This window comes from Semicossyphus pulcher, unplaced genomic scaffold, assembly GCF_022749685.1.
Source record: "Semicossyphus pulcher isolate SPU_LCO1_2020_fin unplaced genomic scaffold, fSemPul1.0.p SCAF_20, whole genome shotgun sequence".
NCBI lineage: Eukaryota > Metazoa > Chordata > Actinopteri > Labriformes > Labridae > Semicossyphus > Semicossyphus pulcher.
In genome coordinates, this window is record NW_027211694.1 from 5,925,223 (window position 1) to 5,997,311 (window position 72,089).

The 72,089-nt window shown below is 42.6% G+C and overlaps 2 protein-coding genes across 2 annotated transcripts in view; both read left to right on the top strand.

The window, feature by feature from the left end:
* Positions 1-9,460, top strand: part of mtpn (myotrophin) — a 13,191-nt gene extending 3,731 nt beyond the window's left edge. The window contains exons 2-4 of the mRNA XM_069671654.1: positions 206-319; positions 1,429-1,512; positions 8,098-9,460. Coding sequence (XP_069527755.1) covers positions 206-319; positions 1,429-1,512; positions 8,098-8,187 — 288 coding nt within the window. The 3' untranslated portion in view covers positions 8,188-9,460. The remainder of the gene's footprint in view (positions 1-205; positions 320-1,428; positions 1,513-8,097) is intronic.
* A 37,372-nt stretch (positions 9,461-46,832) lies between these two features.
* Positions 46,833-56,983, top strand: LOC138599797 (protein FAM180A). Its single transcript, XM_069671552.1, has 3 exons — positions 46,833-46,908; positions 56,137-56,234; positions 56,544-56,983. Exons 1-3 carry the CDS (start codon positions 46,836-46,838, stop codon positions 56,871-56,873), a joined length of 501 nt encoding a protein of 166 aa, XP_069527653.1. The 5' UTR covers positions 46,833-46,835; the 3' UTR covers positions 56,874-56,983.
* Positions 56,984-72,089: the final 15,106 nt, after the last annotated feature.

Genomic DNA, 72,089 nt, shown 5'->3' on the forward strand with positions numbered 1-72,089 from the left:
TGTATGTGGTTAGTGTAGTGTGCGAACAAAGAGTGACAACTGTGCAGCCAACAGTGAGACAGACACTCACCACTCCTCTGAGTGCGTGTCCACCGCAGAAGTTTCCGTTTAAAGTGAAAGGGGTTGTCAGTGCTACTTTTTATGCTGATTATTGGCCGAGGAAAGCACTACATTTTTTTAATTCAGCCCTGTTTCTCTTTTCCAGGCTGAAGATGTAAACCGGACCCTGAATGGTGAGAGGAACCCTCTGCACTACGCTGCAGACTTCAATCAGAAAGAAGTGGTGTTGTTCCTCATTTCTAAGGGAGCACATGTCGACGTAAGAGCCGCAATAACCCCGCTCCTATCACACTCTTTTTGCATGAATTTGCCTACTATCCAGGCTTGCAATGACCACAACGAATAACAGTGCCAATGTCTGCTTCCTGTCAACAGTCTATTGTTAACTTGTTTTGAAGAAGTATGAAATCTGTTTTTAAATTTGTGCAGATTCTGTTTCTTTGTGTTCTTATTTCTGCATTTGCCGACTGAATTCTGCGTTTTACAATTCAAGCACATTTTGCCACCAGAGAGAGTGTCTAATCATGTCTGAGATGAATTTCAACAATTCAAATATAAAATCAGCTAAATTAAACGAGTATCAAAGAATAAGATTTGAGATGGTTACAGGGTCCTTTTGTTAGGCATTGGTTTTGGCATTGTCATGTGCTATTTCAGCCATTGTCCATTCTCTCACTCAACAATTGTCTAGGCTTGCCAGACCACACATTAAGCCTGATTGTCTGCCTGAGCCTCAATAGTCTCTTCTGATGTTGTACTAGATTGATCAGTATCCACTAAAAAGGCACTTATCCGTCCGGGTGTATTGACATCTGTTATTCGTATAGAGCTCATTTGTCGCTCCTGCCTGTTCTGTAACCAGTATGTGCAAGAGCTCGAGCAAATCTCTTTGAAAACTAAGCTGGATAAATACTTTGCATGACATTTTACAAGACCTCGATGGTTGGTTATTGTGTAGAGAGTTTCTCGGGTGCGTCCTGTTGCTAAAGGAACCTACATTAGAAAGGTGCCTGGGGTTAGACAGCTCGACATCATTGCATCCGCAGGTCTGGTCTTCACAGACAGTAGGATTTAAAGTTACCGACCGGTCTTTTCCTCGCCTCACAATGTTTTTGCACTTTATGTCCCTCGGTAATCCACACAGCTCCTGAAACATGGGAGATAAATATAAAGTGCTGAAGTGCAGAATGCTTTCTAAAATTTCTGGACATGATAAGAGGAAAGTAAACCTCTCACAGGAGTTCTTTTCCTCGTGTATTTTTTGCAGGATTGAGTCTGTGCCTACGATCTGCTGATATATGAAGCCTTTCTCCAATAATGTTTTTTTTTGTCTCCCACTCATTCTTTTCCCTCCCGCTGCCCCTACAGGCTATAGACAAACACGGGTACACTCCACTGATCTGCGCCTGCTACGAGGGTAACGTCGACTGTGTCAAGATCCTGCTAGAAAAGGTTAGTGCTTTGCATCATCTGCACACAGAAGTGCCCCGTTGTCCTTCACCCATCGGTGCATGTTGATGTGTCAGACTATGCTGATGAGGTAACTCATTGGACAAAAGGCCCTTTAACGCAGCCCTATGGAGGCTGTGCTGGAATGTTCATGGAGCATCACAGAGCATTGCTCGCGTTCACTTGTTTTGTGTCTGAAGCAGTTTAATTCATAGGTGTCTGCATTTCTCTTCCAACCTTTCAGTTGTTTAGCTCTGGAACTGTCTCAAGCTACCTCAGTCAGACAGATAGATGTGGACATTTGCGTGCACAGTCACAGCTGTGAGGAGACAGACAACATAGAGTCAGACACAGCTGGCATAAGCTGTCAAAATGCAACTGAATAACAAGCATACCATTAAGAATTAGAAAAAAAAAAACTTTGTGAAGCTCCATCACAGTCAAATAGAAAACCTCATTTGTAGGTGGTGGAGGTTTTCTTTTGGAAAGCCAGTGCCTCTTCGTGAACGTCTACACGCTCACCAGCCAGTTGTGTGTAAAAGACAAATCTCATCCAGGCAGGTGGAGCTCTGTTTCACAGCTGCCTAAATGAGCCAGACTGCAGTGGAACTGATGCTCCCGTCTTCAATCCATGTCACACAATAGCGACTTGTCTTTCAGTACCTCCTTCAGTTCTTTGTCTCTGGTACTCTTCTGACATTTCATGTACTTCATTAGAACAAAACAAGTGAGTGTAGTTTACAACTCCCATTATTATATGTTTTTATACCTGTAGCTTAAATGTAAGTGGAAGACAAGCTTAAAGGTACACGCCATTATCTTGCCAGAGTTCAGTGATGCAAAGAATGTCAGCTTAGCCGAAGCAACTGTACGGCTTTATTCATAAAAGTTTGACGTCGGAAAAAGTGAGTTTCACTCTATTGCTTGACTCTTAAGCTGATGGAACGAGTTCAGCACCACTGTGGGACAGAGGTCTACAACCAGGGCTCGAATCCTAAACAGTCAAAGTCTCCTGCAAACCGATATGTGCATATGAGATGGAGTGATAGATAGAGAGTGAGCATCTGTGTTCCCATCAGAGATAAATGAGGCAGGCTAAATGAACGGTCCTCCACAGAGTTGCTTTACGGTGGAAATATCTTGGCTCAACGAAAGTAATGGGAAGCAATTTTTCTTTGCATTCTATACAATCACATATTTCCTATTCAGGCAGTTTCAACTGCACTTTGAAGCATTTGGAAAGAAGAAATCCATGTACGGGAAACACTGGGTTTCAGTTAGAGAGACACTTGCGCGGTACTCCACTGCTTACTTCTTGTAATTCGTGTTGGCATCGGCTCTATTAATCCCCCCACTTTCATCAACACAACCGCACGCCTCGGCCCTCGCATCCGCAAGCCAGCAGAGTCTTGCGAGCAATTGGCCGGCAGCTGGCCGGCAGCTGGCTACTGCTCTCAGCTGGCCGACGGTACTGTTGGCTCAAAGATAAACAAAAAGTAGCAGCCAATGCCAACAGGAAGAAGATAGCAGTTTACTACTCTGTAAGTTCCTTCCTCCAAAAGTTGGTTGTTTAACTTTGGCAAGCAGGGAAGGTACGTCGCTCTGACTTCTACTTCACACAGAAATTTATTTTATTATTTATTAGTCGTCTGTAGTTTTATGAAATGCGCTTTTGTTTAATTGCATACAATATTTTGTGAAAGCTCTAAACTTTAGTATTAATGTAAAGATGTTTCTTGTGACTCCTTAGCCTTTCATTGAAGGTAGGTCTACTAGAAATGAAGTTGAAATTCTTTTTATATAGGTATGAGTTTTTTAATATCACTTCCACATCAATTTTTGGGGGGATTTAAAATCAGAATACTGTCCCTTTTTTTAATTAAGTCTTCATTTTCGGCTGCAGTCATTTCTCTTTATTTCCCCTGCCACCAGTCACATATTCACAGCCGCAGAATATCCTCCTGGAAGCCAGAAGCTCTCCCGCATCTGAAATAGGCAGCCATGCAAGTACCACCTCTGCATTGGATATTAAAGCCCCTTGGGTAGACCTTTTAAAAAAAATGCTTTTGTCTGTGGTTTCATTCGAGACAAGACAGGCAGCCATAGCTCATCCGAACAGGGATTATGGTGGAAGGCGAAGATATGAGCGAACCCACGGGTTTGCTCCTCTCATGGCTTTGTACTCATCCTCACTAAGCACCAACAAGGATTAACACCCAGATGCAGCCAAAAGGTCATCAGTCACCTCAGGGACCAGATCTCAATACATCTACCCCTGGCGGCTCTGAAAAGTCGCCCGCGTCTTAACATGAGATTGTCCCATAGCCACGCCGTTGACTACGTTGCTGCATATCCACTCTGTCTGGCAGCACCTGTAGCTCTGCGGTCACCACACTCCAGTGGATAAAAGGATCCCAATGAGAATACTGAATTGTGACTATTCGGCTGTCAGGCATTCTTGTGTTGGCAGACAAAACAGCTTGGTTCCCCGTTGCATCATGGGAGCTGACCCCTGCCCCCTGACTGCGTGCTGTGCTGTTGTCGGAAAATGAATTATGAAAGACCATTTTAACCCCAATAGGTGACCCAGCTGTAAGATCCTTGCTGAGACTGCTGACTCCGGTCCGCAGAGACCGGCCAGTTAATTTTCAGTCAACAATGAAAGAGCACACACAGGCGTACGCACATGAATACACACATACTCTATGAGGAACTGTGTGCAAGACTGTTGAATAGGAAGAAGTGCTGTATTATTATGTCAAGTTAGTTCCTATTGTGGCCTTGTCTTTTAGACTTTACCACAAACCTTATTGTTGTGTGTGTTACCTTCATACAAAGTATGGTTTTGCTATTTAACTTAGAGTTAGGGCTGGGTTAAAAAAAAATAGATTTTTCCCATTCGAACGGATTCCCATTTGAATGACCCAATATTGATTAATAAATCCCGAGATCGATCCTTAAAAATATGTGTAAACACGTGTCCGATCACTCATGTTTCCGAGCGCTCCTGAACGCAGCACGATTCGGCGCATCCCCCACGAAACACGGCAGTGAGGGAGACATGCCTGATCTTGTTTGCTGCAGCTACTATTGACTCTTTTTATCATGTACGTCCATTAATATCTAAGGTGTGCACTGATGTTTGTTACTCTCTGTTAGTGTATTTTCGGCATGTTGTTATACAGTATTCTTTCCCCATAACTCTTTATCTCGTGTGGTTTTGTTCTTCACACTGTGAGATCTCGTGGCAAAAAATGGGCCTTATCGGTACCCAGCCCTACTTACAGTAGGCCTCAAGTAAGTAAGAAAACAGGCTCTTAGACATAATCTTTCAATGGGCTCTGGCTTCAGAATCTGAGATGATGACGCATCTCAATTTGCCAGGAGACACGCTGGGAGTCTATATGGGAGTCTATATTCTTAGTCAGAGTTGTCTCACTTGCCCACTATCTTCTTCTGACTGGATAATGGTTGGACTGTGAGGCGAACATGAGGGGTCATTATTCAAGACGGGGAAAGCTCATTAATGGAAGTGGTGCCAGAAGTATGCCACAAAGCTGGAAAGCCATTGGGGATGGTATGGCATGCATCATTAGAGGCACTAACAGTATGGGCCAGGACTATTATTGTAACTCGACCATTACTTCCCATAGGAAGACTAAGGTTTGAAATAATGTAGGTGTGTCAGAAGGGAGAATCTTCCACCTTTTTAATATTGAGGTATACACAAAGTTATGATCGTCAACTCGACGCCTTGTTGCCAGCTGAGAGCAGTATTGACGGTCTAAGGGCGAGGGTCAATGCTGTAATGCTGATTCCTGCCATCTAAATGAGGTCCGTAGAGTAGGTTACTAGATATGGTCCTTAAGCAGAGCTGGATGAAAGCTCCCTCCAATCTCCCTTCATCCCCTGAAATCCACAAGAGTAAAGTTCAAAATAATTGGTTACCACGTTCCTGATATAAATGAGTCAGCAGGTATTGTACAGATAAAGTGATGTAACACATCCTTATCAGTATTTATGATTTTGTTCAGCAACAAAAACAACGGTTCATTCTAGAAAACTGCATCAGATCATAAGGATTCTGTTATCAGGACGGGTACCTACCACTCTGGGACATTAGGTCACCAGTTGCCACAGTTGAAATGTTACAAAACTGTTGTGTTGACAGGTGCACACTTTCTAAGAATATAAAGTCTAAACGTTTTCCGTCTTTTTGACCAATTAGAGATGCAGATCTGACAAGTAACAAGCTCAGCCCGAGTAAATCTCTTGCTCTGGATGCGCTCTGTTGCTCCTGTGGCATGGAATTTGCACCCAGACAACTCTCCTCACACTGCTGGGCACTTGAAGTAGGGCACATTGTTTTTGATGCCCTGCTTCTCCACGCAACAATAGACTCTTTCTGCATTGGTTCTGTAAGCCCTTCGCTAAGAGGCTAAAGTTGGCAGGAAAAACAAAGCGACGTCTCTCTCTCTCTCTCTCTCTACTTTCTCCCTCCACTCCCCTGTTGCCCATTAAATCTGTTGTCACTACATGTGCATTCAACACGTTGTCTGTCTCACTGTCTCGCTTCTCTAGGTCTGTTTTTAGTCTTGAGTAATCCAAATGATTGCGTCCACTCCCATCTTTGTCACATTCATTCTTTTATCCCTCAAAGCCCAAATTGATTCGTGCCTCAGCGTCTGGGACTTTGTTTTTGCATGTGCTGTCTGGATAAAGACAGGCTGACGGGCAGGTTATTAGCTGCAGAGTTAGAGGAAAAATAAGTGACAGAAGTTTTGCCATTAATGTTTTTGTAGCTAAGGGTCCGTCTATAGAATCTATAGGCAATGCAGTTTTAGGGGTGACAAGCTATATTCCACAGAGAACCCTCCTATTTCCTATCAAAATCTGTTGATTAGCACTATTGGCAGACCATGTTTGTTGACAATCACGATAATGGCCAAGTCACCATTTCAGGAACTTAAGAACTTTATAATGTGTTTCCTGGGCCACAGAGACCATAGAAATTCCCCAATGCCCACTCCATGCCGGCCTGACTAATTCAATTCAGCCTCTCCTTAAGGGTCTACTATCTACATTCCAACTCCTTTTAATACTCATGATAATTTACCATTGTGATGGCATTGATGGGTTCTCAAACTTTTATGTCCCTCCAAGATGACTTTAAATTCATTTGATTCCACTGTCACCATCATTGCTGTTCTCAAGGATTTTCCGATTGTTGCCTCCAAATGATGATGTTCTAAGTGATAATGTACAGTGAGCGACTTGTTATATCGGAATGGAACCCTGACGGGCCTTAAAGCCAGTTCAGATCAATGATTCGCAACGAGACTGGATGCTACTGCCAAAAGAATCCCTTTAAATCTGATTGTAAACGTTCTAGAACTCGGCCGTTCACATCAAAGCAATGCAACGCGCACATGCGCAGCGGACCGTCCCCATAGTAACGACACACTGACATACCCCACTACTTCTGCGTTAATACTATATCATTAGTTAATACTATAACGTTAGTATTAGGTCTAGGTTACAGGATCAACTAGCTGGATTTCTGTTATAGTTATAAATAGGACTGGGTTTAAAAAATGTATTTTTCCAATTTGAATCTATTATTTGAATGCCCCAATATCAATTCATAAATCACAAGATGGATCTTTAAAAATATGTGTAGAAACGTGTTTGATCGCTCATGTTTCTGAGCGCTCCTGAACGCAGCACGACTCGGTGCATCCCCTCGAAACACGGAAGTGAGGGAGACATGCCCGGACTTGTTTACTGCATCTACTACGGAGATATCAGTGATCGCCTACAGACTCTTTTTATCGTGTGTGTGTCTGTGTAAGTTAGTTTTGCACTGATGTTTATGTTACTCTCTGTTTGCGTCGGCTTTGGCCTTTCCCCATAACTCTTAGTCTTGTGTGGTTTTGTTCTTCACGCTATGAGATCTTCTATGAGATGGCCAAATCTCTCGCAAGTTGAACCCCAGTTCATTTAATCAAGACCTTTGGAAAAAATCATGTTAAATAAAAAGTACATGATATGACTTCTCTCGGGTCAAGAGAGAGGGTGCTTACGCCAATTTATGCTGTTCCCTGATTGGCTGAAGTGAAATAGCTACATCACGTTTTGTCACGTTGCAAATCATTGATCAGAACTGGCCTTTAGAGTGATGCAATTGACCAATCAGAAGCGAGCATTCAACAGAGCTGTGTAATAACATACTTTTAAATTATGTAATTTCAATTGTAACACATTTGTCAGTTGTTTATGTTTACCATCTTAGCCCTCACTATTGGCAATCAATATGTGAGGAAACATGTAAATAAGCAGAGTGAAGGGGTGCTCTGTTTTCTTCTGAACTTGAACTTTTGCCTTCTGAACTTTGAGTTTTCGACCTTCCGCTCTGCATGTCTGGCTCCATTTGGTTGCAAAATGGGCCTTTGAAAAGAGGCTATAGATTCAGATCACTGCTCCTCACCTTCACCCTCACTCAATGAAGTGGAGTTGGCATCACGCTGTGAGACTGACTTATCGCTCCCTCTAAGCATATTTAATATCCATGTCCCCTCTCCTCCACAGGGAGCTAACAAAGAACTAAAAACCACGAATGGCGTCAGTCCCTTTGAAGCTGCAACCGAGAGCGATGCCATAAGGGCTCTTCTCAAGTAAGACGCGGCGGTGTGGGAGGTGGCCGGACAGGTGGGTGAACGCACGGACAGATGGATGCAGTGGTCCCCTGACAGAAGACGGACTCGCTCCTTTTACCTAATCAACCTCTGTCTTAACACTGCTTTTGTCTGTTTGTTGGAGGTCATTTTTTCTGTCTGGTGATTTTCCTTTACACTGTTATTTTATTTTTTCTTTTCCAAGTTTTTGGGATAGGATTCCCTCTTCTTTTGGCCTCTGTCTGTAGCCATTTAACAGACTTGTCAATTATGTCTCCCTTAGGGACCAAACACTGGGGGAGCGCTCTCGCACCTGGATCCTAGACCACTGCTCAGACTAGAAAATCACTATGTAATGTAAACGCAAAGCTAGCACTTAAATACATATTTGACGTTTGCCGTTCTCACTTCAAACTGTAAAGAAATCAAAATTTATCAGTAATGTGTTGACATTTTTTTACAACTTCAGTATGAGTATTGTACGGCCACAGGGCTTAATCTCATGACCAGGAATTGAAATGTATTATACTAGATAGATGAAAAAAGGTTGTAAAGTTTCACTATATAAACCTTTCATGATGTGTGGCCTCTTCCTCTGACCTTTTTTTTTCTCTAATAGACCAAACTGTCCTTCCAATCCAGTCGTGAAATTTTGGGAAAAGTGGGTTAGGAGAGGTCCAGAGGTTCAGTTTTCCTTTTCTACTTGGCATATCACTTACATATCAAAGGTGTTTTTGACAAACTTTTCGTTAGTAATGCATAAAAGATATTCTGTAGAGCAATCACCATGCTGGCTAACTAGAGAGACTTGAATGTTGCCGTTTTAAAAACCTGTTACTGAATCCCTTTTTGAAGCGATGTTAACACCACATAATAGAATAAAGAATTTTAGAATTTTTTGTCATCCCTAGAGTGACATTTCAGAGCAAAAAAAAATCCCTTTTTGTTGCATCTTCTGTGTGTATTTTGTAACTGATGGGCTATGGGGGCTCCGCGCGGTGGGTAAATGGAGGTTAGAGTTGAAACTGGATGGTGGGGATTGTTAGCATTCCCCTTGCCTTGGATGTGGTTAGAAGCCCTGCCTGTTTTGCTGCATGTCAAAATTGCCTCTGCTTTTTCGCTATGACATGGTCGCTGGTCCTCTCTTGGTTGCTTTAAAATGAATTACTACTCTGTAATGAACAAAAAAAAAACATGCTCTTGCTGACTTTGTTGTGACAAAAAGTCTGTAAAAACAGAAATAAAAACATCGATTAAAAATATTTCTGTCATCTAAACTTTTCTTTTTTTATTTGAACTCTGCCTCCCTAACTACTGTCGATGTTTTCTGAATGTAAATCCATGATACACTGCAACAGTTCACGTTCACAGGTATGCAACTTATGGAAATGACTGTCGTGATTGTTTTAGTTTCGTCTCCTCTCACTGTTTCTCCTCCACTCTGCTAATCAGGAACAGATCGCCTGCAGGAGCCATATTTTTCAACAGAGCTGTCAATCATCCTTTTTACAGCATCAAATAACTAATTAAAAGTAAACTTGTCAGAAAAATGAACACTTGGACGTAAATCAGCATGATAATAACGAACTATAATGACAGAAACCATGTTTGAGAAACATTTATTTGATGTGTGTCTTGATTTTATAGTTTGACTCATGTCCCATCTGTTAACATGGAGGAGGCAGGCTTTTTGACCTTTTGGGCTTTTGTATACTTCACACCGTTTCCATGTATCATAGATGGTAAACATATTTCAAAGGATGATTAACTGACGAGAAACTTTTTGTGCAACTTCTATTAAACACCACCCATAATGGATTTTAATACTACTAGTCAAGGCTCCACAACTGATACAACTACATGGAAAGATTTTGTGAAATGATAACTTTTACTGGTCCTGGTACTCATTTATTTTTGTCTTATGTAGTTCCAAATAAGTTTGTACTGAACGTCCTTTCACAGAGAAGTTGTTGGGTTACATAGCGGGACCTCGGGCTGAACGATTTGAAAAAATACCTTATCGCGATTGTTTTGACTTGTATTGCGATTTCGATATGATTTGCGATATTAAATTGAAAATTTTTATATAATTTTTCTCATTTTCATTGAAAAAAAATGGTTGTGTTTTCTGCACACATTTCACCTTTAATAAATATTGTGCTTCCTGCGATTTGAATATTGCAGCAGGCCATATTGCAATTTCGATTAATTGTTCAGCCCGAGCAGGAATGGAGATTGAGGGAAAAACCTGCACAAAACTGTGATTTCTGCGTGTGCGTGAGTATTCTTGTTTTTGGTCGTAGTGAAACAGCCTACAGAGAACATGATCCTATATTTGCGTATGTTTTTGGTTTTCTTTGTTTTTTTCCAGTGCAGCCACAACAAAGGAAATGTTTGGCTCACCATGTGACCAGTAACATATGAAGAAGGACACCATAACCGAGTACGAGTTTTAAAATGATAATGTTATTTACAAAAATAATGTCATGATAATTACCAAAGCTATGGGAGTCTGGAGGACCCACCGCTTCCCCTGCTAACCTGGTAAAAGTTATGTTAACTAAACTAGAAATGAAGCTGCGAAAACTAGATCTAAACTCCCAGCGTCAAAAGAAAAGAAAAAGCAAACTAACTTCAGGCCTAAATTAACATGATGTGCAGGCTTGCAGGATCAGAGAGAGAGAGAGCTCCTGCTCCAGCCCCGCTTATATAGGAGGGGCAGAGCCAACAGCAATCAAGCCATCTGACAGGAAGGAAAGCAGAAGGGAGGAAACAATGTTTGTAGTTATGTTACTACTGCTGACATTGCTTACCTCCTAAATAGCTCACTGCACGTGCACACTGTGATAAGGTTTACTCTACAACTGACACAAGTCTGTAGGAAGTGAGGCTTTTCACCTCTCATCGTTTTCACATTCACTTTTTATTGCACGTCTCTAATGCTTTGCCACACTTCGCCTGAGTCAGAACCAAAATGAAAATTTTAATGACTTTTGAGTCACTTCATACTCATTTCACTGTAACTCCCGACACATTTGGGATCTTATGTAACCTTGGGATCTCACCTGCCTAAGAGTCCACGGGGTAGAAAGAAGCGAGAGCATGTAACCGAGTTGTAGCATGTGGTATGGAGCTGCATCAGGTCCGGTCAGATGAAGCCTCAGACTGAGACGCAGCCAGAGAGGTCTGTGGAGTGTCGTATGAGTGCTGCAGTTCCTTGCGTATTCAGGCAGACACATGCCTCTCTAGACCACTTGCCATGTTTGTATGCTCAAGAGAACAAAGACAAATCAGTTATTGCAATGTGGGCAAACATCTAGATGAAATTACTTTTCCACAAATTGACATCCTGGTGTCCCCGCTCCCCACCCATCTTATTCCTGCTGATGTAAATGACTTTCAGAGTGAACGACCACAGACGCTGATGTCCGCTCTTGGTTGACAGAGACATTCTTGGAATGTCAAAGAGCCAATTCTTCCTTTTGTCTTTGTGGGCAAATAACCTTGATGCAAGCAGAAGACAATCTGTGATTCCGGCGGATGATGAATGTGAAATGAATCACTGGCAATACATTTTCATTTAGACCTTGAATTGCCTCTTTTTGTTTTTTTTAACAGCTGTACATACGCTCAGGGCAATTGCCTGTCTTTCATGAAGACACTAACTGTGTAGATGGATCATTTTCTGTGTGATGTGTAGCATATCCCTTTGATAAAGATGTAAATCCAGGGAACTGAGATCCAGCGAAATACCTGCAGGAACCTGGGTTTTTTAGTGTGCATGTGTGTGTGTGAATTCTGGTTTATAGTCGTTGTGGGGACTATGTAATTTACGGGAACAAAGAAGCCCGAGCTGCAAAAGACAGGGATCCAGGATTTTTATATGTTCTTGTTTTGTGTTTTTATTTTCCCCCAGTACTTTGGTATTGAGTATCTTCTGGCCAGGAAAGATAAGTGTAATGAGGAGTCACACTTGAATTGAACTCTGCTCCCACCTACTGTTTTCCAAGGAAAACTGCGGGAAGGTATCGACTGAATCTGAGGACATCGTTCCACCAATAAAACAATGCAACCACTGTTTTTGTTAAACAGACAATAACACTTTAGAAATGATTAAAATCATCATTGAGAGTCGGTTACATGCAGTTCTATCTGCTCGCAGAGACCAGGAATAGAGCCTAATTGATTGCTGAGTGTCTCTACAGTAATTACCAGATGCAGTAATTAGCACATGTGCCTACATGCATGCACAGAGATGTATGCACACACACAAACACACACTCTTTGTCTCTCATCTGTTTTCTATTTTTTCTCCGCACAGTTGCTACCCTTGTGATCAACCATCTCAAAATGGTGGTTAATGAAGTAGCAAATCCAAATCATTAGCATAATTAATATGGACTCCTGATTGCCTTTTGGGTATCTCTCCCTCTCTCCCGCTTTCTCTCTAATCTATTATTGACTTCTTGTCTCGTGCATTAGTTGAGCTTATGACTGATTTTCAACAGATCTATAGCTTATTTCCCCAGTTGTAGTTCAGCAGCCATGTGACCTGAAGGGAAGCCAACCATGAAATCAAACAATTAAATCCAACCAGTCCAAGAAATTATAAACCACTGGACACATTCTGAGGCGACTTTTGTGGCAAAAATCACAAGCGGCGCCCAGTTAGTGACGTGGCTGCTTTTGCGCTCTCTGTAAGTGTTGCGAGTAAGCAGTAATCTACTATGGCTGAACAAACAAAGAAAAGATGGATGACTACAGATACAACTTCAACAATAAGTGAAAATCCAAAGAAAAAGAAACAAACTCGACGCTCAGATGAAGGCAACCAGTGACCGTGGACATCACATATATCTGGGAAGTGTGCTCCTGGAATTACCGTTTCTCGCCATAGGAGGCGCCAAAAAGGACCAAACTGAGATCTTGGAGATTACCACTTTAAATCAACATTATGCAACTATTTGACCTCATATTAAAGCTTTATGATATTTTGATGGAACTTGTAATAAGAATAATGGAGCCTCTTGTACTTCCACACAGCGCTGAACATCTGTTCTTTCACTTTGTAACCTGGGTTGAGCGCAGATTAATCAAGTAAGGCAATTTTCTCCTTCCCATAGTCGTAACTTGGTTCATCAAGTCGGAGGTTGAGAGTTTGAAGAGGGCATTGATGAACTAAGAATATAAAAAGATTGACCATGCAAGAGGCTGGACAGGAGTTGATCTTGGCCTGGCTTTTGTTTGTTGGGAAGAGATTGGATTTCACTCTGAAACTGGGCACCAAGTCACAGTGTGTCTTTCCCCGTGTCAAACATTGGAAATCAGCCAAATCCCTTTTTGGGGCTCAAGTCCAAAAACTTGATGAGACAGTCAATTTGAATGTAACTGATGCTCCCTGTGCTTCTTACATTAGGTTATTGTTATGTTCTAGATAAACAGTGATTGTGTTGAACTCAGCCAAACATGCTACTGTATATTGATAATAATAATAATAACTTAATTTATATAGCACCTTTAAAAACAGAATGCTTACAAAGTGCTCTGACAGACAAAGCAAAGGCAGGAACTCAGGAGGATTATGGAAAACAAAACAGATTTAAGGAACTTTCCACAATGAGGCCAAACCCAGAATATTCAAAAGAATAACATTGACAAAACAGGGACAGAGGCATTTCCAGCAATAAGCAATGCAAATTAAGAGAAAAATAAATACAAATAAAAGCAATGAAAGACCATAAAAGGTTGTAAAAAAATATAAAATAAAAAAGCGACATCACATCAGAGGAAGAGAGATTAAAAGAAAACAAAAAAAGGTTTGGGATCAATAAAATGAAAAAGAGATAAATAAATAAATTAAGAAGTAGAAAAATAATTAAAATTAAATTAAAGCCATAAATAATGGTTGGAATATGAACAGATGAATGCATTTAAAAAGGTAAACATCACATAAAAGCAAGTCTGTAAAAATTAGTTATTATAATAAACCTCCGACAGCCATCAGTTATGTTATCACACCGTGGAGCATAAACAGAAATCAGCAGGGATTGATTTTATTTAGGGAGACCTGTATCAACCCTGTTTGTGCACCCCTTTTCAACATCGCTATTTAGCCTCTGTGTGGCACCAATTGGCTGCATGGCTATAAGAGCCAACAGTTTGTTTTTATATTTAATAGTGTAGCTTTAGGACACTGGGCAAGGGGTGCCTAAATAATGGATTAGCAGAGAGGGGGGGTCGAGCAGTCTTTCTCCTGAATGCATTTATATCTTAGTGTGTTCTCTTGCAGGGCTGCATTGTACTGGATTCTATTGGATACCAAGCACATTTATGTAAGTGCCAGATTAAGCTCACTGGAGCTGCTTTGGTTGCGTACATTAAAAGAGCTGTTTTTTAATTAGGTTAAGTTGAGAGACAGGTTTTACATGTACGGTAATTTTAATTTAGCATGAAGTTATGGTTCAAACACCCCGTTAACTGGGAGATGTTTATTCTGAATTTTGTCATCACACTGTCAAAAGTGTGCAGTTAATAAATTGTAGTGCTCCCTCCAATAGCAGCCAAGTAAAACCAGCGGTCTAAGGCCTCTCCCTCCCCTCTTACCATCTTCTCTACGTCTTTGTTGCTCGGGGGAGAAAGCTGGAGCGTGGACCGGGCTGCAGATTTAAATCATTATCAGTGCGTTCGAAGTCCATTGAGCCGCCATAGACGGTCATTTAAAAGCAGGTAGTTGTGCTCTGACATGCTCATAAACACATGTATAAGCATAAATCTCCAACGGGCTATTTACTTATCAATCCCTCTATGTTTGGAGCAGATGTGCGATGAGCCCGATCCAAATCCCTCTGTGCAAATGTGTTCTCAGCAGAATGGCCTTTTACGGAGAAATCGATGCAACCAAACCGCTATTAGGAACATTTTAATTGGATGTTAAAGCGGATTCATTATTACTGTTATGACGGCTGAGCGCGTTGAATGCAGCGCGGCCGCCAGCCATGCTGGTGTGTGCTGTTAAGAGCAAAGAGACGGCCTGTGTAATTTGTCTGAAGACACTGCTGCTGAGCTGCATTCTGACGTTCTGTTTCAGCCACTTTAAAAACATTTCTGTTGTCCACATTAACTTCTTTGCAGAGTCGAGAATTAAAACATTTTGTGGTGCTCTAAAAGGCCCAGATAGAGTCAGTCTTTGCGTTGTTTGTTTGCTTCCCCCTGCCATCATTATACAGTCTTATGACCAGGGGGACAAAAGAGTTCCTGAGTCAGGGACAGCTAGTCCGCTGCTGAACACGCTCCTCTGCCTGGTGAATGTGCGGCGCAGACGATGATGGCCGTTGCCCAGGATGGATACCAGTTTATCCAGGGTCCTTCTCTCTGCCAGGGTCACCAGGGAGTCCAGCTCCGTGCCCACGACAGAGCCAGCCCTCCTCACCAGTCTGTCCGGCCGTGCAGCGTCCCCCTCTTCTTGCTGCTACCTCCCCAACACACCACAGCGTAGAAGAGAACACTGGCCACCACAGACTGGTAAAACATTTCAGATGCTGAAGGACGGATGGAGCTAAAATTCCATGTGATATATCTAATGATGATGATGGTTGTCGTAGGAAGTTGTAGTTGAGAAGCTGTCTAACTGTTACAGTGTGCATGTTCACCCAGGAGCCTTTATACTCGACATAACAAATCCATAGTCTAATTCCATATTCAGCTCATGCCCTGCAGTCATAAAGAATGTGTTGCAGGTAATCATCATTCCAACCTTTGCGCTGCCGTCTCAGATCCTGTAATCAATTCATAAGCATCGGGCCAATCTGTTTCATGTAGCAGGTTAATATCCCAATCAATAGGTTGATGCAAAGTGCAATTAGATTCTTTGTCTGCTAATTTGTTTTGGAGAGTTGAAAGGTTTACTCCTCAACAGTTTATTTCACAAACGTTGCGTGTCGAGGAAACATTACAGAATGGATTGCCGTATGTTTTTGCTGATTATTTGGTTTGCTTACCCATCAATACACCGTTGCACAGTTTGCTAAAGGCCAACATGTTGAGCTGCTAATTCACCACGTTAACATGGGCAGGGCCTGTAACATAAGAAATATGGTCACAAGAATCTGCTGCAGAAAGGCGTCTAAGAAAATAAATCTTTAAAGTGTGTTGGCTACAGTCCATGGCAGACTGTTGTGAGTTACACTTACTGTCAGGCAAAACATAAAAACCAAGCGTAAGTGGCCGAGTTACACTCCTGTCAACACAATTGGATTTTTGAGAGGAGGAGGAAAGTGCTGCCTGGTCCAAATATTGGTTTCTGCTGTGACATGATGATGGCAGGGTGAGAATATGGTGTAAACAGCAGCACAAATCCATAGATCCACTGTTTCTGGTGCCAGCGATGCAGGTTTAGAGGTGCTTTTGGCACAATTTCGATCCTCTAGTCGTACCTGTGAAACACTGCTGCCATTAACATTGTTGCTGACCACTTCATGGCCACAATCCAAACATTTATCAATGTATAGAGTGCTCCAAAAGTAAACCATACAATGTGAAGAAAATGGTTTAAAGAACACGACAGTGGAAAGTGATGGGATGTGTGAATTGTGATTTGTTTAACACATAACTTTTATACCAAGACTAACATTTTGCACTTAACATTACACCCTATACTGATGTACTTCAAGAGAATTATAATTAAGAAAGCTCAAAGATTTACCACCCGCTACCAGCCTAGCACTGAATGGTAGCCAGCAAGCTAGTTGTCATGCTAGCTGTCTAGCCAGCTAGCGATTAGCCTGACTACAAAGTCAAACACCATAGCAGCAATACAGGAAGACTTATTTGTAATGCCTCGATAAAAAAGCCTAACAGCTGCACTCCAAGTGGCCCAGTGGCTCATTTGATTTTATCAATGAAGTGTGAAAGTAAAGACATAGCATGAGCTAGCAATGCTAGCATTAGCTAAATGCAGTTGGATTCAGACTCTTCAGTTGAGCTGATTGAAAGAAATTTTGAAATGGCTACAAAGTCCAAAAACAGTCACGAGGCAATGGAAAGTGGTACTTGAGAGATTTGGTTTGGTATGTAGCGTTACATACCAAAAGTTTTGGAACCACTGTTGGGAACTTGTATGAACACAAATGTTTGCTAACATGTTAGCCAAATGCTCCATGCCTGGTCGTTTGTTTAAATCACCTTCACTTTTGGCTGAAAATCTACGAAGTGTATTTTACCGCATTCTCAAACTTTCTTCAACTTGCCTTACCACGTCCTTTCGCAAAGACTTACAAAACACTTCTACCATTTCTCTTAGTCAGAATGAATGAGGACACGGCACCCTCTGAGTGCTCAGATGGAGTGAGTATCTCTGTAGCCTGTGGTGCAGTGAAATCTCTGAAAGATCTTTGTTTTTCCTATTGATTCATTTATTTTCTCAAGGCGCTGTTTGTCTGTCTTTGGCAGAGTGATAGAGGGAACTGAGTGACTAATAGTACAGGTAGCACTTGAGGCTTAGACAAAGTCCATTACGACAGAGCTGATGTCTTCACTTGTGTCGTTCCCGCTGACTAATGTCTGCATCTGTCCAGCTGCCATGCGTTATCATCATACCTCTTCTTGGCATTTGATGACAGCGGGTCTCCGTCCTCTCGTCTGTCTTGGTAGAAGCGAGTGAGGACAGACTAAAGGGCACACACTCCCTACCCTGTTATGCTATCCATTGTGTTTAATTAACACTCAGACATACACGGTCCTCCCTCCTTCTTTAATGTGATTCTCTAAAGTTTGTGGTCTTAGCCGCGTTAAAAAGAAAGAAAGCAATTGCCTTAGAACGGAGATGCTCTTCGCAACTACATGCGAGCGCTCTTGAAGACTTGCAACAACATGACAGAGAGAACTTTCAGGAGCTTAATCATCAAGGACTGTTGTGGCCTCAGTGGCAGAGTGCTGCCTCATTAAGACCAGCGCAGTAAGCACATTAATGTCCTTCAGGCACTGATACACTCCTTTATACAGTTGTTCAGCAGCAGACTCTTTTAATGGCACACTCTAACAAGCACAACAAGAGTCTGCTCTGGAGTTTTTTTTTGCAAAAAAATCAACATACAGCAAAAACAGAGAAGAGTTATCTTACCAAAACACGCAAAGCTTTAAACCCTGCCCCAGGGGGTGAAAGAACACAGCTTGATCAGTGCTCACCGGCAGTAATGTTGTGTAGATGTTTCTTATTCGACTTTTGTAGACAACCGAAGAGAGGAGTGAATCCTCTTGGCACTCTCAGACAGGCTGTATGTCACAGCATTGATCAAGTCATTAAACAGTCAGTGGAGAGTTGTTTATCATGGTTATCCTGTGAATAAAGTGCCCCATTTTTATTGTGTGGCAAGTCAAGGTGTCAGTTGCTCAGGGTCCCGTTACGCTACAGCCAGGAGCTGTCTGAAGAGGAGGCCAAGTTAAACATGATGCAGGAAGAGCGCTTTGTTATCGGGTGAGCGGTCGACACTCTGCTATTGTGTTATGGGACGGACGCGAACCCGTTTATCTGACCGTGCTCTGCTTCGGTGACACCTCGTCAAGAAGGTTCTACACTCATTGATTTATGGTTACAATCACAAAAAGTAATCCACACGCTAGGAAAGTTGTTGCTACTGGAATCAGTTAAGGAGAGGCTTGCACGCTCCATTGCCAAAGTCTGATTGGTTTGGTTTGGTAGAGGGATGTTTGTTGTGTCCTCAAATGCACTCTTGAGAGTAGCCTGCTTCCAAGAGCACATGGATGATATTTACATTTAAAACTTTGGGTTACATTCTTGACTTACCCAGGATTGCCCAGGTTTTATGATACTTGAGTCTAGAGTCTGCACATTACATCCGAACTGCTCCAATCTGGTTATTCACGTTGGATCAAATGACTTTAGCCAACAACAGTCAGAAATCCTCCGTGAGGACTTCAAACAACTTCTCTCTGCCCGAAAGAAGACTGGGAAAAGCATCCTGATATCTGGCCCAATTCCGTCACTTGGGATGTGGCCGTTTTTCCCGTTAACTGTCACTACACACCTGGCTGAAAGAAGAATCTAGTGCATCATGAATGAACCTGGACTTTATTGACAATTTCGAGCTGTTCTGGATTCGTAGTCAACTGTACAGGCCCGATGGACTCCATCCAAACCTGCATGGGGCAAAGCTGCTCTAAGCAAACATTGACTATGCATTGGTTAACCAGCAAAATGCCTGCCAGACTTTCTTGGACAGTCCATGCCACACTCACTGCTATGGTAAATTTACTGGTAGGGTCCCTGTTACAAGTTAAATTAATTGATCAATGTCTGAAAAAAACATCCCCCAGACATTTCTGAAGTAAGAAGGAGGGCCATTCCTTGACCAGCCTGGTGTAGGGACATGGGAACGTTAAAGAGATGTGACCATTTCTCTTAATGCCTTTAGGAGAGACTTATGATTTGTATGATTTATGTCTCGCCCCTTTGTATATCAACAGGCTTTTCATCCTTGAGTTCTGCCATTGGCTACAGGTATAAACACTTTGCCTTCAGACATTTGGATGACAATGGTTCACTTAGTTTGTTTGAGGATTACCGAACCCTTCAGGCAACTAGAATTCTTGAGAATGATGAGGGAGAGCTTACTGTTATGGGTAAATCAAAATCTACCATTACTCTTTGAAGGGACACAAACGTAGGTTTCTATCATAAGAGTTGGACGTACCTCCCCTCGTAACCTCTACACTTGCCTTTTCGCTAGTGTACTTCTTACAGTGACGACAAATGATGCAGGGGTTTAGGACAAAGGGAGGAGTAGGATCTTTGGAACTCAGTTGGCAGTGGTGTCAGCACCAACGAAGATGGTGGCGGAGACTCATTGTGAAAGACTTTCGTTCAACTTACGGATTCGGGTACACTCCTGCTGACTGATTGTACCAAGAAAGAAGAGAGGGCTGGTGTACTTCCAATTCCCTACCTATCTCCCAGCTTTAATTCAGGCAAGACAAAAGAGAGGGCCGTTATTGATTATTTCCTGTAGCTGTATCTCTTGGGAAGGAAGAGCCACACCTAAATTGCCTAGAAGCACCATCACTGCACTCCAACATTCCTCAACTTCACAAAGTATCTCCTAAGTTTAATAGACTTGAGGATTAAGCAACTTCCAGCAATGACCATTAGACTTCTGAAATGGACCGCATATTGCAGAACGTAGGGAGGTTTTCAGGCTCGTATCAGGAAGATTCATCGATATAGAGGCCCCGGGGACTTCAACTCAAAGCTGTCAGACAGATCGTAGCCAATTATAGGGCCTTTTTCAAATTATCCCTGAGTCCTAAACATCCCCATGCTCTGTCAGAGCTGGCACTAGCTGCAGTGGCTAATGGCTGCTGGCAGCCAGGGCACTAGTTTAACCCATCAGCAAAAGCCTCTCAGGGGGGCTGATTATTCTTGTTTGCATCTGTCTTCCTTTCCTTTACTTGCCTGTGGAATTAGAGGGAACCACAATGCAGACGTATCATGGCTAACAGAGCCGCTAACGAATGGAGATCTAAAATTACAACGTCAACCCAACTGATGGAAGAGGCTTGGGGTGTAGGAATTAGAAGGAGGACGCAAAGTATTTACTCGCTCCAGTGGTCTTTTTGCAAAGTGACAGCGGTGCAAATACCTGAACACCTTAATTTTCCCTTTTGTTCTGTCACCGAGAGTTGAGCGTTTCCTCCGGGCTTGGAGGGTAATTCAATTGCAAGCTTTTGAGAAGAATAGATTACGTGCACTCTATTAACCTTTTCAGTACCATAGTCTTTTACTGTACACTTTATGAATATTAATGCTGCATCCCAGCTTATTGTTTGCTTTTATCACAGTGCTGTTATGGATGTTTGGGAGCAATACGGAAATTACTTGAGTTGCATATTCAAAGGTTCTTTTGTTGTCAGTTACTTACGGGAAGTGGTTGTCTGCAGGGTGGAAATGTAATGGTTTGCTTGGCAACTTAAGTCTGCTGTTTCATATCAAGTTTGGTGAGAAGCCAAAAGAATAAATGTGTAGGTTTGGGCTGTTGGGTGGTAATATTTCACCACTATGCAAGCTGTTGTTTAATTTATAGGAATAAAATTGCAGTTTTTAATCACATTGTTTTGTAGTGCTTTCGTTATCATCAGTGATGAGTGTTATTAGTGCTGGGCTGGTGGGTTACAAAACCGCTAATCACTTTTTAATGGATAATATGCAAATCAGAAAATGGATTTCTGAGAATTTGTTTGTTTACTTCTCTTCAGATATTCTGCAACTGTAGCAGTCCATATACTCTGTCAGCACTATTGTTCAGGCTAGGTTGGAATGATTAAGTTTTATCAATTGACTTTCTCTTATAAAAACTGTTGAACTACTTTGCAATTAAATACAGCACCCGAGGCAAAAAAGTGTGTCTGACTAGAAAGTGCTTGTTTGTCCTTGCAATATGCGTTATGTAGATAAGCTTGTAAACAAGAATACAAAAGCAGCATAAATAGGTGGGGTGTTCATTCACTAATTGCAAGACATGAAATGCAAAGGTAATGAAAAAACTTTTCCTGTCTTCCTGTTGCTGTAGTTTCTATGTTTTTAGCACCACTTTACTTTTACGTTTTATAATAAGAGACATTTTAATTGACTTTTCTTGCATGTATGTGATTTAAGATTTTGTACTTGAAGGAAATAACGTGCAAATGCAAGAAAATGAATGACATCCTTTATGATTTGATGTCCAGGATGATCCCCGCCTCCCCAACATCCACTGTTTGTTGTCCTGTTTTGCAGAGCTCCTATTATGTCGTTTGTGATTTGCATTGTGGGGGAACAGTAAACACCACACTCAAAGATCAAGCATTTTAGAACGCATGCTGACTTTTTTGATTGCATGCAATTTTGCGCTTTTTACCGCGTAAACACATAACCCACTTAAATGTATCTGGAATATAATGTGTGGAATTGGGACATAGCTGTTATCGTCTATCTTAAGGGCACCTGATTGAGTGGTCACATGGGATGGTTAAGGTTTTTATATAAGCTGGTAAAATGGCCCAATGTTTATTTATTTGAGGCGTGTTCCAGCTATTGCGTGTGGTCTCGGCGCTGTCCCACTGTCAAATCTTCGACTTGCACAATGTCTCTCATGGCGTCTTTTCAACGTTCACCAAGAAGCAAAATTAGTGACGTTAAACATAGTTGTCCTACCCAACCGGCTTTGGATGCACAAAGTACTCTCCCGTGCAAACTGATCCACTGCAATGCTAGACAGTTTTCTGTTCTGTTCTCAGGCCTAATAACAAGACCAATTTAGTTATAGCATGGAGTAGCCATGGGGGGCAATGCAATCAATGCAGGACTTTTACCTACATGAACACAAGCAAGCCCCATGTAAATCTTGGGGCCATCATTTATTGTGGTGGACATTTAGACGTTTTCACTGGATAACGATTGCTGTAGAGCCGTGGTCCTGAACTGGTGGGTTGGGACCCAAAAGTGGGTCGCGGAGCTGTTTTCAGTGGGTCGTGGATGTGTCTGTGCAGTGGTAGTTTAGTCACACTGTAGTCGCTGATTGCGTAATCCCAGCTACAGTTACATTCTTGAAACTGAATGAGCCCTACAGTAGTTGCATTTATGTTGCAGTTGATAGTATAAGTAAAGGGGATATTGTCCCCGTATGCACTGCCACCATTTTGGTTGACTTTTATACTGTTGTGTTTTGTGATGTCTCAGGTTCAAACTGCACCATTTTTCATTGAATATATTTGAGCGGCTGGTCGTGATTTGTCATTAAGGAGGAGGTGGTGGGTCCTGAGGTGAGAACCACTGCTGGAGAGCACCAGAACCAAAACAAGCTATCGGGTATGACCACAATTTTATCACTGCTCCAACTCATAGTAGCTCAAACAGCAGTTCAGCCAACCTTTTTTAAGGACACTTGTGAAGGACTCTCCGTCCTCTCGACGTGCCTCACTTTGGTGCATCACTTCCACTGAGACTGACACTAACAGAAGGGATGAGACACTATTTTCCCAACCAGCCTTCTCCTTTTAAGGTTATTACTTAATATCTTCACATTAATTCATTGTGGCCCCCCAAACTGGTATTGTCTTTACAAGTGGAGGGCAAAACAGATTTTATTTAGCGTATATTTACCGTCCTTAAAGTTATCCTGAGGGTATTTGTGAAGCTCACAAATCAGCATTTGAAGGTTAATTTAATAACATTTGTCCTTATTTATATGCCTGACCTTCATTATAAAGTGTAATGTGGAAATGTTACACTGATGGGAGCTCGTCAGTGTTGTGCAGGTTTCTGACTCGTGTGAACATGATGCATCACCAGGTGTAATTGTGGTAAATAGGCTGTTATAGCTTACACGCGATCAGCCTTCTGTCCTATTTGCAAGACTTATGGCGAGTGGATTAGACCTTACAGCCCTCTTTAGCCTCTCTCTGACTTATACGTGTAACATTTATCACTACAACAAGGCCATGTAGCTCCACCATCACCTCCCAACTACTATTTCCTAAAATCAAGCACAAACAAATTGCACTGAAACTTCCACGCAGCTCAAGACAAACGTTGGGCGCTGACATCTATAGACGCAGACGGTGCCAACGTTTGACTTTCAATTTGAGGAGTGGGTGTGAAAAAGATACGTTTCACTTCGCTTAATTTCCTCGCTTTCCTCGCCAGTGGCTGCCGTCGGCGGAAACGGAGACTGGCTTCAATCTTTAGGTGTTGATCACCACTCTGTGCTTTAAGACGAGACGACATAAGGAAGTGTAGAGAAGGACAGCGGCAGCAGGAAGAGGCGGAGGAGGTGTGTGTTTAAAAATAGAATTTAAGATGACTAAATGGAGATAGCATCTCCTGAGAGGACTACAAATTGTTGCAAATTGCACTACTTGCTGAAAACGATAAGGCATTTGATTTTCTCATTTGAAAGCAGTGTGCGCCCTGCATATTTGCAGAAAGTACACATAATAGTAGCAGCAGATATCTTAATTTCTAAATCAATATGCCATTATGTGACTCCATTGGTTATTTGTTTTAAATTGCTTTCACACCTCAAACTACGAGGTCATTCTTGCCTGAATGAATTGAAAATAAAATAAAATAAAACCTGCTGCAAGCAATCCACTGTATACAAACAGATAGCGCACTATCTTTGTCTCATAGATCTCTTATTAGCATCAATCCTAAAACTTTCTATATAATATAAGGGGAAAAAGTGTAATGAAATGGCACAGATGTTTGCAATCTATGAAACAATCTGGTTCTTTGACTTTGGAAGGTCACAGGAAGTTGGGATAAAAGTGCTGACAGACGAGAAGCAGCTCCAAAGAACCAGGCGGGGGAACAGGTGGCTCTCAGGTGATGACTCAGATAAGAAAGTGAAAGGAGGGGTGTTAAACCTTGGAGCTGCTCTGGAGCTTCAGTGCTGTGCTGTCTGAAGAGAAGGACACCTTCTGTTGTTAAAGGGATAGATACCTCGTCAGAGGCTAATGGGCTGGCTGTTCTGTTCTGGGGGTTTTCCTTATAGAGGTGCTCATGACATGGCTTTTGGGACGGTCATTAGTCAAGTTGACCACTTTGGTCCAGACTGTAATATCTTAATATCTACTTGATGAAATTTTGTGGGGATGTTCCTGATCCCCAGAGGATGGTTCCTACCAAGTTTGGTGTTCTTTGACTTTATCTCTGTCATCAGCATGATGTTGACATTTGCAGCTTTGAAGTGTCTCAACAACTATTGGATGGATTGGCTTGAAAGCTGGTTCAGACATTCATTGTCCCCAGAGGATTAATCCTATGACATGAATCCTGTTTTGTTGAGGTGAAATGAAAAATGTCATTTTAATCCTTTTAGATCACATCCCCGGTAATATTGTGCATCTATTTGACAATATAGGTAAAAAAAAATACAGAAAATCAATTTCTTCGTATTCTTATATCAAAATCCGATCATTTTATCTTCCTGTAAAACAAAATTTCACGTGTGCTTACGTAAGTTAGCACCAATCAATCTGCAACATTTAGCCGCAGAGCACCAAGAACGCTCGGTCAGTTAGCTAGCTACTGCGCTGTGGAGAACGTCTGTCTACGCCCACTTCTCAGCGATCAAATCAAATCCCTCTAATGATATGTCCCGCCTGCGCGTCCTGTTTCACTCGGAAATACGTCACGATACGGAAGCTAGTCACTCTCGAAATTCCGTTTCAGCTCGACTTCAAGGGTGAACTGGGTTAACATTTGTGCATTGACTTGAAATTTGGTGCGGATGTTCATGTCCCCATGAGGATACGTTTGAACACTTTTCAGCCAGCACCATATTTGGATCCGAATTTACGTGTGTCTAATACGTTTGGCCCATCAGCGCTGCGTTTTTGCCTCAGCTCTATCTAGCAAATGTTAGCATACTAACATGCTAAACTCAGATGGTAAACATACACATAAACCTGCTTAACATTAGCATTATACCCATGTTATTCTGAGCATCGTAGCATGTAGCTTAGAGCACTGCAATATCTAAACACGGCTTGACAGAGCAGCTAGCTTAGCTTTAGACACTTAATCTTGCTCAGTTGTAATAAGTCAAATGACACACTAGTTAAGTTAACCTCCTCTCTGCTATGAATCAACCTGTTCTGTTTAACCTGATTTAAATCATTAGTTCGGCGTTGGTCCAAAGATTTGAGCATCAGTGTGACTGGGAGGTTGCCCCCCCTTAAGCTTCAGTGGACCTCTCAGACTGGTAGCACTGGACAGCTTCTTGAATGTGTAACTCTAAGTGAAGGAGCAGGACGTTCCTGCAGCATAAACTTCCCTGGATAAATAAAGGTTAAAACGAAGGACAGCTTTATGCTTTTTTGGCAGCTACAGTAAAGAGTAAGCAGCTGAGACAGACGGTAATTGAGTCTCGGTCAAACTTTACATAGGCAGTGAGGCCTTTCATCTTATTATGTATATGTTCCCGTTTCTATTTGACATTTCATCATTCTCAATTAATCCGTTGTGTACTGTTGAGCTGACCACGTTCACCTCAGACGAATTTGATTAACTCCACAGCGCAGGTCATTGGCTGCCGTGTTTAGAACTTCTTTTAGAGTGAGCAAACTTTCCTCTTTAAGTTTGGCAGCAGCGGACATCATCTTCCAGCCTGACCTCTGCGGTGTCCGGTGTTTGGAAGGATCAAGGTAGACTCGTCCACTGGTTAAAAAAGTGTGCGTGTTTTGCAGTAGGTGTGTCTGAGGTCGTATTGACAAGATTCTGCACAAGTTCTTCTGCAGGTCTTTGGACAACTGCAAGTTTTTGGAAAACAAATGTATATTTTTTATTAAGTGCATGTTTGAGAAGTCAGCCCCGTCTTCAGTGAGGTAAAAAAAAATCAGTGGTTGATGCTAACAACTCAAGAAAGTTGCTTTATTGACACGACGTTGATTAAACCCTGTTACAGAACAGTTTGTTTCTTTACGCCTCACTGCTTTTATTTCCGGAGCTGTACTACAACACAAATTGCCACTCTGTGCATTTCCATAATCAAACAAATATCATATCTTGTCAAAAACTGCCAATAAACAAGTAAACTCGCTAATGAAAATGCTATTACAACGCTACCACGGGCCAGCGCTCACAGGGGGGAATATTTGTATTGTTTCAGGGTTGACTGTTTCTGCGAGGAATGTTCTGCCGTTGTTAAATTGTGTATCTGCAATGAAGTTTCTAAACTATTTAAAAAGTTAAATTTCTAATCAGCTAGTGGAGCTGCTTTTTGCCACAGGTGTTTACTTCACAAAGGCTTCCAAGAAGTCCTCGTTGTTTCATGTTCTCTCCGTCTGTTGTCCAGGTGGAGAAAGGTTTGCAGCACAACAGTTTGCTAAGCGTGAAAACAACTGATAAATCTGCTGCCGTGCGCACTCTCAGGCCTGGCAGCACGATGCAAAGTTTGGACGCCCAGACTGGAACGAGGTTTGACAATTATTGATTGCATGTGATGGAGAGCTCATTCGGAAAGGGTTGGAGCCAGTGTCGCCCAACGGGAGCTCCAGTCATTTCTGTTTGTCTAACAAGCTGTGGAGCCACGAGTTGGTAATCGTTCTTCATTAAAAATTATATTTTTGATTTATGTTGAATGCACAGAAGGGTTGCACACATTACCATAAAAATAGATGCAGGGAGACAAATAGTTCAGACACATCGCAGGTGACAGTTACTTCCCCCTGGCGATGCATTCATGCGCTCAGGCAGACCTGCGTGAGTGAGCGAGTGTGTGTGTGAGTGTTTGTTTATCTAAATCCTCACCCAAGGGATATTTCTATCAGCTGGTAACTGAGTCATCTGACCTGTAGAATTAATCGGACTGTCCTGCTGCCGTTTATCCGGGACTGTTACACAACAACATTGTTTCTCAGTAGCTGCAATCCAGTGTGATGTTTGTCTGTTTCTCGAGTAAATAGATCACGTCAACAAGGTCAGTCAAAGGATTCTTTGCAGCTTCAACTCAACCAGTGATTCCTCTTGAACCAGTCTTAGTATACTTTCTGGCATTGGGGGAATTGTAAATGGACTGTACTTATAACACTTACACTACATGTCACATTCACCCATTCACACACGCATTTATACACTGATGTCAGAGGCTGCTTCGTAAAGTGCCCAACTGTCAATCAGCCATCACATTCAGACATCGTTGACGATGCCACCAGGTGCATTTTGGGGTTCAGTGTCTTGCCAACACTTTGACTTGCAGACTGACGGAGCCAACAAACCTTCCAACTGAAAGTCGACTGACTCTATGGAGCAACAGCCGCCCCAGCAGAACAAACTTGAACAAATATCTTTGATTATAGCGGGGAGAGTGAACCAAGACCTAAAAATCGTGTGAATGCTCAAAGAGATCAGATGAACTGCAGTTAGTTGATAACTCTCTAATCTCTTTAACTACTCTCCTCGTGTTACTCGTGCGGGTTTGACCGCCGGATTAAAATTCACGTTTAAATCACAGGCGAATATTCGCCCTTCGCTTCCAGAATGGAGAAGAGGAAGCGGGGCTCATCTCCACGCCAGGAGAATCTCGATGTTGATAGGCTTTCGCTACAACACGTGACGCGAATTCGCAGAGGAAGTTACATTTTTTCAACTCACACGAATTCGCGACGTGATCATTCGCGCCATTCGCGCCACCCGATGCAAATTCGCATTTACTCGCATCATTGCATTGACTTTGTATGGAATCTCGCCACAGATTCACGTCTATTCACGTTGGGTGTGAAGCAATTCATATTATTACAATTATTTAAATGGCTATACATCCCTTTACATCTGGAGTGACATCTACATTACTTTAAGACCAGCTCCAGTCATGTTTTAAGACATATCAAATGCTCTGCTTGAAATAATAACTTGTGTCTGATATGTTTTTTCTGCAAAATATGTTTAATTACCTCCCATGGCATCTCCTCCTTCTCCCTCATTAAAAATTCCAGAATCTGCATAGGCCCCGCCCATTATGCAAATTTACAACAACCCCCTCGATCGTGAAAACAAAACACGTCTCTGTCGTCGTTCAGCGGCAACTTGTTGAAACTTAGCTAGCTTGAAATGTAGTAATTAGTAGTAGTAACGTTAATGTTAGCAGTCAGTAGTGAGTTTGCAAAAATTACGATGACAGCTAGCTCATGCATCGCCAAAGTGGTTGCCATAGGTTGCACATAATTATACGCACAGCGTCCATTAACGGGATTGTCTCCTTCAGTTTGTGACGTCTCAAACCTGCCAATCTGAAAACGTGTTGTTCAGCCTGTCCTTGGTACACTGCAGTTTAAAGCAGACAGGCCCAGCCATGGAGGTGACTGCTGATGTTGTCCCTGATATGTCTTGTTGCAGATGAAGAACACCACATGGAGATGTTTACAAGGTTAAACACTGGATTTTCACTGGACATAATTCACCTTGTATAATTACTTTGTAGGGGACGGTCACCCAAATGAGCTCTTTCACTTGGAGTTCACAGGTAAAATAGTTTTCCACAGCTTTCAGGTGACCGTTATAAAGTCCAGAAATATCGGGGACCATTAAAACTTACATTTCCTAAACTTTTAGGCAGCATCCTTGTTAAAAAAAAAACATGGCAGTGTTTACCTTTACAGATTAATGGGGGGCATCTGAATGCATCATTAGTCCAATTCTCCGTGAGGCTCGACCATCTGGCTCAAGTCCTTCAATCTGGCCTTCGGGCCCCTTGAAGGACCAACGTTTGCGGACGAAGGGCTTTGATAGCGTCCAGAAACAGAATGGAGGCACATTTAAGATCCCAGACAGGTAAAGTTTACCCGCAATTCTTTCATCAACTTATAAAATCCTTTCCAGAATCCCCCACATACCACTCTCGCCCGCCTTCCCTCCTGCTCGTCTCTCATCACATGCTAATGAGGAGAGTTTCATTGCATTTCGGGGCAGCTAGATCATCGTGTCATTTCCGTTGAGATGGCAAAACTTTAGCACAGTTCACCATCTCTTATGCACTCCTGTCAGCATTGTTGAAACACCGGGACAGATCCTATAAGAACACCTTTGTCGAGATCCTGTCTCATCCCCGTCGCGTTCCCCGTATGCGAGCCCTCGCTGTCAGCAGTCACTGGCTTTTTAATTGCACAGGGCCTCGGCTTTGGTAATTATGTTGTCAAACGCAAAAGAGATGTGAGTGCAAATAATGTGAAAGGTACAGCGGCTGGTCTCTCTCTCTCAACAAGGCTGATTCGTCGTGATCGCGGGGGGACATCGCTGTGAGACAAGGGGGGGAAAAAGCAACCCAGGAAGCAATTGAGCATACAAAGAACATTGTCACCTCATGTGCAATCAGGAAACGGCGGAAAATAAAGACGCTATATTTTCCACCATGCCAGAAATAGAGCTACACAAAGAGAACGTGCCACGGCATTGTTTAGTTTTAAGAAATAAAAGGTTTGCATCATGTTGTCAAGGAAAACTGATAGCATGGGCTTTAATTACGGCGTAGCAACTTGGAGTTTAATTACATCGGTTGTTATCTTTAGTTCTCCCCCAATCTTTAAGAAAGTTTCACCAAACTTTGATGCTAATTCACCCCCATGTGTAAAAGTGCTCCGAATACGGAGCAGTCGTTGGTGTTTCTGCTTTTGTGCTCAACACAGTAAAATATTTTTGTGTTGGACAAAGTGTGGTGTCTTCAGGGAGGAGTTTGCCTACCTGTAGGTGGGAGGTTTGAATCACTGGCTGGCGGGTTCTTGAGCCCCGGAGGAGAAACCGCGAGGTCAACCCTGCGGCGCCGCCTCACAAAGAAAGTCTCAAAGCTCGTGATGTCGTCAGGAGCTCTCTCCTCCATAAAATCTCCTCAAATACAAAGTTTTTCATTAAAGTTGTTCATAGTTTTCTTACCTCCGCGATACCATTTCCAATACCCAGGTTTGAGTATCGGCTAACACAGAGCGCGCCTTTGATACAAGTACTATCAAATATATATAGAACAACTTATTATTATTATTATTATCATTATTTAGCATCTGTACGCTATACTAACCCTGTATCAATGTGATCTGACTGCTATTATTGATGTGTGGCCTGACTCAGAACACTGACGGAATCCTGACCTAAGACCAAGCTAAGCCAGAGAGACGAGTTAAGCTAACGTTACAGCTAACGGCTAGCAGCCCCTCCTGTCCAAGACGTAAACCAGATATTTAACATGAAACTGCTAGATTTGGTGTTTTCAATAAATATAATCTTAACTTTTAATTTAAGAAAAAAATATGAAAAATGTGTGTTTGGGAAACATTGATTGTTGACATTTACTGAGCTTTTTTCATCGTCAGCGTGAGCAACACCATCCACTTTGCAGTTGTACCCCTTTCCCACCACAATTAGCGCGTTTACGCATGTTTTTCAGATCCGGGAAAACCCCCAATAAATGCCGATAATCTCTTTTCAAGTAGTTTACTCCTTTTGGTCTCTTGTCTGCTGCGTCACCGTCTGACGTCACAAACGCGCTGGAAACGGGGTTAGTAAACAATGGTCGCCCTGTCGCCTTATTTCTTCTTCCCCTCAGATCGGAAGAAGCTCTCTCACCTCACAGTCTTTCCAGTGTTGCTGCATTTTGCACGAAACAAAGGACAAATTCGCCGTTGTATGTTGTTCTTCTGTATTTAAACGACAGCGGCCGGAAGTTCAATGCGTGTCATAGCATCGCGACGGAAAGGGGGCGGAGATTAGCATGTCAAAGGGGCTTAAGCTAGCACTCTCTTCGCTAGCAGTGTGCTTTTCTTCTTTGCTGCTGATGTTTTTGAGAAGTGGAAGTGTTACAGGTGGCTAAAAAAACACAACATGGGATCAATGCATTGACTAGCGCACTGGACAATACCCGATACGGCATTTTAGGCTGTATCAGATGCATTTCCAGAACTGGTATCGGTATCAGGAAGACTCTAGTTTTTGTCCCGTCTGATACAGCTTCTCTTGAATGGAAAAGTCACACCAGTGTAAATATTAAATCGTTTTCTGTACAGCAGATCATGATATTGTGCAACCTGTGAAAAGTAAACAACTACCTAAACTCCAGATACATCATCTAATGTTATCAACTCTATTGACCTGAACTGATTTTATAAAGTGCATTAATAAATAAGCACCTCTACTCTCCTTCCAACCTCATTTCTTTCCTTATCTGTTGCACGGAAAAAAATCGATTGGGATTCTGAGGCTGTGCGTGCTCTACTCGGCGCTGATAACGGATTTAATAGATATTCTTTATGTGATTTATTTTACACATTGCAGTAAAGTTTTATCAGTACAAAGCAAACCTCAGTGGGGTAATGCAGGATTACAGACGCAATGTTTCCCCTCCGTGCCCTGGAGTCCGTCGCTGGCTCGGAGATGCTGTGAGGGATGATGGGAAGGAAGGTGGAGGCGGCGTTGAGGACTTTGTTTACTGTGTGCGAAGTGATCAATGGGGGCCCCGGCTTGCCAGCAAACCGCCAGGGTCGGTGTTCGCTCTGAGCACTGGGGAGTATCAACACAGGACACAAAAAAATCCATACAACCCCACTGGTGGCCTCATTCTCTGCGTTCACAAGCAGAGGAAATTCTATGCAAGGTCGCAGATCCCTCGCCGGTGGTACGGCTGCACACATGTAGAGGAGGAGTGCAGCTGTGGATGTCTGTGCCTGGTTGTCGGGGTCAGAACTGTCATTGCCAGAGGGGCCCAGAACGTAACCCTCGAGGGTGGTCAACCAGGAGGCGTGACAGTGGAGGACAAACGGTGATAAACAAACAAACGGACGCGCCCAAGCAGCACGGCCAAAAAAACCCACAAAATGACCTTACGTAACCCTGAGGAAACGCAGAGGCAGAATCCTGACCTGTGTTGGTGTTCGACGTGTAAGCGCGCCGCTCCGCTCAAGGCTGGGTCACTGCCACTGTTGTTTCATCTGCGAGGCTTTTGTCTGTGATTATTACTGGGGAACTGACCTTGAGGCTGCTTCGCGTTCTGACACCAAGAGGAAGGATTAAAGTGAGGGAAATTGACAGAAAATGAAAGAAAGTAAAACAGGGAAGGGAGGGAGTCGGAGCGAGGAGGAAACAGAGAGACATAATGGAATAAGTTATGAGTCGGCAAGATGGACAGATAGAGAGCAAGGGGGGAGATAAATAACAGAAATGACTGCTGGGAAGGAGAGACACATCTAGAGCAGCGCTTTTTCACAGCCTGGGTTCAGACGCAAAGTTGGGGCACAGAAAGATTAAAATGAATCCAAAAGATTATCCCGAGGAAGAGAAACAGTTTGAGGATTTTGATTGAATAAATTCACATTTTTGTCAAGTGTCTTTTATTATTATGTTGCCAGGTCTTCTCCAAGCCCCTGTGTCGTAAGGGAAGCTGAATAAAACGCTGAAGGGGGAAGTCAGAGGGAAGCTTATGCTGCACAATTGCCCTTAAAATCAATTTGGATCATCAAAGGGGGGAAAGGAACTCTACAGGCCGTGTTTTGAGGAGATAGGAAGGGAAGATGTGGAGGCAGCAGACTCTCAGACTAGATTTTTCAGAGGCACATGAGGACACTCTGATCCCCAGCATTTTATCCTTCCTTCCTATCACTGTGCTGATCTGGCAGAGAAACCTTGAAGTTAGCTAAAATATTAACTTCAGCTGCCCGACGTATTTACGTACACAAGCAGGAGACACACGTTTCCACCTCTGTTGAACTTGTCCATTTGCTTCCTGTAGCGGCGGGGAAACGTGAAGAACAAAGAGTTAGTTCGACATTTCCCTTCTTTTGCCAAGAGTAAGATGAGGAGATTTCTGACATTATCAACCAGGAGACAGTTAGCTTAGCTTAGCATAGGGGCAGATGGAGCTGTCCAAAGATGCACCGAATGGTCTGGCAAGCTAATAACATTGCTGGAAGTCCCTGAAACACAACCTCTAGTACAACCAGAACTTTCTTAATTAAAGGGGTATTATGATTTCAAGCTTCATATTTCACTCTGAGATACCTGTGGAGTAACTTAGCATAATTTACAGTTACAAAAACTCATCATGTTTGTCACATTGGTGCTCCTTGCAGGCCCTACAGCCTCTGCCTGAAACCACTCAGTCAGCTCTGTCCCTTTAAGAAACCCCGCCTCTACAAGCCCACTTCCTTCTGATTGGTCAGCTCTCTGAAGCCTGCTAAGGCTGCACTTTGTGACGTCACCAGTGTTGCCAACTTCTCGCTAGATTCAGCGACTTTTCAGACCTTCTCTACGACTTTTTTTCCGACTAGCAACAAATTAAGTGACTTTTTTAGACCAGTGAAATATATTATATTGTGATTCATTCCCATGTCTGCTGCTCAGAGTAATCGCAGTTCGCGGCTCCTCTGCCAACAGCTCCGAGTTGCTCTCTTCTCTTGTCTCGTGCGCAGCAGCACTGCGCAGACAGTCAGGGGTGGGCGGGGCTGGCCTCACAACCACCGATGACATCACAAATATGCAAATTGGCGTCATTTGGAGACTTCTAGCGAGCTAGTGCTCGCTACTTTCATTGGAAAACAGTTGGCAACACTGGACGTCACAAAGTCTAGCAGCTTGGCTGTGTGCTGATGTATGCTAAAGTTAGCTAACTAGCTCCTTGCTTTTTCATGAACAAAAGTAAGAGTAGAATCAATCTTCCCATCTAGCTGTTAGCAAGAAAGTTACAGTTACTTTGACGCTCTTTGTTGGACAGGAGGGGCTGCTATGAACTAGAAACTATTCGGACAAAAACTCAAAACATTAGCCGCAGCAAAAAGCTAGCAGACGCCCTCAGGGTTATTTTTTTACACTTTTGACGGCTGCAACAAATCTTATTAAAGGTCTCTAATATACTTCAAGTGCACCAGTTCATTTGAAGGCAAAAGTGTTTATATCTGACTCACAGGCAAAAAGAAAACCTACCCTTTAAAGAGAGCGGTGAAGAGCGTTCGAATGCTCTCTCCTTCAAAACATTCTCGGTGTTTCATTCACAAATGGAGATGAAAGTAGTTGAATGGACCCTCTAGATTTGACCACAACACACCTGGAAGGTTGTTTTGGGAAGCGGCCTTGCTTATCCGATTGACAGTTTCGAATGTTACAAGAAAGGTCGAAAGTTGTCCCTCCAAGTCCAGCGTGGAAAGATTTCATTGGGGGGTTTTAAAGCATTCAGACGCCCTTTGAAGCAAAGAATGGATGCAGTGAACATATTCTTTTGTCCGTACATCCTAACTCAAAATATTTTGCGCCCAGTAAAGCCGGAAGCTCTCTAAGGCAATGATTCACTGACCAAATGTTTGCAACTAAAGACATAACTGTCAGTCCGTGACATTCAGACTTGTTCCATTGGGTGGTCGTAGATATTCCTTAACAAGCCTGCGAGAAGAGAAAATCAGCAACCGCAAAGGGAATCAAGACTTAACTTGAGGACATAACTGAGCGATTGCTTTTTATTGCAGAGCTGTAGATGAAAAGCGAGGAGACGTCCCGGGCTATTTGTTGTCACTGACTGGTCCTGAGGATGTGAGGGAACGAGCAAAGCAACCAGAGCGCGTCTGCTGCTCCGGAGGAAAAGCCTTAAAGGAGGAAAGCTTTGAGAGCCGACTTTACAGCCGTACAGCTAATGAGAGGAATGAATGAGGCGGCAGCGGGAAGGAAAGGAACGCAATCATAGTAAATAACCTGAAAAGAGTAAACGGAGGGCGAGCTTATGGACACATAATAAGCAGCTGTTTGCATTTCTGATTAGAACACGTGCCTCCGTATGTCTCACGTAGGCGTACGTTTCTTTGCTCATTTTCATAAACCTGAGTGTTTGTGTTTTGATGAGGGTTTAAGCTTTGAAATGCAAAAATGTGGAGTTTAATTGTGTAATCCAGACTTTGTGAGCCGGGGATATTGCGAGGGAGAAGCGGCGACACATCTGATCTAACAAGGCACTTTGCTCCGCGGTAGACAGCTTTGAGAGGATTGCAGGGAGAAAGAAGTGTGAGATTTTAACAAGGGAGAGATTTGGATTTGGTCGGCTTTGTGACTGCCTGACAGTGACAAAGACGTGCGCACAATGTAGAGAGAAAGGCAGGTTCAAGCTGAGCTGCCTCCCTCCCTCCCTCCCTCCCTCCAGATGTTGTTTTGAAATCAGATACAGAAAAGTGAAAGCTTGAACATTGTCAGACGCTGAAAGGAGGAAGCACAAATCCAGTCACAAGCTGAGAGATCAAACGATAGTTTCCTTGTTACCAGCTGTTCACTGCAAGAGACATCCGCGCTCCTCTTGTTGTTTATGTTGTCATGACACAAGTTAACATTGATATTTCGCCACAAATCAACCACATTTGATCTATTCTTTACATGGAAGAACCCTTTATTCCTGGTGAAACTGGATCTCGTCATGGACTGTAATGGATAATTGTGGGTTTTGTTAGCAGACGTTAGCTGTATGTCTCTTCCTCCTTTCCTCAGGCGACAACAAGCGAATAGAAATATTATCATCAGTAATATTACAACATTGTTCCGCACAATTGAACTGTCAAATGTTGAAGCTGCTAACTGCTAACATCTAAGCTAACTCACTGACAAAATGTGTGGAACAAACAAAAATGGAACTGACTCCTAGCATCCAATTAGCGAGCTAGCGACAGCAGACACAGCGCTAAAACTTGTTTAGTTACTCTCTACGGATGATGTCACTGCACAACGATTAAATGAGATTGTTTTTGGTGTCGCTTCTGATTTCACCTTTTGCAAACAAAGTGCACTAATCAAGAATTAAACCAGGCGGAGTGAGATGTCGCATTGCCAAAAATTCAAACCATCTGATGTTACTGGCTTACTCGTTAGCATCATCTCCTGTTAGAAATCTATTATCCATCAAAGCTGCTTATATTGCTAGCTGCTAACGGCTAAGCTAGCTGCTGCAATGTACCAAACAGCTGGTTATTTGAAATAAATTCTATGTACAAAACGTCACATTATTCAAGGGGAAGTTTATATATTCCAAAGCTTCAAGCATCAATTTACTAACCTTGTATTAAAGTTGTAATCTCGAAGACCTCAGTTTGGTTCTCTTTGGCGGCACCTATGGTTCTAAACGGTAATTGCGGGAGCACATTTCACAGATATCCAGACAGTGTCGCATGTGTGACGTCCACGGTTGGCTCCGGTTGTAACTCTTGATTTTCCTCAATGACGGTCGCTTTCCTTTTCAGACTGTTTGCTTCATCTGAGCGTCGAGTTTGTTTCTTTTTCTTTGGATTTTCACTTCTTGTTGAAGTTGTATCTGTAGTCATCCATCTTTTCTTTGTTTGTTCAGCCATAGTAGATTACTGTTTACTCGCAACACTTGCAGAGACCGGAAAAGCAGCCGCTTAGCTCTGCCTACCCTCTAATTCCCCCCAACAAGGGGCGGTTTTCGTGACCAGTTTTGCCATCCAAATGCTCATTATTACTGTTTAATATTTCACAAAATAGGCAATAAACTCTCAGCAAAAACTTTAAAAGAGTTTAAAACACAGTTTTATTTGTTGCCTGTCTCAGGTTGCTTGCTGGTACGAGCTAAATAACACACACCAGTGAGCCTTTTCCTCAGTCTTTTCAGTTTAACACCTTTTTGAGGATGAAAAATGTTTGAGCCATTAATCATACACTTTGGTACTTTCAGCGGTTTTAGTTTTATGTCCTGCTTATGGCTTTTTTATTCGAGTTGTTGGGACAGTATTTTATGTCAGCATCTTTGGTTTTCATTTTCACACTGATTATTAATCGCTCCGAATCTGTGTAGTCCCTGCAACTATTTTATGCACTTATTCACACAACCTCCTCTTCCTCTCCTTAGTCAAGCGTACTTAGTGTCTCCTGAGTTCTAGTTGGATGTGACTGCCCCTCTACCTGTTCCCACCAAAGTGCTGCATCATCAGCAGAAGGCTACAGTCTGATGCTGCTATTAGCCATCTGGGGTTCCGGGCTGCAGCTGCTTTGATGTTCTGCACAGCTCTCCATTTCAGGGCAAAAACCTCAACCCACCTCCCAGAACTCACCTCCAACCCTGTCTGCCTCACATACATTACACACACACACCGGCAACAGAGCCGGCCAGACCTGCGGCTGACCTCATTTGCCGGGTTCTGCCCGGCTCTCTATCTTTCATTCATCCACATGCTGCCTCGCAGGGCAGCAGCTTTGTTCTGTGAACCAGGTGCAGGGGAGTTTTTGTCCGCCGAGGTCGACGGAGCCGTCACAGGAGATACAGGTGTCAGATAGAGAGTGAGGCAGATGCAACGTCTGAAGTCATCTTTCAGAAGGAACGCAGAGAAAAGTATAATGTAAACTTTTGATGAGTTATACAAGTATGATAATAATGCAAAGAAACTTTAACAGCCTCCAACCTACCTCACACCTCACACAGAGCTTCAGTTCTTTCACTTCTTTTCCTCCAATTTTCAGTCTTTTCCCTAATCTGAGTAATTTTTATTTAGTTCTACAACTTTGTGAGTTGTGCTAAAATTTTAGCTTGATTGGACACAATTTAATCTCCTATGAATGCGTCTTCTTCTCACTCTGAGTCTTTGTCTTGCACTGACTTTTTACACAGTTATGGAGCCAAAATAATTAGCAAATTGTTTAGACTAGCTTGCCTGAATATGTATGATAAATACACATATAGTCTAAAAGTTTTATTTGAAGGCCTGTGGACCGTACAGGACCTTGTTGCTGTTGTAGAAAGCCAATTAGAGCAGTTCCCAGAATGCCAAGGGGCCTGGGTCTATGTCGATCAATGATATATTCCTACATGTCCCATTGAAGTTATGCAGAACAGTCTGAATAGAGCATCAAAACTAAGGCATGGCATTTTTCTATCCAAACTTTCAAGTCAGTCTGAAGGAATTTTTTCAAAGGGGGGGTATTGTGCTAATTTGGAGCTTCATATTTCACTCTGTGATACCTGTGGAGTAGCTTAGCATAATTTACACTCATCATTTTTCTCACACTGGTGCTCTGTGCAGGCCCTCATACAGCCTCTGCCTGAAACCACTCAGTCAGCTCTGTCCCTATAAGAAACCCCGCTCCTACAAGCCTGCTTTCTTCTGATTGGCCAGCTCTCTGAAACATGAGGGGCAGGCAGAATTCAGTGTTTGAGGCACGCCTTCTACCCTGCGGCCGTGTTGCAGGGTTGTCGGTATAGAGTAACTTCACTTTTTCGATGTGAAGTGAACGTCTGCTGCTCTCGTCCTTTGGAAAAGTAAACACTGATGTCTTTCCTTCACAGCCAAACAAACACTTTCTCCAAGACGTTCTGAACCAACTTGACGAGCAGAGCCGTTGAGCAGAGTGGCGAAGGCAGACTGTGCCAGGGGCAGGAAGTTCTGCTGCGTCTCAAGCAGATGCCCAAATATAGAGTTCCTTCGCTTTGTGACATCACAAAGTGAAGCATCTAGAAAAGTGTGTGTGAAACCTGGCGTTCACAGCAGCCTGCTTTTTTAGCAGGGGATTACTCCGACATACTTTTACCTACAGATTTAAAACTTCACCCACGTTTAGTGTGGACATCCAACATTGTAACAGTATATATATGTCTTAAAATGTGAAACAGCATAATACCCCCTCTTTAAGCAATATTTTCACAACTAAACCAGAATAGAGGAAACATTGTGTGCTTGGATTAATGCCCTGACTCTGATATTTACAGCGCAATTTAAGACATTTTTTCAAGGGAATATGTACAGATATCGCCGGATCTTTTCATGCAGTGCGCAAACACGTTGAATATCCCCCAAGGCAGAAAAAAATGAAAGAAAAGTCTTCTTCGGCCAACTTCTTCTTCTGCACAGAAACTTAGGGAAAAAAACCAGACCAATACTTAATAGCAGTCATTAGCACCAAAGCTTTTTCAACGCCTTGTTGAATGTGCCCATCCCTCGTCCAATTTGTCCCGGTGCCTCTGGCTCTCATCGTGACATCTCCCTCGCTGGGGTGTGTTAATACAGAGGTGCTGATGATCAGGCCCAGCAAACACATCCTCATTACTCATGAGTAGCTGACGATGGAGGCTGGAAGTCGTGAGTCCAACTCATGCATCGGTCATGATCATAGTGACAGATGTTATCGCCCTGCCTCTCACCACGACTCCATAAGCACCTTTATTAACATGCAGCAGCCCTCTGACGCACACTGGAGCATGAAGGCTGCAGTGATTACACAGGAAATGAAGTCTACATATCCATCATTTATCCAGTTATTATGCAGCAGTTACTGACAGCTGGGTGACACAGGAAGTAGAGAGGCTTCCCTTCAGAATAAGACCAAGAAGTTTTTAAGGTATAAACCCAGCTGAAGTTCTCACCTGGTCTGGCTTAAACCAGTGTTGCTTCCCCTTGAACACTCGGCCCTAGTTTGTGATAATAACTGAAATATTAAAAGGTATTAAAACTTCTTATTTCCAACGAAATTTGCAAAACTTTAATCATAAATTCAACTCCAAATGTCGACCATGTGATGGGATCGAAAGCCCCAGAGGCAAGAAAGTGGACCTCGAGTAGAGAGAGATGATCAGTGCACCGACGAGCTGTGGTCTGCGGGGTCCTCGAGCCATTGCTGGCTTTGCTCAGTTGGAGATTGCTTTTTCAGCAGCTGCCTCCGAGGTCAAGAATGAACTGCCAAGCTCAGACTTGTATGTAGACATCATCTCTTGATGACGAACATCTGATAGCATTGAAAGCTCCAGAGACAAGTAACCCTTTACTGGTCCTACCTTGAGTCGAGATTGATTTGTCAAGAGATGTCAGTGACTAAAAATACATCAACTGAAATATTAATGGTAATAACACAAGATACGTGGCATGAAGGTAAGGTAAAAAGTTGAATTTTGGATCTAGAACGGATTGTTAGCTGTTAGCATACAGATGTTTATAGAGACTAGTAAGAAGCTAAATTGTCGCTGATGGGAGCCGGGATGTCATCACCTGCTTTTGCTCTCCACGCGGACTGTTTCTCCTGCACACGCCGCAGCCTGCTGATACGTGATTGGTCCCTAAAATCCCCGTCCCTGCCTACAGATTCTGGCGGCTTTGCTCAGATGGACGTTGCTTTTTCAGCCGCTGCACCAAAGGATAGAGTTGAAACCCCCAAAGGCACGTAAGAAGACCTTGAGTCCAGAGTTTCAACATGAAAAATAAGCAGTCTGCACTTACACCAGGCTCCTCATGTTTCCTTATTCTTTATGCCATACCGTGACCTTCACTGAGATCATAATTTTACACCGCTAAGACAGCTATTTATTTAGCTTGCAGTGCATACTTACAAACTGTAACAGTGTCTGCCATCTGGCCGTCGATTCAGGTCATTATAAATTAATTGGTCAAAACTTACAAGCAGGAGAACAAAGGAGCAAATTAGCCCCGTGAACTTCAAGACATTCGATTAATTTCACATCTCCTTTATGTCTCTATTTACTCCGATGACTAATGATATCGTATTGTAATAAATAGAAGATGCCACACTAATGAGACAGGTGGTCTATTTACACCAGGATGCTGCTGTCGCTGTCTCCTCTCCAGTGTGCAGCGTTCTTTTTTTGGGTGGGCTGCAGACACCCAGAACCCACCAGGTCCAACTATGATAACGCGAGCTGTCCGAGACCTGCCAGCTCCGTTTAGAGACTCGACGCTGAGCCGCGACTCCGTTCAGACGGGGGCCTTCGCGGGATTGTTTGCAAAGCTGTGACGGACAGATGAGGTAATTATTCTGCTTGAGGTGTGATGATTAGGCATCGTGGTTGAACTTGAGTATTTCTTGGAGTTGCTGTTGATGCTTGGAACGCCTCCTGCCAGCTCGAGACGGACTAGACAGCCGCTTCTCGCACCGGCTTCGCTTGTTGTGACGGCTGCCGTTAGCTGAGGTCGATCAATTCATACAAAACTTTTTAAAGCTCATGTTTAACTCTTCTTGAACATTTTAGCAATTTTCTGCTCCACAACAGCTCACTGTAAAACAAAGCAGTCCTTCTTTTCCTCAATGTTTCTGCTCCTACTCGTTCATTTAAGCAGATCCAACGTGTGTTATTTTTATCTCTTCTGTCATAATACAAAAGAAGTCCTAATTATCCTCATGAAACACCTTGCTCTTGCACCCTGTACACACTTGTTCTCAAGTTTCTGCTCCTCATTCATTTGATAGGATCCTCAAAACTAGTTAATTTCAACTTTTGTGTAATTTTTTTTCTAATACAAACAGTACTAATTATCCTTTTGATTCACCTTTCTCTTGCAATCCGTCCCTACTTTTCCTCCTCAAGCTGTCCGCTCTTACTTCTTCATTAAAGTGGATGTGAGGCTCCAAAAATATGTTCAAACTTTTTTGTTTTTTTGACCTCTTTTTCCTTAATATAAAAAAGACTTAATTATTCTTATCACACATCTTTTTATTGCAATCCATCCCTAATTTTTCCCTTAAGTTTTCTGCTCTTACTTAAGATTTTCATGGAAATAAATGTCTGTTAAGTGGTTGGTCTGCCAGAGAGGGTAGGCGGAGCTAAGCGGCTGCTTTTCCGCTCTCTGCAAGTGTTGCGAGTAAACAGTAATCTACTATGGCTGAACAAACAAAGAAAAGATGGATGACTACAGATACAACTTCAAAAATAAGTGAAAATCCAAAGAAAAAGAAACAAACTCGACGCTCAGATGACGGCGAACAGTCTTAAAAGGAAAGCGACCGTCAGCCAGATCAAGAGTTACAACCGGAGCCAACTGTGGACATCACACATGCAGCACTGTCTGGATATCTGGGAAGTGTGCTCCCGTAATTACCGTTTATCGCCATAGGTGCTGCCAAAGAGACAGTTACCCAACTTTTTGTGTTATTTTTTCCTCTTCTTTTGTGAAATCCTAATTATCCTTGTGACTCACCTTTCTCTTGCAGTCCGTCCCTACTTTTCCTCCTCAAGTTTTCCGCTCTTACTTCTTCATTAAAGTGGATGTGATGCTCCAAAAAATAACCTCTTTTTCCTTCAACAAAAGACCTAATTATCCTCATGACACATCTTTATCTCGCCATCTCAAGTTTTCTGCTCTTATTTAATCTTGTAAGTGGATATGACCCTCCAAAAAGTTTTATTAGCTCGTGTTATTTTTACCTCTTTTCTGTAATAATAAGTCTTTATTATCCTCCTGATACACCTTTATCGCACCCTGTCCCTACTTTTCTCACATTCTCTGTTCTTACTTGTTCATATGACCCTCCAACTTTTGCTTTATTTTTACCTCATTTAAACCTTTTGTATGACGAAGGAAGAAGATCTCATTCACACTGAAAGCCAGAGGAGGTGAAACTCTTTTCAGCAGAGCTTATTTTCTGGGATTAACAATAATTAAAATATTTCACTCCTAACCTTTTACAGACTTTGGCTCAATTTTACGCAGACTGTGAACGCTGCAGAACAACTGCGATATAGTAGCTATGTACACACTCCTCGGCTCATAGCTGGAGGCTGTCCTCCAGGAAGGGAGTGTGTTTTACATCCAGTACATGCCGTCTCCTGCTGTAGCACCCAGGCTTCTGTTCCTGCAATCTGTCAGAAGCAATATTGGATGTATTATTACACGACTTTAACTTTGAGCGATTACTCAGAAAACGCTCCCCGTGAGTCACCGTCGCTCGGCTGGAAAAGAGGCGCACAAAACCTCCGAATTACACACCTCAGCTTTTTCTATATTTGCACAATCAAGGTCAGGTGTTTACCTGTTATCCTGACTCACGGCTTTGTACCCTGAAAATGCAGCTGCATGCTTTTTTTGTGCAAAAGCAATTTGCCTCATGCAAGTTCAAAAGTACAGTGTCCTTGCGCCTATTTGCATATTCGGGGCATTCCAGCGATTTACAGCACAGAAGCAATTAAACTAAAGGATGTCTCGAGGGTGCCCACCTGCGCTGAACCCCAAACAAGCCTTTGATCTCTGTTAAGTGGCTGCATTCATATTGTTAAACCTTATCTGAATAGATTTCAATTATTCTGAATTCATGCAGCATCACCACAAGAGTTAGGGGAGAGCAGCAGCAATCACTGCAGGATCTCGGCACGTAGCTGTGGATGTGTGTCGTAACACTGCCCCCTTATGGTCACAACGGGAACATGTTCAAACACTTTTTTTTCATGTTTGCAACCCCCGCACATTCAGGGGTCAGTGCCATTTCCCTTGTCTTCCAGGTGTTGCACTTGTAACACTGACGGAGACGTGATCTGCAGAAAGAGACGACTTTTTTGGGGCTTTTGTCCGCCCCTCAGAACGCCATCTGCCTTCACCTTATGTGTGAGCCATGTGAGTCACATGCAGACAAGGAGTTACAGCTTGTCCTCTGAGGCGTTCTTCCAGCTTCCTCATCCATGTAAATGTGTTTTATGTTCTGCCGGCTTAAGAAGGGAAAAAAAAGAGAAGTGCGTTACACCTTGGTCGCCCATCTGCTGCGAGCAAATATTAAATCAAACACACGGCAGCAGTGGAGCCAGCGCTGTGTAGATTAATCATTTGAATTGAATTTGAATGCCACGAGATTAACTAGATTATATTTAATGTCTCCTTATCGAGCAAGCGGAGCTGTTTGGTTGTGAAACTCCTCCAACCTTTCCCCCCCACTTTATGTTTCACTATCATATTTTTCGGAGCGTAGAAACGGAGCACCTGAACGCCTCGTTGTTGACACTTTAAGACACCAAATGGCTCCTTGAGAATCCAGATCAATGTAAGAGTTATGGCTCCCAGGTGTCCGCTCACTGTTTTTTATCACCTCTGGAACGAAATGGCAGCAAGCAGCGGTCTCGTGTTGCTGTTTATGATTGCATTTTGCACCCTAAACTGCCTTTTGGGAACAACAACAAGGAACATTTAGCTTACTATTCAAAAAGCTGACTACATTGGTGATTCTAACAGCACAGTGTCGATAAGGAATAGCAGGCTCTTATCAGAGTAAACATTTAAGTTTTATATCTGCAGCTTTATTTGAATAATTAATTATTGCTCCTTAATCTTCAGACTTGGCACCTTCTTTTTAACTCCTTTCAAACCTGCATAACTGGAACATTATCAGTGTTTTATTCGAGCAGATGCAGCTTTAGAAGCTGTGCCAAGAAAGCAAACCATCTGAAACCCAGAGCACCTACACAATCTATTATATGCCTTGGCACCACAACAGGGACTGTGTGTTTATTGCACTTATTCTCTGACAACAAAGAGCAAAGGAGGATGTGGAGGAGAGAGGACAAAGACGTGGAATCAAGATGCTCTGAGTGGCCCTCGCGTCCTTGTTGATGTTCACCGTCGACACGAAGCTGTTTGTCTCAGTCTGGGTTTCAGCGCGGTCTGGTTCCTGTCACAGTACCTGCAATCAAACGGGCCTTTTAAGTCAGGACTTTGTTCTGTTGAATACAGGATGCACGAGTTAATTAGCCTACATTTAAACACATTAAAGGCAAGGATTGTGTAGGAGGAATAAAGAGGATTCACATTTTCAAAAGGAAAAACTTGAAGGAGAAAAAATGATTGTGACTCCAGGATCTTGATTGTTTGATGAAAACACTTCTCATCATCGTTTAGCAAGTTCTGAGATCTAAGAATATACCGACATACTGTTTTAAACAAGACTGTGTCTGCAGCCATGCTAGCAGCCAGTCAGACTTTGAGCTAACTGCTAATATAAGAATGCTAACACGCTCAAACCAATGCAGCAAACTGTAAAGTTTAGTAAGTTTACCATCCTCTAACTATAGAGTGTTAGCATGCTAATATTTACTTATTGGCAGTGACATGCTCACAATAACAATGCTAATGTTAAAGTTTGGAAGGTATATTTACCATTTTCTTCATCTTATTTTAGTGTGTTAGCATGCTAATGTTTGCCTATTAGCGACATTTTCACAATAGCAATGCTAATGTTAAGGTTTGAAAGGTGTAGCTAATGTTTATCATGTTTACATTATCTTATTTTAGTGTGTTAGCGTGCTACTATTTGAATAAGCACTAAATAAATTGCTTTCAATTGAAATGGTAATTGTCACGTTTGAAGGGCATAATGTTTGTCATCTTTTTTCGGTGTGTTAGCATGTTAGTATTTGCTTATCAGTGACATGCTCACAATAGTAATGCTAATGATCATGTCTAGAGGGCGTAATGTTTGCTATGTCCCTTTTTCTTATCTTAGTGTGTTAGCATGCTAGTTTTTGAATTAGCACTAAATTAATTGCTTTCAGTTGCAATGCTAATTGTCATGTTTGAAGAGCATAATGTTGCCATGTTCATCATCTTTTTTACAGTGTTAGCATGCTAGTTTTTGCTAATAAGCACTTAACTATTTGATGGGAATGTCATTAGTTTTGCAAGTGGTCTATTTGGTGATAAACAAGTGGACAAATTTAAATGTTTATTTAATAGTGTCCCTGGATGAAACTCGATATAGAAGTCGTGGCGACGGTGGCAGACCAAGTGACAGACCAACCCTTAAGAAAGACCCATCACCATTATCAGAATGGTCTAAATACATGAAAATAAATATGTAAGTTGCAAGAAACCACTAAGCTGAAAAGGAAGCTTGATCAAACCACGGCTGTTTTCTAAGGACACCTTGCATGTCTTCTTCCAGCCCTGCTGTGGTTCTGTCTCACGGGATTTCATTATCCTCAGGCAATCGATTGACGAGTCAGTCAACCACTCATCCAGTCGCCATCCTAGTTATCCGGTCAGTTTGAGAGTCGCTCAGTAACTGAACCAGTCAGCCAGGGAGAGAGAAGTCCAGCCAAGAGTGCAGGCACTATACCCAAATGCTGATGATTTCCAGATGAGAGCTCAGACAGTCTGGCCTGAGCGGAGAACACACACACACACACACACACACACACACACACACACACAGAAAAAAAAAGAAAAATAGAGAGGGAGAGAGGATGGAGTGAGGGAGGAGGCGACATGAAAATGAATAGAGTGAATAAAGGAATGCTCCTGCATGTGAAAATAGTAAATCTCAAAAGCCAGAGCGTTTTTTATCCTGTGTTGTTATGTCCGCTTATGACAGTAACTCCATCCCCAAAGAGACAGAGTGACACTGGATGAAGAGTGTGTGCGAGGATGTCTGTGAGGATTATCAACATGCAGTGGTGGGCTCTGCTCATCGTTGTTTACCTGTCAGTCTACCTGGAAGCCACTCAGCACCACAGGAAAGGTAGGTGGCTGTCAGACTCCTCCATGTCTACATTATATCTGTATTATTCTTCATAGGCCACAATGTCAACATCATGTAAGAAGCTGTTTGAATGATTATCCATGACACACAAATTCAGATGGTTTTCATCCTTATTTGTAAGATAAGTTTATTAGAAAATGTGTGATGGTTGAATCTTGATGTCCTATGTGAACTGTGTCCAGGAATGTGTTTATCTTCCTGAGAAATCGGTTTCATTACGATACACGGGAAAGCAGCTGATCTTTTCCAGTGAAAAGGGACGGGCCTGTTGCTACTGGACTCACTCACTAAGGAAATTCCTTTCTCTAGACTCGTATATCTTAAACTCTTTGGATAAGACACATGACATTAAAATCACCTTCAGGAGAGAAAAATATTTATTGAACTCCTGTTTTTGAAGAGCTTCTGGTGTGAACATTTTTAAAGACCACTCCATCTCCACGTGGTGTTCTTCATGTGCTACAGGACATATTAGGGACAACGTGAGCAGTCATCTCCATAGCTGGGCTTGTCTGCTTTTAAACTGCAAGGACACGTTTTCAGATTGGCAGGTTTGTGACGTCACAAACCTAAGGAGCCAATCCCGTTAATGGACGGGGTGACGCTATGCGTATCATTATCTGTAACCTATGGCAACCACTTCGGCAAGCTCTGGGTCTGCCCAAAGGTCTCCTCCCAGTTAAATGTGCCTGAAAAACCTCCAAAGGGAGGCGCCCAGGAGGCATCCTAATCAGATGCCCGAACTACGGTTGCCCTGAAGTGCAAATCACAACGGCAAAACAGAAAACACAACAGCATTAACCAAACCGGAAAAGGAAGGTACCCTCGAGCGACATGAATCGTCGCTGATTGGACTGGTCTGTCCTTTGAACCGGAAGGACAACACCACCAGTCAAATGGAAACACGTCGCAATGTATTGCCAAAATTGTGGCAAAGACTTCGAGTAAAAACCGAACTTCCTTTTCCGGTTTGGTTAATGTCGTTGTGTTTTCTGTTTTGCCGATGGGATTTGCACTTCAGGGCCACCGTACCGAACCACCTCAACTGGCTCCTTTCGATGCGAAGGAGTAGCGGCTCTACTCCAAGCTTCACCCGGATCTCCGAGCTCCTTACCCTATCTCTAAGGCCGCTTGTATCTGCAATCTCAGTCTTTCGGTCACGACCCACAGCTCGTGACCACAGGTGAGGGCTGGAACGTAGATCGACCGGTAAATCGAAAGCTTTGCCTTCAGGCTCAGCTCCCTCTTCACCACGACGGTCCGGTTCAACGGCCGCATTACTGCTGATGCTGCACCGAGCCGCCTGTCAATCTCATGTTACCATCACTGTGAACAAGACCACGAGATACTTAAACCCGTCACTTGAGGCAGAGACTCACTCCCCACCCGGAATTGAATCCATAAAAAATATTGACAACTGCAGCTTCAATTTTTTTGTCTAAAACAAGGCAAAGACACTCTTCGGACAGTCTACCTACAACTTTTCTTGGCTAACCATGTCCTGAAAAGTTTAATCTTTTTGGTCATTTTTAAGACTAAAACCTGAACATATTGATCTGCAGAAAACACTTTTAACAGTATCGTCCGGCGTCTCCAATCATCACCAATCTCTACGTTTGCTAACATACACAGTGTCAAATCCTATCTCGACTTCCCGGCGATACTAAGTGTCTTTATTGCAGCTTAGCCCCTCATAGATTTGTCTCACAGTGGGGGTTTTGACGGGGAAGTCTGTGTGTACGTTATAAATTGTATTTAAAGTAACAGTGAAAAGTGGAAGTAAATTAAAATGCTAAGCAGAAGACGAGCAACTGCGGCACGATTTATTTCTCTTCCGTGTCCTTTTCACCCCGCTTTACCGTAAGCTGGAGGGATCCAGACGTCTGTTTTGTTATTGTTTTGGTTTGATTCCCCTCCTCTTTTTTTTTTTCTCTCATCAAGACATCCCTCCAGCCAGAAATACCATTTAGCCCTGCTAATTAATGGATCTTTGTTGTTCCCTCGTCTCCTTGCAAGCAGTTAGCGGGAGATTACAAGTTCCCTGCCTGTGCATAATGACATTGGGGGAAGCCTGCCCATCCAAACTCTGATTGTACGGAGCGCTGGAGGAGAGCGGGGAAGCAAGCGAGAGGCATGAACAGGCTCAGAACGAGCAGCAGAGATGTTGTGAGGTTTATTCCCCTGAAATAACATGTTCAACTTAAATATTAATGCTTAGACGTACAGTATATCTTACTCTGCTAGTGGGAATATAGTGCAGGGACTTTTGATCTCTATTACAAATATAGTTTCTTCTTCTAAGCATTCTATGCATTGTGTTTTAATATTTCTCATGTAGCTTAATACCTCATTATAAGCAAAAAATATTGTTATAGTGATAATCAGTTAAGTCTATATCTATCGCCGAACGAGTTAACACAATGATGATTGAGGCTATGGCCCACTGATGAAAGCCTTTGCATTTGCAGAATTATGGACTGGTGGTCGCGGAAAAAATCACAAGCGGCGCCCAGTTAGTGACGCGTTTTCCATCACCCAGCAGTGGTTGGACTGCTAGGCGGAGCTAAGCGGCTGCTTTTCCGCTCTCTGCAAGTGATGCGAGTAAACAGTAATCTGCTATGGCTGAGCAAACAAAGAAAAGATCGATGACTACAGATACAACTTCAAAACTAAGTGAAAATCCAAAGAAAAAGAAACAAACTCGACGCTCAGATGAAGCAAACAGTCTAAAAAGGAAAGCGACCGTCAGCGAGGAAAATCAAGAGTTACAACCGGAGCCAACCGTGGACGTCACACATGCAACACTGGCTAGATATCTGGGAAGTGTGCTCCCACAATTACCATTTCTCGCCAAAGAGAAAGAAACTGAGGTCTTTGAGATTAGCACGTTAAAGATAAAGACTTATCCTCGCTACTGTCTAAATAACTTGTTTCTAGCATCATCTTAAATCCATGTTTAATCAGAGTTACCATAAATACCACTGTCAGACTGTTAAATTAGTCACTTCAATAGTGGCTGAAAAATAAACATAAATGAGCATCTCACATTAGCCAAAACAGGCTATAGGCCTATCGCTAATTCAGTTTGAGATTCCTTTTCGTAATTAAGTTCTGTTTCTGCATCTTTGACTTCTTTTAGTTTGACTCGAGGAAGTGAAGCAGCACATCTCGCTAGATATTCGTTTACAGACTCAAAAGGGTGATAACTAACAGAGTTAGAAGCTAAAGTACAGTAGCTAGTGAGCTAACCGTTAACTCTAGCCAGCTAGCTAGTCAAGCTAGCGCTCATCCTTAAAAGGAGCTCTTTCTATTTTCTCTCTACCGTGCTGCTAACTACTAATAGTGTTTTGTTCTCGGGATTGTTCACCCACACAAGAGAAATTCTACCTAAGATAGCTAGCTAATGAGACATTAAGTTCACACAGTTTATCCCAAGATGTATCTGCACCTTCAACACCTGTCTCATTAGAGTTAGCAAACCGTTTCTCTGTTGATGCTCCAATAAAGGAAGGTTTAATGAAGGGGGATGGCGCTACACAGTTAATAAGCTAGCAGCTTCTTCAGATTGTGCACCTTTTGCGCTCTCTATTAAAAGCCTGTCAAGATGGTTCGCAGTCCTGTCAAAATTAAAAAGCCTACATGTTGGATGAAATCTGTAAAAAGCAGATTTCAGCATGAGATGTGTTTATTTTAATTGCTAGTGTTTCATTCCTCATTTCTGCTCCCATTTCAAGAGCCACCTGCTTCCCTGACCTGCAGTGACCCTCAGCTTTTCCCGCTCCTCTATCATCGCCTGACCCCTGCATCCATGTGTCCACCTGTTCCGAATCCCTTTATCCGCCTCTCAGTATATATATACGTAACCCTTTCCCTCCATTCCCTGTCTGATTGTTTGTTGTGCATCCCAGCCTCAGTGTTTCAACCTTATCTTGCTTGTCTGTCTGTCTGCTTTTTCTTGTTATTAACCTTTGCCTGCTTTCTGGACTCTTAGCCGGCCTGCCTTGCCCTTTTTGTTCTGCTTCTCTCTCCCGGCTGCTCTCCTGTTCTTTAGTATCTTGGAAGTAAACTTTTCTTTTAGCTTACCTGCATTTGAGTCCTCCACCTGTTTTAGTAGACAAATGTTCAACTTTAAAATGCCGAGATTCATTGTTTGTAGCTTTATAAATGTTATAAGACACATGGCTTGCTGCTGTGTCGACTGCGGTGCTGCTCCCACCGTGTGAGCAATAACCAGCAGTGACGTTTTTCTTCTTTTGCTTCTGGAGATATAAAACCCTTTTCTACAAGCCAAAGGACTATTATGTTACAGCGATGTCAGACAGAATCGGAGACATCTTTTATGTAAATCACAGATTATTAATTTTAAATGTAAATGAGCGTTGGGTTGGCCTCCGTGCTGTCGTTCCCCTCCATCTCCTCCATCCTTTAGTAACATAACCCTTGTTCTAATGAACGCTCTCTCCCCCGCGGGTGTTGTTTTGTTTACATTGACAATGCTCCGAGGAAGCTGGAGTGCCTCTAATATGACTGCGCAGCCATCCCTCCTCTGCTGTTGATCGTGCATTTGGGAGTCACTCGCTCAATGAGGAGTGTAAATTTCCCGCTACAAGATGTGATGCACTCGTAGCAGAGCTGCTCATCAGTGTCGGATCCAGGGAAATGTCCTCAAAACTGTTACTGGGAGTTTGGAGGCTTACAGCTCCTAAAGGAGGGAATTTATATTCAACTCAGGAGTCACTGTCATCGTGGAAAACATCTTGAAACATTTAGCTGAGCATGTATGGAGATGTCATTCAAAGAACCTGAGTGCTGGATGAGAAGAATGATACCTCTCTCATGTCTTTACGGCAAGTATGGAGCCTGAGGCTAAAGGCAGTTAGCTTAGCCTAGCTTAAAAACTGTAAATGCAAAACTTGTTAGTATCAATGATTTTTGATTATATTTTACAAGTTAAGTGTGCTGTCTCTAACAAAATACACTTGTGGAAACATTTTATGAGACTTTTTTCACATCTTTACGTTAAATATGAGGCTGCAGCCAGAAACCAGTTAGCCTAGCCCAAAGAAAAAGCTAGCCTGGCTTTGTCCAAAGCTAACAAACTCTACCTATAGGCATGAACTAATCTCACAAATAAACACATTATATCTGTCATGAGTTGTTATTGTTTATTTTGTATTTAATTTATTCCGTGTTCTTGCAAAGATTTAGGCCATGCCCACGCGTCCGCGGGTATTTTTCGTCCACACAGACGTCGGAGACAAACAGATCTTTTGTAAAACTCAGGCCAGGGTGAAGACTTTCATAAACTCTGTCTCCGCGGAGACGTGTAGACGGGGTAAACAGAGTTTTTGGCTCATGACGTCAGGCTGTGCGCCGTTATCTCCATGGTGACGCATCACTAATGAGGCGACATTCCTCGAAAAAAGACGGACTTGACAAAAAACAGTGATGCTCAGGACTTTTTACATGTTTACACACATATGTACAGTTACTCGTCGACTATATTGAGGAACAAAGACGTTGGGATACATTTTTTCAGAGTTTTGACTGGCCGCGATTCTTCTTCTTCTTTGCATGACTGGGTTATATCGCCGCCTGTTGGTGTGGTGTGTGGTTCTCATGACAGTGTTTCCGTTGTGTTTTTGCGTTTTCGTTTGGACGGGGATTTTTTATAACCGTGCATGTGTGGACGGGATTTGTTTTGGAAACAGAGGAGGCAAAAACTGTACTCGTATACGTGTAGACACGGCCTGAGTCTTGTTTTTTAGTTCTTATTTCTTTGTTTAGGTCATTTCCTGTTTTACTTTGTTACCTTGTCTCTCATGTTGATCCACTTCCTGCCTTTGTGTGTTTTCCCTCTTGTTTGACTATGTGCCCTGCCCTTATTGTTTTAACCTGCCCTTTGATTGGTCCCCTGTCTGAGTTCGTCTTTGGTCATTGGTCTTACAGTACGTCAGTCTTCGTAGATCTCCAGTGAATCCTTTTCTGTAATCTGTTTCCCGTACTCTTGGATTTTCCATGTAGCTCCTTTCACCTCTTATGTGTTTTCATTTGGATTATTTGTCACCTGTTCTGTTGGAACTTGTTTTGCCTTTGGATATTGTTTGCCTGCACCTTGGATGGATTTTGATACTTTTGAGACAGTTAAGCTAGCTGTCTCGTTTCCCCTTTTTTAGCCTGTATGCTAGGTTAGCCGGCTGCTAGCTCCAGCATCCAGCGCATTTAGCACGCTGACATGAAAGAGGTCTCAATCTTCTCATCGTCTTGGCAAGAGTTATATGAGAAGATAGTCCTGTGTTCTCTAAAATATTATCTTTATAATGTTTACATTGTTCTATTTTAAAGTTGTGCTATGCTAATATTTGTGTTTTTGTTTATTATCAGAATATTTTCATTTTGTACTTTGGCAAATGTTCCTGAAAGCTTTCCTGCCAGGAAACCTTTGATCTTAGTTGCAAACAAATGAACCTTGGTGTTAGGAGTTCTAAAGAGCTGTCTGTGGCTCTGTTGTTGAAATGTTTGAGATAATATGTGAAGGATAACATAATTGCGCCGTGTCTTTTTGTTTAAATACCCTCCTGGAACATAGCGCAACACGTAATCTTCACATTCTTAACACTGGCTGCATTGTGAAAGCAAAGCTGGAGCTGGGCCTGGCAGCTGCCCAAGCAGGAGGCAGGTACATGGGGAGATCAGTCGGCGTGTGTGTGGCTTTGTGTGGTCTAACAAATGCTATAAAGCTGAATGCATCTCGCCGGCGAGGCTGCGGGCAGCAGGGCTGATCATTACTGCAGAATTGGCGAGGCAGCGCAGCGTAGACGCCGCTGTAGGGCGGGAAGGCAATTGGATAGAAATCCAGATGGAGGCCGGTGTTTATACTGTACACCTCATTGAGATCTGTGTGTGTGATCTGTGTGTTGGCTTACATGCTGAGCCAAGCAGTGGAATGGTTTATGTGTAAGATATCTAGAGAAAGTTCAGCTTATTCATCATGCTCTAATCAACTTTGCTTTTCACGTCACTCTCCTTAGGCTGTGTGGAGTCTTACATATTAGAGGTTGTCACAACATGAAGACTCGGCGCAGCAGTAGGAGTCATAATATAAACGCAAAGGAAGGTCAAAGGGTGTATCAGGTTACTTTGCATCCTTATGTGACCCCTCTGCTTTCCTCTCTCGTCCGTTTTATTCCTGCTTTGTTTAAACTTGACCTCCCAAAGACTCTCCATTACCGCTGGGAATATCCGCGCACAATCACTCAAGGCTGTTATGCAAAAATGAGAATGCAAATATGGTCTTGTAAGATCAGGCCGGTTCATAAATCATTCCAAAAACACAGATGTGTCCTTCAGACTTTATTAAGAATTAGGCCTTATCTCACTTTTGCATTTTAAAGCAGAGAATTAAAAGATGGCTCTTTGCCTCGATAAAAGCTGAAAAAGTTCCAACTTTCAACACTTACTTTTAAAGAGATACCACAGGATTTAGGATGACGTAAGAAGTCATTGAATCCTTTATGGAAAAGTGAAAACTACGATCAAAAGTTGATAGTAACCTTTAACCTTGTGACTTACAAGGTGACTTACCACCCATGTTTACATTTCCCCTTAGCTCTATGTGGCATTTTACCATCTTTAAGCTAATTGTTTTGGTTTTACGGCCATTAAAAAGGGGTAGACTCAACCTAAAAAGTTCTGATATACATAATGTATGCTAGCTACCCAACAGCAAACACCATGACAACAAAGCAGCTAGCTAAACATTAGGCAGCATTTAGCACAGCTAAATGGCTGCAGACCAAAACAGAGCTAAAATAGAGTGAATATCCGGCTTGAATTTGTCAAGTGACCAGAAACCCAACAGCAAATGGTGCTAATATTAGTCCAAGTCTGCTGGATGTGTAAATAGGTGACTGTTTGCCAACATTTTTAGCGCAAACAGGGCTCAAAATCGACTTTTTTACTTGGTAGCGCTGGTGCTTCAAAAAGTTAGAAGCACCAGCAAAAAAAATTTAAGAGCATCACAATATATGTATGTATGTAATGTATGTCTCCGTGTATGTGCATGTGTACGTGTACTTGTATCTTTACGTGTATGTGTACATGTGTCTGTATGTGTACCTGTATGTGTACGTGTACCTGTATGTGTACGTGTATCTGCATGTGTGCGTGTACCCGTATGTGTATCTGTATGTGAACATGTACCTGTATGTGTACCTGTACACAACACGTTGTGGTTTTTCTGCAATGACATGATCGCTGCGACATCTCGCCTCCCCTCCTGCTGTAACTTGTGTCGGGGGGTGGGCTACGTAGTGCGTGAGTGAGTGGTTAAGCGCAAGAGAGAAAGATCGGCAAAGTGAGGCTGCATCGAGCGGAGCAGAGGTTCTTGGGAGGTGCTTATACAAGCAAATACTGTGCACTAATTAGCTAACGAAATCCACAACAATTACTTGCACTCGCACAAGTGCTCCCAAATATATTTTGAGGTTGCACAGATTAAATTTCGGGCGCATATGTGATCAAAATGGTCACGAGTCCTGGCAAAACACTAATAAATTGTGTGTTTACAACGTACTGCCCCCAAGTGGCCAAAAGGCAAAGCTAGATGTTACATGGTAATTTTTCCTTTTCCAGTCTTTGTGCTAAGCTAAATCAAACACCTTCTGGTTGTAGCTTCATATTTTACAGGCAAATATGAGTGATGTACTTTAACTAAATATTAAATGTGCTTAGTTGCTTGTACCCGTGTATATGAGCTGTGTGACCATGTGGAATTGCCTTGGCTCCCACCAGCAGTAAAATATGGATTTCATGGTGTCGCAGAGATTTTGCAGCTGCAACTGTTTCCTCCAGCTCAGAGCGAGAGGTTTCATCCCCGCCCTATCAGGACACCTCAGATTACGGGGTCTCTGGTCTGCTACACACAGGCACTTTGAAATCTGACCAAATGAGGTCAGCAACACCTGCCTCCTCTGTGATATCTCACCTCTGGGTGCACCAGCCGCTGCCACTTGTAAATATAGAAGCATGTGCGACTCGGGTCAGAGACCAATTACCCTCTGCACAGCTGGAGCCAGATTCTATCTCACCTGCACAATATTTGAGCAGTAATGCATCTCTGTTTATGCAACCTCTGGCCCACCCACATGCACGTCTTGAATGTGAGGGAGATCCTCTAATCCAATTTCCTGTTCCTGTGTGTTGTAGCTCTGTATCCATCTGCATACAGGATAAAGCGTGGGACCTATTCGCTGATCAACCCAACGTTCCAGCACTCAGTGGAGGACGTCAACCTGCTTTTTGAGGTCAGTTTGGATGCTGTGGGTGGAAATAGTTGGCTCATTAGTGGAAATCGATCTAAATACATTGGGAATGTGCGGAGGTCGGTCCAAGCCACACATATTTGGTCAGCGTTCCACTGCTGAAAGCTCCTGTTTACAAAATGAGGACACAGTGTGCTGCTGCAGTCACATTAAGAAGCAGAAATGTGAAGTATGTGGGGGTTTTGTGATGATTTAGTCCCTGTTTATTTTGGTTCTTAGCACTTTTTCGTTAGTTATTTTATAGGTTAGTAGTAGAGTAGATAGTGTCTTTAATAAACCTGTGTCTATTAGATCCTGCTAGCTGGAATGCAGATCCAATCTGGAGACCACACCATCCTGATCCCGGACGAGGAGCTGGCCTCCCTGAGGAACGTCGAGAAGCTGGAGGTCCTCTGCGACGACGTCCTGCCCAAGAAGCTCTCCGACATCCGCCGCCTGACAGCGGAGCTCGAGCAGCGGCGGCAGCGCCTGACCTGGCAGGACTTTGAGAGGACGGTGCTGACGCTGGTGTACAGCGCTCAGACCCTGGCTCGAGTCAGAGACCAGCGGCAGAGAGAGGCGTGGACGGACTCGGTGATACGGCTGTTCAGAGCCGTTCAGAGGGACCTCAGGCCTTTTTGAGGTGTTGGGTCGGTCACAGTTGTATACAAATCCGACATAATATTTTGCATTTACTAACACAATAAATCCATGTTTGACCCTGAAAAATATCACCTCAACCAATATAGCATCCGTCCAAATACCCAATCTTGAGTCTTGAGTATTTTTGTGCATGTTACCGCCCCCTTTGTTGTAGAAAAGTGTGTCCCATGCCGGAAAATGGCATCTTAAAGTACTCCAAAAAGTTAATACCACTTTGAGCTGCACAATCCCAACAATATCAGCCCTATTTTAGGGTTAAATAACTAACAAATATAAAGAAATAGAAGTTCTGATATATACCTAATGTATGCTGGCTGCCCAATACCAAACAGCATGGAAACAAAGTCAGCAGCTAGCTAAACATAAGGCAGCACTTAGCCTAGCTAAATAGCCACAGATGTTGCCTATTTCTGCCTATTGCCTTGCTTGATTCAGCCCATGACTGTATAAAAGAGGTGGATGTAGCCATGTGGTTTAAATAGTGAAGCGAATACATCTAAGTGCCTTCAAACTGCATTTTTTCTAATGGCCAGCAGGGGGCGAAACAAAGTCTGAAACAGATGAGGGAAAAGTTAGGGTCCCTTTAAAGCTCCTGTGAGGAGTTTTTCACTGGTTATGAAACAGACTGAAATTAATTCTGATGACTCTATATGAACTACAAAAGCAAACCAGACCATCAGCGACAAGATTATTTCTATATAGTTATTTTTAATGCCTGAATCCGCTGGCGGGAGGGTAGGTGTCAGATAAAGCGATTAACTGCACGCTGCCTTTGTTTACATTTTCCAGGGCTTAAAGTGAGCGATACATATGACTGTTAAAGAAAGCAGGATAACACCACTTAAGCACGTACAGGACAAAATCAGCAAAGAGATAAGAGGTACGGCTTTGTCCACAGGGGGCGCCAAAAGCAACACAAACTGACAGTTCCTCACAGGAGCTTTAAGAGTAAAATAGACGATAAAGCAGTGTATGCTGAAGGCCGTGTCCACCTTGTGATTGACAGGTTGCCATGTCAACGTGTAAACCAGGATGGAGTAATATTAACTAGACTTATGGTCAACGAGCCACCATCACTTTAGCTACATCCCCTTCTTATATTCAGACTATGATTTAGCAGGGATATTATTGCATGCATTTATGTGAAAACAATTATGGGATGTATTCTTTATGAGACTAGAGTGCAACAAATGGTGTAAAAAGTAAATACAAGACATGTTATCTTTGGTCAGTGGTTTCCAAAATGAGCCTCCTCTAAAGATTTACGAAGAGAGAAACCGTTCAGTATAACATCCCCTCTTTTATGTTCAAAAAATCTACCTGCTTTGAGATGACTTGACTAATAGCATTTGTGCGTTTAGACCAGAGACTGTATAAAAACATGGACGACATGACAGCTCCCTAAAAGTGAAGCCAAAACATTTCGGGCGCCCCCTGCTGACTGGCTGCAGTATAGCTCATAAAGCCCGCCTCCTCCATGTTAACAGATGGGACATGAGTCAAACTATAAAATCAAAATACACGCCCGATAAATTTTTCTCAAATATGGTTTCTGTCATTATAGCTAGTTATTATCATTGTGATTCACGTCCAAGTGTTTATTTTTCTGACAAGTTTATTTTTAATGAGTTATTTGATGCTGTCAAAAGGATGATTGACAGCTCTGTTGACAAATTAGGCTCCTGCAGCCAATCTGTTCCAGGTGAGCAGAGTGGAGGACGATCCGCGAGTAGAAACTTAACTAAAACAATCACTACAGTCATTGAAGTTTCCAAACCTGTGAACGTTAACCTCAGACCAACACAGAGAAGCTGTTCTGCTGTTAAACACGCCGGTGTGTGGGATCCTTGCAGTTTTTTCGGTAAGTTAAGTGTGTGTTTTGGTTAGCGGAAGTGGCTATGGCCGCTTCACTCGCCGATCTCTACTGCGCAGACTCTGGCTCCGTATGACGTCACCATCGCAGGATGACAGCGCCTATCACAGGGGCTATTTTGGCATCAATTACGTACAATGGGAGCAGATGGAGACGCGTTGTCCATCTATATATACAGTCATCGGTTTAGACAGGAAACAGTGCGATACAGAGGGGTTTGACCTGAACCAAAGGTCCCCGGACAGATTGTATCGGGGTCTTCCGGGCCGTAACCACCCATACGCCCTGATTTAATTGCTTTATCAGTGAAGTTATGCGGTTGTTTTTCACTCTTGGCTGATTGTAACTGTAATGCATTATGTTTCCACCTACTTATTTGTTCATTATGTGAAAATTTAATAAAAGCAGCGGAGCATCTGTGCCGCATGTATTCGCTCGAGCCACAGGACGCGCCCATTAATCAAGCAGGTCCCTGTGAGCTTCCACGGGCTTCACTTGGGCGCTACTGGAAATACAGAGAAATGTATTGAAATGACCTCATAGTTTGCATGCAACAACTTTTGCAATTAATATGACCTTTGACCTACTTTAACGGAAAATAATGTGCTAAATCAAACTGTGCATTAATGTGACAACTCCTTGCAGACTGTGTACATACTTGATGTCGTGTGTTTACTTTAAACGGCATAAGATGCTTCACTCTGTTTAGAGCAGATTGCTCGGCTTATTAAGTGAGTCTCTAAAAGGCCTTTGAATGGAAACTTTACATTTGCATCGAAGAGTGTGTGTACATCAATCCCCCTGATTGCTCATTTAAGCAGTGGGTAAAATGTTTGATAGATGTTTGCTTTAAGGCGACCCACTTCCCCCTCTTATTTTGGGAAATAGGTACTTGCTGTAATAAGCTTCCCTGCAGTTCGCTCATCTCGAAGTGGATAGAAAGTATAGATCTGTTTGTGCTGTTTTCCCTCCTTGACTCAATTGGTTTTACATTTGCTTACATTTCGGTTCAATTCAAGCTGTCAGCCTCGGAAACGTCTGAATGTTTGCCACTTCCTGCCAACACAGTTGATGTTTTCAACAAGCGTTTAATTCATGAAAATGTATATGATGATGTCAGGGTATTTTTTTTTTTTTGCACAATTTTTCTCTTTCTCAGCACGTCAGCATTCATCCGACTGCCCGAGCCTGGTGCTGACTCAGGAGGGCTGATTGATGAGGAGGTGAGGACTCTTTTTTTTCCAAGACGGACGGGAAGGATCAGACTTCGCTTCCTGCGCCGCTTTGACGGTGATGGCGGTGAGCTTTAGGATGTTTCGGGGCACTAGTGACAGAGCGTTAAGAAGCCAGGATATGTAGCTCGGGAGTGAGTCTGACAGGGATGAGCTTGTTCCATGTTTTGTATGAGAATTCCCTGAATGTGAATCCTTCTTTTCGTTGATTTGTCTTTAAATCCTTGACACAGCAGGCTCTTACTTTGGAAACTTAAGCAGTATTGTCACATACATATAAGAGACAAGAATTATAGAGGACATGTAATATCGTGCAAGTTTAGCAAAGCCAGTCATATCCAAAACATTAGAGACGTATTGCACCTTAAAGTTTTACTTACTAACTTTATTGCTTCCTTTTATCTCCCTCTCCTCCTCAGGGACCGTGATGTAGATTTAATAAGGAAAAATAGGCTTTTACCTGAGTTATTGACTCATCATTACACTACATGAAAAATGAGCCTGTAATATTTCATCCCTAAATGTCAGGTGAAACCCTCAGCAGAGCAGTGCATGTAGAGAGAGCAGCACCAAGTGGCTGCAGACGGAACTGCAAGCTTCAAGCTTGTAGTCACCTCAATGTTATTTCTTATTTCCTGTTCATTTGTGGTGTTTCTTCTCAAATTAGTGATATAAATTGCTTGTGTTTCAGCCTGTAATGCACATTGAATGATGTGGAATATTTACATGAAATGTTATTGATGGGGGCTGCAGGGTGGTGCAGTGGTTAGCACTGTCGCCTCACGGCTGGAAGGTTCCTGGTCCTAACCTGGTTTGGACGTATAGGGGACTTTCTGTGTTTGCATGTTGTTCCATGTAAGCGGTATAGATAATGGATGCAAGTTATTGATGGTTTATCAATGTGTAAGAGACACAAAAATCCATTTGCCAGTTAACATCCATTCATCATCTATACGGCTTATCCTGTTCAGGGTCGCAGGGAGCTGATACATATACACCTTTCCCTTCTAAAATGAGCTTGTTGACGCGGGTTTTTTAGACCCGGGAAGACCCGCTTATAGATGCTGATTGTCTCTTTTCCCATTGCCAGTGCAGTATCCTCCTGTCAGTCTCTTTTCTGCTGCATCACCGTCTGACGTCACAAACGCTCCCAAAACAGGGTTAGTAAACAGTGACGATGTTCCGGTGGTTAGGTCTTTATTGTATCTATTACTCATTCAGTCTGTGCATCAAACTCTGCGGCAACAAATCTGTAACGATGTTCGAGCGCTGCTCGGATGGAGACAGGCAGAATTTATAGCTGGGATGACAAGGAGTCGCAGAAGTTACACGGAGCATAGCATCGCGCCGGAAAGGGGGCGGAGATTAGCGTGTCGACCCGGGTTTTGTGTTCCCATCAATGCCGATTGGAGTAGAGGCGATAATTACCCGAGTCATTTGAGAGTCAGAGTCAGACAACCTTTCACGCTCAGATTCACATCTACTGGAGTCACCAATGAGCCGAACGAGCATGTCTTTGGACTGTGGGAGGAAGCCGGAGAACGTGCAAACAGAGAGGCCCACTTTGTCCAAACCGGGGTTCGAACCTGGAACCTTCTGGCTGTGAGGTGACAGGCGGACTGTACCACCGTGAAGCCCTCAGTTATCAACTTGAGAAAAAGTATGATGGGAGCAGTTGTTGTGTGCCCGACCACATCTGCTGCAGTGAAAAAAGGGTAATAATAAATCATATAGATTATTAAACTTAGCATTTAATAAAGAAAGGACTTTTTCTCCTCTCTGATTGACATTTTATTCAAAAACACATTTTTTATATGATTATAAAAGGGGAAATAAAACATGAAATTGGCTTCATCTTCATTCTTATCTCACCAGCTGAGCAAACAGACTCTTTAAGCCTTTTTATAACAGTAATTTCTTTATCATCTTGATTACGTTTGACTTCTCTCTGTGTAAATATAATCAATCACACGCTGAAGGTGCTCACTAGGTGGCAGCATTTTCCAAATTTGATTCCCTGCTGGATCCTCACTCATGTAATCAGTCATGAGTCAGTCATTTGTTATTGATCAGTGCAGATGTTTTAAGGGAAATGTGCTCAAACTGAAGTTAAGAAATAAAACATGTAATAAATCTTCTCAGTCTGTGTTCTGAGAACGTTTTGTGCCCATGTGGAAGGTTTAAGACTTCATATTGGCTGCTGGTGGAATCATAGACAACGTGGCATTTCTAATTGTATTAAGGTGTTTTATTGAGGTGTCTTAATTAGAATGTGTCTTTCCTTGTAGAAATATTTAGCGATCACCTCCAGCTGAACACCCAGTTGCTTTAACTCAAGCTTATCAGCTGCATATGTTTTTCCCCCACACAGCTGTCAGACACATTTTCCCGCTCCCAGTCTCGCTCCGCTGGCAGAGAGGGACCGATGAGATATCACAATGTGTCACATATATACACACACTGTGCTTTTCTGCACCAAATTAAACAACTCAATACCTTATGCATGTGGTTTATAAAAACGAGCGCACGGAAAGCTGCCATAAATCTGTGGATTGGTCTCCCGTCTGCCAGTCAAGTGGAGTGTTTTCAGTATAACTTGGCCGTTGTCTCTTCGGATATTATGAGAGAGGCTTCAAAAGCTGCGGCCACACCACTGAAAACATTCGATCAGAAACATTCTTTTCTTTGAAGAGCCTCCGACACGAAATGTTCTTTTGGAAAATATAGTTTCAGATAAAATCAGAATGAAAGCCGCGACTCAAAAACCCCAGATGTATCGCAGCATGTTTGGAGGTGATTTATGAGCTGCAGTTGCTGCAAATGTGGTGACGTCATCGGCATTAGCCTGCAAGCTAAAGCCATGCTAATGGAGCTTTGATGCTGGTACCATTGGAATCAGAGCCTGCAAAATGACGCATAACTTTGGCATTATAGCAGATCATTAGTTGAAACCGCAAAGCTACAAAGAGGTCATTTTTTGCAGCCCCGTTACGCTAACGTCGCTAATGTGCTGTAGAAGGACGGAGGGATGGATGGGTAGATAGATGTGTTAGTCAGGGAGTGTGATGCCTCGCTGTGTCGGGGAAACCAATTACGCAGCCAGGACGGCCTTCTGCTCGCTCTGGCTTCCAGGAATCAGCACAATATTTCACAAAAACATCACAACAGCTGTGAGAGCGTCGGGGGAAATGAACGAAAACAGCAGATACAGTGTTTTTGTCCTGATACATTTGGAGTCAGGATTCAAGTTTGTCCTCAATCGTTTATGTCGTTCTAATCATGAGATAGAAGTTCTGGGACACTTTCCCACCGAGTCGATGAGTCTTATCCTCCCAAACTCTTATCGGACGCTGTTATGCAGAGGTGCGGGATTCACATGGGAGCCGTGGTATGCTGTGTTTCATCACATTCGGGGTCACTAATTTGATTTGTGCAGCCGCAGGTGGAGCGGTCCCACGGGGAAGCCTCAGTCGGCCCATGAAAGCACGAGTGATTGATACTCGTGCTGTGTGAGCGAAAAGATGCTGTTCATGGTGATATAACGCTGGTGTCTTATCTCGCTGACTCAACTGGAGGAGGAAAAACAAGCCGATGTCAAATTTACCGGACTTCTTGAGATTACTGTTAGTCCTCCGGATTGTGCGATTAGAGCCGAATCCCTAGCAGCAGTCTGTTCTTCAAAGCAACTTCACAGCAACATCTATCAAGAAATAACAGACCTCGGAATGCTGTGATTAGCCAATCACAATCAAGTATAAACACAGCCGTGTAATTATCATAAATAAATCCATGCAAGGTTCAAACTCTCTTCTTGTCTCCGTCACTCATGTTTTATGCTGATGTCATGTTTAGTTTTCAGGCAGCCTGGTCAGGTGATCTGTGTCATTTAGGTAGACACAGGTGTGCAGGATATCAGGGAGAACAAAGGGAGGGGGAAGAAATGTTTGTGAGGAGGTTGCTGCAGGAAAGACATGAGCTCCTTTTAATGGTGCTTCTTCGTCCACCTGAGAAAGGAAAAGGATATCATGGATTGGGAGGACCGTAACGATTGAGCTCAATTCAGAACTCCAATTCCAGGACAGGTGAGTGCGATTCTTTTGGAGCCTTTTTTCCCTTTTTGTTTCTTTTCCACAGATTTTGACCTTTTTGCCAGGAATGTACCATTTTTGAGTTTTGGGACACGAGACTAAAACATTGAAGTGGACTCTATTATCTCCATGATAATTGTTTTAGTGTGAGATTTAATTGGGGCGGTTATAGCTTGCATTTAAGTTTACCTTTAGTGAGTTTCGTGGGTAATTTTAACAGGGTTTTTAAGGCTTCACAACCAATTTCCTCCCATGTTTAAGATACCTAACCAGATTTTTATTGTACTATTTTATATGGAGCTTTGGACTTAAATATAGTAACTAAGCTGATTGTTATAAAACATTCTGGAAAATACGCTCATTTCCTTTCTTGCTTAGTACTATTATCATTAGAGATGGGAGGCTCAACTCTTTTTACTAACTCGAGTTTGTGAGTCACTAAAGAGAGTCGGGTTTTCGAGTCACTGGAGTCAGTTACCCAGAGAATCCCCCACCAGCCCAAGCGCCCATAGAGCATGCGCACAAGAGACTTCCGACGCCCAATCGAGCTAACTTCCAGTTTAGCACTCCGCTAACATTAATGGAGATTAAATGTAATCGTGCAGCTCTTCTAGACCTTCTGATTGTTTTTGGACCTAACTGATCAATTTCTGATAGTAAAGCGAGTCATCTCACGGGGTTTGTGACGCTCGTTTTCCCATGATCGTGTGCGTAAAAAGTGCTTTTTGTAACTCGAGTCAGACCTTCAGCTCAGGGCAGGGAGCAAGCAATGCTGGCCGGACTGTGGGAGCGAATAATTAGTTGAAACAATCGCCAAAGTAGTTGTTTTTCCTCACAGGGTTTGCATTTGCTAGTAGCAGGTAGGAGGGGTGAGTCAGTGAACAAGTTAGGAGATGAGGACTTGTGACTCCTGAGTCAGTAACCTGACTCATGACTCAGCATGAAGCATCTAAGTAACCTGACTCATGACTCAGCATGAAGCATTACCAATTATCATAACTGTCTGGTGATTACACACTTAGCACTCGATTAGCTTAAATAGCTACCGCACAAAGCTCTGTTTTATAATATTTCTAAGCTCCACTTGTGAAGGCCAAACTGAGCTTAAAAGTGAGTGAATATCAGGTGACCAGATACAAGACTTCAAATGAATGCCAATTTTGCTGGATATGTAAAAATGATACTGTCTGCTAACACGTTAGCTGCAACTATTCTACATAGGGTTTATATGAAAATTACAGTTTCCTCCTACTTATAATCTACATCACTACATCACAGCACATATGTGGAAGAGTCCTCTCTTCCCTTCTTGCAGAAAACAGCTTTGTACCTTTTTGGCAGAAGCCCAAGACGGCAGTAAATTCACGTTAAATTCGTCATTGTTGCTGGAGACATTAGCCGTGACAAATGGCATATTCCGTCTCATGTTCTCCGCACAGCTCTTTTCCTTGTCAGTTACTGGAGACAGATAGGATTAACAGAGCCAATTTGAACGGTACAAACAACTACAGGAGATTGATTTTAACATTTTGTGCTTTTAGATGTCTTACAAATACACTTTGTCTAAAGCTGCCCTTGTAATAAAGTCCTGCTGAATCAGTTAAACATCTCTTTTCGTGCTAAAATCTGCGGTTTGCTGATGAAGTGTTATAGTAGAGGAGGTACACAGTGAGAGCCCAATTCACTGTGGGTAGAAGCCCTGCATCACATCACCACTGAGCCTCTCTTTTCCTTATTACCTGTATTGAATCCTTGCATGTTTGCTCAGTATGGCCGCATTAGCAGGCATTCCTTTAATATAACCTTGAATATAAAGTTTCATAGTGTTCTATGTCAGATTAAGAGGTGTATAAAAGATTTCCTCCAAATATAGCTCTGCAAAAATTGCCAACTTATCCCTGCAGAGATTTCCGAACTTAAAGTGGGCCAAAGATAGACCCCTGTGGAACTCCATGGAACCAGATCCGGCCTTAATGAGTGATGAGTGAACAGCCGAAGTCAGAGGGACTGGGCTTGTGCAAAGTAATCCATTGTGTAAACACAGTGAACATTTGATTGCCTTTTTAGTAATATTTGTTTAGACTGTGCATTGCTTCTGTTGTACCATGTGATCAATGGTAAGTGATACAACAGCAGCAGGTGGTGGGGACTCAAACGCTTGACTGTAAACAAGTTCAACACAGTGTGGCTTGGCTTTCGGGCACATTGCGCTGTCTTGACAATCATTTAGAGACTCGCAGAGATTGTTTTATTTGCAGGCATCTTAGCTTGGGTTTAATGGATGCTGTACGTTAGCATAAACACGCTAAGGAAATGAAGCAGCAGTGTTCTGTTCCTGTGTGTGAGTTCCTTGCCCTGGCCAAATCACCAGAGGCCACCTGCACGTCCCATTATGTGTTTGGTGTCAAACTGAGAAGTGTACAGGGCCCCTGGGAGTCGTATACCAACCATTAGCCCACACTGTGCTTACACTGTCGTTTCTCCATCTGATTTGTATATCATCTGTTTACACTCTTTCGCTACAATAAACTTGTCCTCACTGTGACCTTCCGGTGTTAGGATTTGTCATTACTTCCACTCCCTGCTTTGTCCCGACTCTTACAAAAGACTTTGTTTTCCTTAGAGGAGAGGAAACATGTTTATGAGGGCACAAATAATTGAAAACAAAGACAACACAGATTCATTGGCCTCCTGTTGGATTTTACAGCAGGGCGATTTGAAGAAACAGATGTGGACTTGGTCACAAAGTGGCTCTGCAGATGCTTTCAGTTTGGAAGTTGTACACAAGAGCTCCACGTAACAGACAGACACTCTGACATTAAGAACTGAATGTTCATTGCCTTGTTTTCAACTCCAACTCCCACTCCAAAACACACGTCCACTGAACTTTTAACTTCAGTGTCACAGGTGGGATCCTTTCATCCAGAAACATCTATAATAGATAAAGGGAGCAGAGGTATGCTTGTGGGCTCTGCGTTCAAAATACCAGAATATATGATCGCATTCCTTTCTTGTCATCTGCCTTCCTACCAAATTCCAGCCAGTCCTACCCAGGAAATCCTTGTCTGTTTGCGGTGCCAGGGTTGCCCAAAGTCACATAGCAGCTTTTAAAGATTCTGCTGAGTGCAGAATAAATGAAAAACAGCCTCTCTAACCTCACATTCTTTGCATGCAATCAAAGAAAAACATCAACACCACAGAGGCTTATGTTAGCTAACTGAATAATTAACATAAATCTGATGGTTTGTTTTTGGCTGGTTTAGTATGCCAATGTCATGTTTATGCAGGATATGCAATCAATACAGATTTGTCAATAAAGCTGCTGATCTCCATAAATGTTAATACAGTCCATTATGTAATTCAGTATTACAGAATTTGACAGCACAAATTCATAAATGCAGATTGAATATATACTGATTCGTCAATAATGCTAATGTAGCGCTGGTTAGCGAGTTTGCAATCCTGCCAACTACCAGTGTAGTAGCTAGCGGTAGCTGGTAGCCTACGGTGACGTTGATTGTTGTAAGGGTGGCGGATGCAATGGCGATCATGATGGTGCATGTCCGTTAAAAAAAAATTGAAAAAAAAAACCCATAAAATTTTACATAAAAATATTCATATAAAATATAAGCAGCAATTAAATCCAATGTAATGAGGTGTGTCTTATTTGTCCAAGTGAGTGTACAAGGACTGTCCTTATGAGGCTGATGACAACGTGTTTGAAAGCATGTGTGCGCTGCGGATGTAGGTGAGGACAGCGGAGGAGCAGCCCCGCCTACTCCCCGAACAAAGTATCCAGAGCCGTATAGAGAGAGAGTTGCGTCAGTGGAGGTCCAATATGCTCCATGATCGCAACTCTCTCTCTCTACAGCTGTGAAAGTACCGTCACTCATTCAGTCAGTGAGTCACATACAGACCCGTGTGTAAGACTGACCCCGGCGGTCAGCCAAAAACTTTTGTATTAAAAGTGCGTCACAGCAAACAAAGATAAGACCACACACATAAATGGCTGGACTGGATCTAAGGCTGCACGGGTGGCATTTTAACCCTTAATGCCCCACAATGACGTCGTAGCACAGGCCCTGACGTAAAGAGGGCCCACAAAGACACAAGAATGAACGACCATAGAAGCAGAATGGATATAACTCTGTGATACACTGCTGGTCTCAAACGTGACCTTTAAGAGAGCCGGAGTTTCCTGTCAAGCTGTCTCAACTTCAGACTTGTGCAGCTGATCTGCATATCGTGACTCCATGTCTTGGCTCTGTTCTGTTGGTATTTGTGTGTTTGGCAAATGTCAGTAATTATGAGTCTGCTGCTGGTTTTATTGCCCTCCCTCAGATACGCTTGTGGACAATTACATAAGAGGGGCTACGAGAGAAATTGAGACCATGTTCCTTTGAAATGTTTTTCTTTTACAAAATACAAACCGCAGAAACAGTAAAATTATAACCGGCATAAGCAACTTATCAGTAACAAATGTCCTTAAATTAGGCGACAGGCGGCTGTCACCTTTGTGATGAGGCCTGAAAGGTTTTTTACCCTTTTTTCTCCACATTGAGCTCACATAGTCTAAAGACGGTCTGCTTTCAGTGCGTCTGATTACCACCCCTGCACTAGTTCTTAATATGTATTAGTCTCATAATTATTTACTTCTGTAGTTATGTTATCTAGATTTTGTATTCATATTTCAAATACCGTCTGAGGTTGTCAACTTGTCATTAAGTCCACGTCTACATGTACACAGGTTTTTTACTCTCCTTTGTTTCCAAAAGCATGGTTCAAGCAACGTATGGAAAAATACCCGTGTTCATGTAGACATGGTCCTGAATAAGGAGGCAGAACAAAGTGACAGTTTCTTGCTCAAGGGAAGGACCCACTTGTGGCAGATGGACGTCCAACCCAATCTGCAGTTGGGACAAAGATGTCCGCCCCACGTTCCCCAGGGATAGCAAGTCCACAGGTTAATCCTGTCCTAATCAATCGCAGCCTTACGGTGAATTACCTGAAAGTATTCCTCATTGCCACTCAGCTAATTAGCACTATTCATCTGCGTGGGCTGGAGAAACTCCCATGGCACTCACAGGGTCAAACTAATTAAACATTTTGGCTCTATACGGCCCCTCGTTGCTACCCGCCTCCTCATTTAGTCGCCGTCTGAGTAACTCAGTGGGGGATGGGCGGAGCCTTTCTTTTGGTCTGCAGACATGCACTGGATTTGATTATTGATCCGGACCTGAAGTCTTTTGGGGGTCACCCTGCAGAAGTAATCAAGTAAATGAGGAGTGGCAGGTCGCAGAGCTCATCGTAATTGAATTGTTGGGCGGTGGATAAAAACGACAAACAAGTCAATGCGATGTAGAGAGGGGGCGGCGACGGTCAAAATAAGGAATCCAGAGTGATTCCCATTATTTATCTTCCATTGGGAAGAAACAATCGGTGCTGAAATTAAAGACGCAAGGTTGATACATGATGAGCTCAAGGGTAAGTCAGTTTGTTCCAAGTTTTGAATATCCTCCAACTTCCAAATGATAGCTTAATTATGCCTCTCCTTCACATATGGTGTATATCCCTGTGATGGCCTCAGTGTTTGCCATAAGGGAGCCTCTTCCTTATAAAGAAGAAGGGCTAACCTTGGACAAATCAGCAGCCCCCCCTTATATGAGAATGAAGTCATATCTTTCTTCTATAATAGAATCTTCTCTCTATGCGATTCCAGAGTCGAGCTCGGAGGGTATTACACTCAGCAGTGTGAGTGACTCAAATCGAAACGGATAAGAAAAGTGGAAAATTAGATTTTCAGCGATTACACTCAGCTGCTAAAAATGCTGCATTACCTTCAGGCTCTGGCAGAGGAAACGAGTGAATCCTTGGCTGACAAATAATTGTTAAAAGCCAAAGTGATACAGCAGATCTTAACGTTGGACAATACAAAATAAGCTTTTCTTAAGGCACCAGAAAACACCTGTGAAAACACTCTGGTTAATATTTCTTATCTCAACTGATAAAAAGACTTGGCAGTGTTTCAGCTTCACTTTCACACTTTAGAGGGTTATTTAGAAGTCTATAGCTTCAGTAAGAGAGCAGTTAGGATAATTAAAGGTAGCAGTTATTCAGGTGACGCCGTCTGACTGCTTATTCTGGACATATTGATTAAACTGTCTGAGCCTCAATCAGTGTGTCGCTCAGGGTTTGATTGGTTTGGTCTTTCGGGGCCCACAGATTGAAATGTAAGCACGAATAAATAAAAGGGCAGACTGCTGAGGCAATTAGCCATGCTAATAAAGCATGTCACCCGCCTGCATGACTTCATTCAGTGCAAACGGGACATCCTAGGGTTTATGTTGCTTTCCCGAAGTCGGTCCAGCTTCATTAGAAGAGAGAGAGACGGGAAAGTAATGTTTTTTTCATCAATCTTCTTCCATGTTCTTACGTTGTAAAAAAAAAGATGTTGGCAAAAATATTCTTTTTGTCGCTCTAGTTAAACACAGCAGTGCTTTGAGCTAAATGCCAACATAAGTATGCTAACAAAGCAATTGCTACCGCGCTGATGTTATGCTAGCTGTGTCCCAATTCAGGGGCTGCATCCTTCAAAAGGCCGTATTTGAAGGCCGATTGCGTCACAGCGGCACGTAAAAGGCTGTCCCATTTCGAAGGCTTCTTCAGATGTGGCCGACAAATGCGTCCTCCTTTTCGCAGGCCATGAAGGATCAATCGGGTGCATCCTTCACGGCTCAATGTATCCTGAGATTCATTGCGGGCCAATTCAAACAAGATGGCGGACTCTCAAGCATCAGAGAAATTAACTGGGAAATCTGAAGGATTTGGCTTCAACCCAAATCCGATAGCTAGCAATGTAAATGTTAAAAAAATACGAAAGGGGAAGCACGACGTTAGTTATGATAGCTAGTTAGCCCGCTAGCTACCTGTTGCTAGGTGATTAAGGGCAGGAACAGCTGGTGATGCAAACAGGAAATCCTCCGCAGACCAGACCGTCTCATTGCAGTCTGGCTTTAACGATCTACACTGGCTACGAATGACCCATCCTCTGAAGTCGCATCCTTCGAAGGATGCCTACTAGGTTTACCATCTTAGATTTCCATGTTAGCATGCTAATTACAACATTAGCTTATTGTCGCTATAAACATAAAGTCCAACTAAGACTAATGGGAATTTTGCAATTTTTGGCAGGTATTTGGTCATAAACAAAAGTATTGAACAAGTTGAAGTCTGTCCTGATTATTAAATTAATTGAATTATTGATTATTGAATTTATTTATTTATCTTGAAGGAAATGAAATGAATTTGAGATATTTCACTCCAAACCACAAACTGTTGCTAAAATCAAGAAAAGTCATCTGGAAACTATGAATATCTGTGCAGAAATGTGTTGGGATTCATGAAGTTGATTTGTCGATATTTCACTTGATCAGAGAAAACATTGAACTACTCACAACTCAAGAAGGAAAGTGAGGGGATGATTAAAGTCAGATGGATACGCCAGCTGGGTACCATGGACATTTGTTCAAAATGTTATAAAAATCAATCAAGCAGTTGTTGAGATATTTCCGTCCGGACCAAAGTGGTTTATTAACTCATCAACAGTGTATTTTAAAGAGCCACTTTTTAACCAAGCCAAAAACGTTCACGTTAAAAGTGCAATCATAGATTTTTTTTTGGCACTTGGGGAGAAAGGAGCACGCTGAAACACAACATCTGGTCTAATAAATATTTAATGGAGGATGTGTTGGAAAACAATTTGTGCACTTTGACGAGTTAAGACCCCCCCAGAAACTAAACCAGAGGGACAGAGTAAATACTATTCTGAAGTAATTTGTTTATATCAAGGCAAAGTGTTGCATTTCAGCACTCCCAACTAATGCGCTGTCTTCAGATTGTATAAAGCTCACTATTACAAACATCATCCATCAGGATGAGTAACACCACCAATTGAGGCCCATTACAATAAATTAAAGCTAATCGAACTCCAATATGCCGATGA

Excerpts from the sequence above, each read along its gene's own strand:
- LOC138599797 (XM_069671552.1), top strand. The coding sequence starts at position 46,836 with ATGCAGTGGTGGGCTCTGCTCATCGTTGTTTACCTGTCAGTCTACCTG. Across the intron at positions 46,909-56,136 it reads CACTCAGCACCACAGGAAAG|CTCTGTATCCATCTGCATAC; the intron begins GTAGGTGGCTGT and ends TGTGTGTTGTAG. Across the intron at positions 56,235-56,543 it reads ACGTCAACCTGCTTTTTGAG|ATCCTGCTAGCTGGAATGCA; the intron begins GTCAGTTTGGAT and ends TGTGTCTATTAG.